At 44.9% G+C, this 72089-nt stretch overlaps 1 protein-coding gene across 1 annotated transcript; it reads left to right on the top strand.

Annotated features, from left to right (window-relative positions):
• Positions 1–16338: 16338 nt before the first annotated feature.
• Positions 16339–71556, top strand: TRPV4 (transient receptor potential cation channel subfamily V member 4; the record flags this gene model as incomplete). The annotated part of the gene is made up of 5 exons (XM_088467913.1): positions 16339–16698; positions 56293–56691; positions 68408–68580; positions 69810–69962; positions 71416–71556. Coding segments are annotated over exons 2-5 (850 nt in total), but the record flags the coding sequence as incomplete, so codon positions are not given.
• Positions 71557–72089: the final 533 nt, after the last annotated feature.

Genomic DNA, 72089 nt, shown 5'->3' with positions numbered 1-72089 from the left:
CGGCCGATGTTACACAGATTATCCGATGCTGCATTGGACAACGCAGCTTGTATAAGTAATGCACAGGAGGTGTGATGCCTCCTGCTGCCTTACCATATCTGCAAGGGTCGCAATTACAAAGCTACGATCCTTGCAGAATAAGAGTGGGGTAATTCTGTTTAAGAAATTATTTCCAGTAGAAATCCTGCATTCCCGATGTATGTGCAGAATTACAAGGTAGAACAGATGTGAGATAGTGGTATAAGGAGGTAGCGGGCGTCTCTTTGCTGGCAGTGTGACGGCATTGCGATAGCACTCATTAACATATTTTCGCAGCAGATCTGCGTGCGTAATCAGGCCCTAAGTGCGGTCATAGGGCACAATAACACTCCTGAAAACTCATGAATAAACACTAAAATATTAAAGCTTCAGCCATAGAGAAGCACATGATTTACATAACAATACAAGAAACCTCTTGGTGGGAATACTACAGGGTAGACCTCCCAATTGTCCAGAACTAAGGGGACAGTCCCAATTCTAGGGGATTGTTGCCTGCTTACTGCAGTGAACGTATACAGTATCTCCTGCACCTGACATTGATATTTTCAGGAGGTTTGGGGGCAGCCTGACCCTATAGGAGATCTAAGCAATGCCCCTATGTGACATTGGCGCCCATTTATTAATGATCGTATTTGCAATGCGATCTGGTCATGACATTACCGCCCATAGCGCCTGGATGTATCATCTAGAACACACAGGGACAGGGTCTCCGTAAAGAACCCGTGCCTGTGATGTGCCCGGGGAGCAGCTGGCTGCACATGCTCGGCTGCCACAGAACCCTCCGCTAGCTAATTATGCGCAGTGTAGCCCATAGGCTTCAGCGTCTAATGCCATCTTCAGATGGCGTTAGTTGCGGGGACCAATGGTAAATCTGGCAGCATCGCATCCCCCATATGCCTGCGGGAATGGAGGGATCGCAGCAGGTATCTGCGATACCTGCTGCAGTCTCTCCTTTATACATCTGGGGTAAACGTAATATTTGTGGTTGACCCCTGAAAATGTGTGTTTAAGCCGCAAATATGCAATGATAATGGGCCTCAGTGTCATAAAACCATGGCACAGGGCACCGAAGGACAGGGGGCGCTGTTTGGGCCTGTCAAATTTCTGTTTATTATCATTCTCCCTATTTGAAAAATGGGGGGGGGGATCGCCAACAGGACCGTAGAGAGCCTGGCCGGGCCTGGGTAAAGGAGGGGATGTGGCCTAATTGTAGGAGGCGTGACTACACCCCCTTGAAAAAAAATAATATATATAACTTTTGCAGTGCCACGTAGGGGGCGCTGTAAGCCCCCCAGCCCGGCGCTAAGCAGTGGGGGGGCGTGATCAGCGTGATCGCTCCCCCCCACAGCCATAGGAGACTGCTCCGGCTGCTGCAGCAGCCGCGAGCAGTCTCACACAGCAGCCTAGCACAAGCTGTGTGCTGAACTGCTGTGAGGGAGGGGGGGGGTGACGCCGGCCCCCTCTAGCAAGACCGGGCCCGGGTAAACTGTACCCGCTCCCCCCCTCTCGGCGCCCATGGGCGCCAGCACTCTTTCTGGCACTGGGCACCAAAAAGTGTAGTTACGGATCTGGTTCTATTTACCCAACCATTGTTGTTGGGAGGTTTGTATCTGTTGATGGCCATCTGGGCTGCACATACACAGTGCAAAAGCAGCTGCAAATAAAATGTCTGTTCCTGGCATCATTTCCTAGCAGGTGCTGAGTTTATATTTTCTATAAATGTGTGGGCTGCGGGTGATTAGTAGTAGTCCTGCATTTTAAGAAATTTTAGGGGGGGGGGGGGGACAGCCAAGCACACTAATCTGCTGGCAATTCAGAGTTGTTCATATTTCAGTCATATCTTGTCTGTGGTATATGCTGCGAATATGAAAGTCTGCTGGGTGATGGATGGCTGCAAGGTTCTGCTCCTTGTTGTAGCTCAACCTTCCTTTGGTAGAAGAGAAATTATAGGAGGAAGCTGTCTTTTAGTGAGTTTGGGCTTGATACAAAGCACATCTCCAATTGTGCGCAGTCTTCCATCTTAGAGTCCGATGGTCGCAAACCTGATCCCAGGTTGCAACCTCGGTCGCAGCACTGGATTCGCAGATGCCTCCTTTGCATTTGAATTTCAGATGGACGGAATTGCACAGCTGCTTGTGTGTGGCTCTGTAATTCCGTCCATCTCTGAATCAGGCCCTCTGTGCCTGCAGCCAGCATTTACATTTTAGCAATTTAAATTGATACAGTCCCGCACCAGTATTAGAGGAACCTATAATATCGATTATCCAATGACTAATGGTTCTATATCCTAATATTTTATCGCATCTCCAGATATTTTATTGTTATAGTGTGAATATGGATATATGGTGCTACCCAGATGCTATAAGTCTTAGACCAAATAATTTCAAAGAAGAAGAAAAAAGAAAGCATCTAGTATGGTGCACTCTGAATCAAAAAATACATTAAAACTTTTACTAATACTTTTATGTTATCTATTAAAATATTGTATACTTTCAAAATGTTGGTGAAGTATTAAAATATATAGATGTGTAGCAGACAGTCAATAAATAGTGTATTAAACTCTTCCGGCTGCTGTCTCAATGTATATGAACCTGTTTACCTCCTTCAATAGAACAGCTATATTGCTTATATTATGTAGTTGAGGCTGTGCTGATATTGATCTATCAGACTTTAAATGAAATTGTACCAATCATTAAATACATTGTTTGTATATATTGTATCCATACAGTGTACTTGTCTTTATTTATATCTAAAGCCAGTTATATTATGGACTTCATATCCACAACATGATTTTGATTGTGTCCCATATACTGTGCGGCAGACCGCTTGTACACACACACAGCGGCAGACGCAAGGAGGGGGGCGGGACACGCCCCTGCCCACTGGGACACACCCCTTGGTCGCCGGGACCTGCGGGCAGGCACAGATGATGGTTGTTCAGTGTGTACGAACAACCATCATCTGCAGATATATCTGTATAGTGTGTACCCACCTTTATAGTGTATGCTAGCACAGGCACATCATAAAGGAAACTCAGGCTCCTGAAAGCTTAAAGCTGGTTACACACACGGCCGACCTGATGACCTATCTGACGATTGGTAAGTGCATACACACTTACCAATTCACCTGCCCGATGTGCCGGGCTTGACAGCTCAAATGGGTGGGCGTTTAAAGTGCTCGCCCCGTTGAGCTGTCAATCACCACCTGGTCCCACAGCATGTGTACGGGTGATCGGCGGGTCGCCTGTACCTCCACCAAGCATGTACTGCTTGGTGGAGGGGCCGGCGAGGGCCCTGGGTCCATTGCTTCACCCTCCCCCCTTCTAGTCCTGGCAGTGCAGGAAGCATACTTGCCTACTCTCCCAGGAACTGCGGGAGGCATTTGCCTAATTTGGCCCCACATTTGCGTCGTTTGGCCTCACATTTGCGTCATTTGGTCCCATCCCCGAGTTGAATATGTGGTATTTGCAGGGGGTGGGGCTTATCAACGTGAACCATCTGGCCATGCCCCCGCCCCCATCAGCGCCCACCTGCTTTTTTTCCCTGGGAGAAAAAACTTAAAGTAGGGAAGTATGGCAGGGAGTACAGGGAGGCTGTTGCTGCAGCTGAGCACAGCAATTGCACCTGATAGGAGGGTGGAGAGCAATCGCAGATACTATTTTTTTTGTATGGAGGCATGGCCATGCCTACTTACATTAGGCCACACCCCCTTGTCATTACCCGGGGCCCGGCCAGGCTCTCTACAGCCCTGTGTTTTACAATTTGTACATTGCAATTACAATTTGCACAGATTTACTATTAGATTTTTTATTAATGTCATTTTTATTTGATTTGCACAAATAGGTAGGGGGAAGGGATGGAGAAAAGTATGAATATTGCAGTTCAGAGGGGTATACAATATATATTAATATTGATAAATGCCTACAATACCTGGAGTAGTCACCTAAGGGCAAGTGTTATTTAGTTGGAGGGAAAATAGTTAAAATTTTCACCCAATAGATTCCTGGTGCTGATGGACATATCCAGACCTGCCCTTGGGTGTGGTTAGTTCTACATATGTACAGTCAGGTCCATAAATATTGGGACATTGACCGAATTTTCAGATTTTGGCCTCTATTCACCACCACAATGGTTTTGAAATTAAACAAACAAGATGTGCTTTAACTGCAGACTTTCAGATTTAATTTGAGGGTAATTACATCCAAATCGGGTGAACGGTGTAGGAATTACAACAGTTTCAATATGTGCCTCCCACTTTTTAAGGGACCAAAAGTAATGGGACTATCAACTCAAAAGCTATTTCATGAACAGGTGTGAGCTATTCCCTCATTATTTCATTATCAATTAAGCAGGTAAAAGGTCTGGAGTTGATTCTAGGTGTGACATTTGCATTTGGAATCAGTTGCTGTCGACACTCAATATGAGATCCAAAGAGCTGTCACTATCAGTGAAGCAAGCCATCATTAGGCTGAAAAATCAAAACAAACCCATCAGAGAGATAGCGAAAACATTAGGTGTGGCCAAATCAACTGTTTGGAACATTCTTAAAAAGAAAGAACGCACCGGAGAGCTCAGCAACACCAAAAGACCCGGAAGACCATGGAAAACAACTCTGGTGGATGACAAAAAAATTATTTCCCTGGTGAAGAAAAACCCCTTCACAACAATTGGCCAAATCAAGAACAGTCTCCAGGAGGTAGATGTATATGTGTCAAAGTCAACAATCAAGAGAAAACTTCACAAGAGTGAATATAGAGGGTTCACCACAAGATGTAAACCATTGGTGAGCCACAAAAACAGGAAGACCAGATTAGAGTTTGCCAAACAACATCTAAAAAAGCCATTACAGTTCTGGAACAACATCCTATGGACAGATGAGACAAAGATCAACTTGTACCAGAGTGATGGGAAGAGAAGAGAAGGAAAGGAACGGCTCATGATCCAAAACATACCACCTCATCAATGAAGCATGGTGGTGGTAGTGTCATGGTGTGGGCATGTATGGCTGCCAATGGAACTGGTTCCCTTGTATTTATTGGTGATGTGACTGCTGACAAAAGCAACAGAATGAATTCTGACGTGTTTCGGGCAATATTTTATGCTCATATTCAGTCAAATGCTTCAGAACTCATTGGACGGCGCTTCACAGTGCAGATGGACAATGACCCGAAGCATACTGCAAAAGCAAACAAAGGGTTTTTTAAGGCTAAAAAGTGGAATGTTATGCAATGGCCAAGTCAACCCCCTGACCTGAATCCGATTGAGCATGCATTTCACTTGATGAAGACAAAACTGAAGGGAAAATGCCCCAAGAACAATCAGGAACTGAAGACATTTGCAGTAGAGGCCTGGCAGAGCATCACCAGGGATGAAACCCAGCGTCTGGTGATGTCTATGCGTTCCAGACTTCAGGCTGTAATTGCCTGCAAAGGATTTGCAACAAAGTATTAAAAAGTGAAAGTTAGATTTAGGATTGTTTAGTTTGTCCCATTACTTTTGGCCCCTTAAAAAGTGGGAGGCACATATAGAAACCGTTGTAATTTCTACACCGTTAACCTGATTTGGATGTAATTACCCTCAAATTAAATCTGAAAGTCTACAGTTAAATCACATCTTGTTTGTTTCATTTCAAAGCCATTGTGGTGGTGAATAGAGGCCAAAATATGAAAATTCTGTCAATGTCCCAATATTTATGGACCTGACTGTATGTATATTGTTTCCAAGGCAGTCAGGGGGTCATTCAGACCCGACGAGCGATGGGCTCTCCATCGCTCCGGGTCTCGCACCAAAGGGGGCGTGCTGTCGATGTTGATTGACAGCATGCCCCCTTTGGTGGGTGTGCCGGGGGCGTGCCTGCCAGACGGAGGCGTTCCCATGGGAACGCCTACCGTCTGAAGCCGGCCCCACTGACATCACTAGTGATGTCAGTGGGAGTGATTTTGGCTCTGATAGAGCCAAAATCACTCCAGGGCTTGCGGCAGTGAGACCCTACGGCAGGGTCTCGTCGCAAGCCCGATGGTCGCGATGGTCAAGATGGTCAGCTATAGCTGTGGTCACCCACAGCTATACGAGCGTCCAGAAGGACGCTCCATTTTCATGGAGGAAGGCCCTGATGCAGAGCGAGCGCCCAGTGACATAGCCAGGTGGCTCTCAGTGAGGACCTGAATGGAACATTTGTACATGTGTGAATACTGGAAGCAGGGGGTGAGAGAGGCCACAAAGTACTAGTCAGAGTAAGTGACAATTAATGACTTCACGAATAGTTCAAAAGAATGGACTGTAAATTAGTTAGCCAGCTGGGTAATTTAATTTTAAATGGATTCTATGTTATTGTTGTGTGCCTACATAATGAAATACCTTAAAATATATTTCCTTAGGATGCTAAAGATGCTTAACTTGTCCCTGCTTCCAGTGGCAAACCACTGCAATGCTCCGGACGCACAGCGGTCTAGTGATGGCCATCAATGTACAGTTGCCCATCGATGGTGAGTGATTTTGCCATCGATGGCAGAGATGCAGATAGTTTTCGCCATTGATGGTAGCTACTGTATGGACAGTGGGTCCCATTGAGACCCGGTCGCAAGCGCTGATGCGTTCGCAACTGGGTCGATGGTTAGCCCTGAGCACGCGTAGCGGCCGCACTGTGCGTGCGCAAGCCCCGGAGCGAGAGAGAAACTCTCTCGCTCCGGAGCTCTCTACAAAAGGGGCGGCTGTCGATGTTGATCAACAGCTTGCCCGTTTTGTAGGCGGGCCGGGGGGGTGGTTTCCAAAACGGAGGCGTTCCTTGAGGAACGCCTACCATTTTGTGGGCGGCCGCACTAACATCATCAGTGATGTCAGTGGGGAGCTTCCTGCTCGATCAAAGCAGGAAGCTCCCTGGGGCTTGCGGTTGCCAGAGACCCAACCTTAGGGTCTCGTCGCAAGCCCCGATGGTCGCGATGGTTTTCACCTTCGCGACCATCAACCTGGTCGGTCGCTAAGCTGTGGGTGGTAACCCCCCTGATTAGCTAGCGACCAGGAGACCGCACTAAAAAAAGGAAGCAGCCTCCCTCATTCAGAGAGAGCGATTGCTTCTTGCGACCGCCTCTGAAATAGGGCCAATATGTTTACCACACACTTGCACTACTGAGCTACTGGGCCAGAGGTTAACAAGCTTTGGGCCTCATTCAGCAGCGATTGCAAATGCAACTAAATACGCAGATCGAGCGATTGTTTGCCATTGCGCATGTGTATAAGTCGCATTGCATGTGCGCTGCGATCGCACTGTGATTACTCACGCACAGAGGAATCCATCGCAGAGTGAGTGACAGGCTGGGAGCGTTTGGGGGTGGTGACGGGCAGGGGTGCCGAGAGGGGGTGGGGGAGCAGATACAAATTACCAGGGCCCTGGGCTTGCTGCAGGGGCCCGGCGGGGGTCGGCAACGCTTCCCCTCCCTCTTAAGTCACAGCAGCCCAGCACACACTGCTGTGTGCTGGGCTGCACTAGGAGACTGCTTGTGGCTGCTAAAGCAGCAGCCGGAGCAGTCTCCTATGCCTATGAGGGGAGCGATCACGCTGATCGCGCCCCGCATTGGCTCTGTGCCGGGCTGAGGCTCCCACGATTAGGCCACGCCCCGACACTTGGGCCCAGGGCGGCTCTCGTTGGCCCTGGTGACGGGGGAGTAGTTGGAAAAATGCAGCCATGTCTGTCCATTTGAATGGCGTTGCTTGAGCATGCACAGATTAGACACTGCGATTGTATACACAGCATGACAGCCCACTGTGTGCTAAGAGACTTACAGTGTCTGCAGCAGGTCAGACCTGGTGTAAATACTGCGTGAGTGGTCGATGTTTGCCGATGGCACCAATGTTGATGCAGGTAAGAGATGTCGTACGCATATGAGAAGGAAGCAGTGGGTGTCTTTATGCCGGATGTGCTTTGGCAGGCATTAGCATATGTTCGCAGCTGTATTCCGTGTGAAACCGCAGCTGCAATCACATTAGCGATCGTTGCTGAATCAGGTCCTCTGTCCTCAAGGCACCCGGATCCCAACGGTCCAGGGTTTTAGCGATAGCCATGTTTGGGCACAGTTGACTTGATTAGTACCTGAGTCTTTTGATTTAACCATCTGTGCTCAACCATGCATATCCTTAAAACCTGGACTGTTAGGGTGCCTTGAGGACCGAATTTGGGAACTGTACTAGGCTGTCAGCCAATAGCCCTGTGCTGTGGCCGACAGGAACCATCAATGGTACGTTGCGTAGTTTCATACTATTATTTGTTCCATTTTTTCCCATCAATGGCAACCATCGATGGAGGGCACACCGATGGCCATCCCTGATTTTGCATGTTCAGGGGGTGGGGCTAGCACAGAGCTCATTTTCGCCCTGCAGTCTATCTATTTATTCCCTCTTAATTAAATAACCCTAGTTTTACAAATTAACTCAGAGGGGGCGATTCAATTGTTTATCCAGCGGCTATTTTTTAAACTCAGATGGAGCAATTCAATTGTTGCTCCGTTCTGGCAGGAATAGCCACCTGCACCAGCTTTTCTACTTGCACCCTCAGGAGGGTGTGAGCAAAAATGTGCAATAAACCTGTAGTTAGGGCACCCAAACAGAAGTTTGGGCATCCTAACCAGGACTTTAGACATGTAAAATGGCTAAACCCCGTCTAATAGGGCATGAAGACCGGGATAATTAATGGGCACCCAGAACAATTGAATTGCAGCACTGGGCACCCATTAATTATCACGTCTAAAAAACAAATGAATCACCCCCAGAGTCTGGTTATTTAATGATGAATTTGGAAATCCTTAAATATAGTAACTCTGTAATACTGCTCATGGTCACAAGATGGCAGGAAATGCCGTATTGCAAAGTTTAGGAGGTTCATAAGCTATTTTTTATTTAACAACAAATAGTAAATGAAAGTTCAAGTATACTTTTTTTTTGTCTGATTGTACTCAACAGTACACAGTACCGACATATAAAACATTTTACCAAATAGAATATCTTATAATGAGTTTTGGAAACAGTAAAGGTGCATACACACACAACGATTTTTTGAACGATTATCGTTAACGATATTGTTTATCGTTCAATCGTGGAAAAAATCGTTCACTTTCTAAGTTAAAATAATGAATGATTATCGTTCATGCGCGTTCACGTTTGTAGTTTGTAGTTAGTCAGACTGACCAACTCAACGATTTTCATTAAGGGAATATGCAAAAATCATTTGCAGTTCAAAAAAATCATTCATTACACTTTAAAAAATCTGACAGATAATCTGACAGATAAATTGTTCATAAAATCGTTGGTAACAAAATCGTTGTGTGTGTATGCAGCTTTATGCAGAGAATGGAAGTTACTACAAATCTTGTAACAGATAGTAACTTTAGGGCCGGGGTGCATTTTCATATGTACCAAATCCCTACCACCCGATTTTCGATGTGGAGGGTAATGCCAGGTTTTTCTGGTGTTACCCTATAGAAGCCTATGGACTTCTTACCGCATCCTGCTCCCAACGCTTTGCCGCCGCCCCGCAGTCGCCCAGCACCAGCCCTCCCTCACCTCAGACCCGCGGGGACTCCCTCAACCAGTGGTAGCAGCTTTGCAAAGGGCAGCTCTTATTGCAAGAGCTGTCCTTTTGCGATAATAATCGCATATATTAGTACATATGCGATTAGTATTGGTGCAATGATTGGCTGGATGTATACCGCATGGTTAGTATATCCCGGCCTAGGTGAGCACTGTGAAAGGGTATAGAAACTGTGTACAATATTAACATTTAACATATAATATAGAAACATTATACTTGATATACCATACATTTGCTTTCTATAACAAATGCATTGCACCAGCGTATCCCAGACTCAGCCCTCGAAGTCCCCTTGCAGTCCGGGATTTAGAATATCCATGCTTGAATACAGATATGTTGTCATCTGAATACAGATATGTCTGCAAAATGACTTTCGAATTAAGGGCCTGATTAAAAGATTTATGTAAATATGATTTTTATGTAAATCTCAGATGTTTAATGATCTGCGCTTGCGCAGGAGCCGCACTGATCATTCTTTACATGCTGCTGACATTTGGGGGCGGCAGCGACGGAGAGTGCTCCAGAAAAAGGAGTTGTGTCTGTCCGGTTTTCTGAGAGTGCCGAAGCCAATGGCTGCGTCCTTGGATGCAGCTTCACTGGCCGGCAGCGTAATTTTGCTGGACATCCTGAGTAACCTGAGGTTAAGAAAGGATATCTTTCTCTGCAGTGACAGGAGCCGGGTGCTGCAGTGTAACATTGTCCTGCAGCACCCGGCTCCAGGAGGAGCTGACAGTGCTGACAGCCCGGTCTCAGCATCTCAGGCGATGCTGATCTGCCTCCGGAGTGAAGTCATCATGATCCCCCGTGAGGCCATGCCCCCTTTATATTAGTTGGGGTCAAAACGGGATTTATTTGCAGGATTATTCCTTCCATAGATGTCAGTAACACTTTAAAGTACACTCATGTGCCAGAAAAACGGACACGTCTGTCTAGAAAAGTGTAGTTCCTCCTTTTGATTGTTTTGCAGCAGAAACACGTCGGGGCACGGACTTCAGGTATTGTGTAGATGGCGTAGCCCATGCCTCCTGAAAAATGTTCCATAATACCCTGCCATTAATGGCACATTAAATTGCATCCAACATATTTCAAAGGCCAACTCATGATGCCAAACTCAGAGGAATGATCCTCCAGCTGTGGTGGCTAAGGATCTGTGAGGTGGTGCATTGTAATGCCGAAAGAGCCTGCTCCCATCTGAGTGAATGAATGACATGAATGGGTGCAAATGATCATCAAGGATGGTTACGTAGCGTCCGCTGGTCAGTCCATTAACTCAGTAAGGGGGGGGGGCTTGGACTGCACACCCTAGTTTTAAACATAATAGGAGCTGCTGTCATGCTGAGACTTGTAGTACAATGCAGGGGACATAGAATGCAGATGCACACTCTAGATACTGAGGGGCGGACTCAGACACGTTCGCTAGGATGTGTTCGCACGCAGCCTGCCGATGTTTGAATCCAGCACGTGCGTACGCATCGCAGTGCGCAAACCAGTCCGTGTGAACTTGAAATGCTCGCTCGCTGCACATAGCCACATTGCTAGAATGAGTGACAGGAGAAGTCAGGGGCATCTTAAGAGAGAAGGGGGCCCATGTGCATTCTCCGTGCAGGGCCCCTTCCGCTCTCCCCAGCAGCCGGCTGCCGGCAGGCTGACTGACGCAGTTGGCCGGCCACCGCAGAAGCAGTAGACTCTGGGCATTAGAGTGTGCCCGGAGTCTACTGCGCATGCGCAGAATCCTGGAAAAATGGCTGCGGTGGCCATTTTCCGGTGTTCTGTGCAGCGCTGACACCCGATGCGGGACCACAGACAGGTGAGTTTTAAATTATATGGGTGCAGGGTGTGCGGTGCGGGGCCCCCCCTGGACCCTGCACCCATTATAGATACGCCCCTGGGAGAAGCCATTTGTGGGTGGTGACAGGGGTTTGTCGAATGAAACGGAGGAGTGGTGGTGCGAACGCAGGCATGCCTGAGCTTCTTAACGCTGTTTCAGAGGCGTGTATAATTAAGATGCAGCGTCATAGTACACGTCACTTGGTTGTATTTCACACTGAAGCACTCGCAGTGATTGCGGCAGGGTATGGAGAACCACAAGTGCTGTGTTCGCTTCCAATGGTACTCGATGTTACCGATGGTTGCATACACTTCCTGGAGATGACATGCATAAGTGGGCATCTTAAGACAGGCAGCTGGGTGTCTGCATACACACCGTGATCGCACGCTAAGACATAGTGGGCGTGCTAGTGTCTTGCCGTGTGATCGCGGATTTGCACACTTTCGCTGTGTGCGAACGCATCTAGCGAACGGGTCTGAATCGAGCCCTGAGAACAATGATAAAAAAATAGTCCTGATAAACTCTACAATTAACATGGAGTATAAGTGAGGTTCTTAGTACATGTTTGGCCAAAAATGTTTGCCCATCCACCTCGTCAAAGTGAACCCCATAAGATGGGTCCCTAACATCCCTAATACTAACACATTGCGTTAAATTTATCCAGGACTTACCTGTAAAAGTGCCCATTCTAATATGTAGACAGAAATGCAAGAACCTGGGCTGGTGATAAAAAACACCTAAGGGCAGATGGGTGGGGTGCAACTTCCAAATAGACGGAGTCTCAGCCTTCAAGTGTACAAAATATACACAAATATAGTAGCAAGGGGGGGGGGGGGCTTGGACTGCACATCAGGATTATTTTGTCTATGATTGTTCTCAGTACCTAGAGTATGCGCCTCCATTCTATGACTCCAGTCCATTAACTCGTGGGGTTTTCCCCACACACGTAATCATCTGCATGATACATTTGGAACCTTGACTTGTCAGACCAGGCTACACATTTCTAGTCATTGTGGGTAAAGTGGCAGTGTTCACAAGCCCAGGAGCAGAATATTGTGCCATGGGGTCAGCAATGGGACCCGAGTGGGTCGTCTATTCCTGTATCCCATAGTAGAAAAGGAACATTGCACTGTTTGAATGCTGGCCCCAGATTTAAATTTGTTTCTGCGTCAATGTTGCACGCCGATCGGATGCTATAATGGTATTGCAGACTGGATGTCTTCTTTGATGTTGTGCACGTTTCGTGTTGATTTCTGCCTCATTCAATGTCGCTTAAATAATGATACGCTGCCATCAGCAGTGAAATTTATACGACAACAGATTGCAGAGATATCTTCCTATAGTGATTAACAGTTGTTTATATAGCACACATATCTTCTGCAGCGCTTTACAGAGAATATTTGGCCAGTCCCATCAGTCCATGCCCCAGTGAAGCTTACAATCTATATGCCCTACCACACGTACACACATAATAGGGTTATTTTTTGTTGAGTATCAAATAACTTATCAGTATATTTTTATATTGTGAGAAATCTAACCCACGCTTAGGGAGAAAATACATACTCCACAGAGGAACGTATTTCATAAGGTACACGTGCCATATTCAGTTTGATAAGAAGGAGGTATTGGCAGGAATTTAGACAAGTGCTGAGCAAAACAGATGTGGTTTATTCCCGGTGGGTTTCAAAACACACTGCCGCTTCGTCCTTAAAGTCCAATGTTTGAAGTTAATGCATACATGCCTACCCTCCTGGAAGTTGCGGGAGGCTCCCGATTTTTCTGGTAACCCCCCGCACCTCCGGAAGGGAAGAAACTTCTACCAGATTCTGCCCACTTCCTAATGAAGTGGGCAGAATAAGGAGAATTTTCTTGTGGACCAGCGGGTCCGCGAGTAGGGGGCGTGACCTAATGATGCTATTCTATGAGAATCGTGACATTTGGCCAACCCCCTTATTTAAATATGTGCCGTTCGCCCGCAAATTGTCATGAAGGGGCGGGGCTTACTGATGTGACCCCTCTGCCCCTGCTCCCAAGACCTCCCACCTGCTTCTCCTCCCCGGGCTTCTCCCGGGCAGGAAAAATCAAGTGTCGGCAAGTATAAGTTAATGTGTGGAGAGTAAAAAATATATATTTTATTTATTTATTTTGCTATATGTTTTTATTGAATTTTGTACATGAACATGTCCAATAATAAAGGTAAGCATACAACAAGCATGTACACCAGGACAGCTCAAACACTGGCATCATAGCAGAGACCATTTGCAAATCTGTATGCAGAGAGCAAAACAATAAACAGGACACAAGGGGAAGAAGGATGGAGGGAGAAGTTATCCAGCAAACAAGATGGCATAAGCAAGTAGCGGAACTATTGGCGTGAAGAAAGGCATCAAGGGCCCCATTTATGAATGAGACATAGGGCTCTATTTATTAACATTATTTTTACTAAAATAAAGTGAAAAAGGGTGTTTTCACATTATTTTAGTTTCACCTGTAGTTATTACAGGGCAATTGGAGTAGAATTAGTAAAATTCTACTCCAACCCCTAGTATCACTTCTTTTTAGTAAAGCAGATCGCATTTCCCATAATTGTAATGGGAAATGTGATCCGACCAGAGTTACTAAAAATAAATTGTAAAAAAATACCGGGGGAAGCCCTGTGATAATAACGCCACCTGGAGGTGGCGTTATCCAGGGTCTCCCCCGGTTACCGGGCTCCCACTCTGCTCTAACGGGGAGAGCAGAGGCAGGAGCCGGTATCAGTAATCAGCTATGTGGTCTAAATGTGACGTGCGGTGAAGTCAATGGCTGGAGATGGGTCTGAGTGCTGGGAGCCTGTCTCACCCCCTACTCACTGTAACTTTCCCCTCACTACACTAAGCTTCAGTGTCCATTGATTCTCCTAACGGCCTCACTGTGTCTTCTCTTGCTGCTGCTGACTGAACTCCAATGTCTGTAAACACTGCAGTGAACTTCCTGGTCACATGACACATCCAAGGTGTCAATCAGTGCTCAAGGCACGTCCCCCCATAATCAGAGGCATGCCTCTATTAGCTCTCTTTCTGTGCAGCTTACTGCCCGTGGTGTGACCCCACCCCCAGCTCTGCAAGCAGTGTCTGACTATACAGAAGTGAGGTTGAGCTGTTGCTGTTTCATCTCTCGTCTACCTGCAGTCCCCGAGAGCTCCACAAAGCTGTATAGTGGTAAGATAACAGTTATAAGTTATAAATAGCTTCTTTGTATTATTCTAATCATTTTATATCAACTCCCAGGAGTATGACAGGGGAGGCTCCTTGCATTAAACATTGTAATCATGGAGTTCAAACTGTAATCTAATATACTTAGAAAGTAATATAGGTATAGTTAAGGTCAGAATGATTGGGAACTGATAAATAGGGGTTTCAAAATGAAGTAGAAATTGTTTTATGCATTGCGAATTTAGGAAATATCACATGGATGTACTATCATCCGCATGCAGGGACAGACTTGCGATAAAGCTCTGTCCTTGAGAATACCCTCCGATGATGACCTCCGGGGTCAGCTAGTCTCCTGGCTCCTGCACTGTGACCCCGGTCAGCTGTTCTATGCAGTAGCTGACTAGGGTCACAGTGCAGGGGCCCGGTGACCAGCTGACCGGAACCCCGGAGAGAGGACCTCACCGAAACACCGATCTCTGGTCCCTGGAATCAGGTGTTTTTTCTTTTTAAACTATTTTGTGTTTTGTAGTGAGCAGCTTGTGGTCTATTTAGACCTCGCAGCTGATCTGAGGGGCCGGCTCCTGGCTCTACTCTGCCTGTCAGAGCGGAGCAGGAGTCGGGGGGCCGGGGGGAAAGCCCTAATAACGCCATCTGAAGGGGGCATTATTATCACAGGGCTTTCCCACTTATTTTTTTACAATTTATTTATAGTAAATCTCAGGCAGATCACATTTCTCGTTACAAGTATGGGAAATTAGATCTGCGCAGTGGCGGCTCCTACCGTATTTCTGCGGGGGGGGGGGGATGGGGGGCTGCAGTCCAAACCCCCTGACGGCTGTGCATGGTAGCACTTATTCAATGAGCTTGCGCATATGAAGACAAAAAACACACAAATTAAACGTGCACGTGCAGGAAACAGTATTGGCTACGGGCTGCGTGCTCTGCTATTGGAAGTGCCTTCTGCTAGTGACAGTCCGGACTAGCAGTCCCAGGGGAGGAGACACCTACCCCTGGACTGCCTGTCTTACGTGTGATTAGCACTAGTGCTTCCAATAGGCAGCGCTTCTGCTTGTTTCATGGTGGGCTGCTATTTCACATGCAGACGGACTGGGGGGATCACAGGGGAGTGGAGGATTTTACTGGGAGTGGCTTAGAGTAGTTTTTCATGAAAACTACTCTAATTGCTCATTAATAAATTTATGTGATACTAAAATAATGTGAAAAGGGTGTGAAAACACCTTTTGTTAAAAAAATTTTTTTTTTAAATAAAAATAATATTGATAAATAGGCCCCATAGTGAGAACACACAATACTAAAATAGAGTATGGTAATCTAAAATGTAAATTTAGAAAGGATTGAGGCCAGCCTGTGACATCTCGTGGCACTGTTGTGGAACTATAAGCCTCAGCATGCCCTTGGTAAGTCTTTGTAATCTTACAGCTGTTGGAACACCAAAGTCGAGTTTTCTTTACTTTCATTAAACTTTCAGTGACTGCATTCAGCATTTACTGCATGAACTGCCAGGGGCTCAGGCTGCTGGAAGTAGTGATAGCACTGTGAGAGTACATATAGGCGTTATTTTGGGGTTTGGGAGGGAATGTTTTTGTTAAGGGGGAGGAGGAGGGGGACAGGGTGGAGAATACAGCTTATCCCTGTGTGGAAGAAGGAGGGTTTTTCTCAATTCCATTTCTCCATCTACACAAGGACATACAGACAGTCACAACCGAGGTTGAATGAGGGGGGTGCTGCAAAGTTGCTCAGCTCTTTCCTGTTACTGCACCTCGCTCTCACAGCTGACTCGGGGACTGGATAAAATAAATAGGTGACAGTATTCTACTACAGGACTTCTCAGCTAGCATCAAACTCCTGGGTTCATTCTCTTCAGTGCACACCTCTTACTACTGCTGCACACAGGAGCCGGACATACCTGCAGCTGCTATTACTCCGTCTCCTGTGCTGTTCCTGCTGCATCCACTGTCCAGGATTCTCCACCTCATCCACTGTCCAGGATTTGTTAGTCGTCAGCCTGGTGATTCTCCCGCAGCCTCACCCTTCCAGGTATGTACTACCGGTATAAGTGGCTGCAGGATCATCCCGGTACTAGAACCCTGTGGAACAGAGCACATCGTGTATATCACAGTCATACAGCGTTTCCCAGGGTGTATAATATTATTGAGGATTAGTGATGATACAGTGTGACTTCTGTTTTTAATACTTGGATTTGATCCATGCACACATTAAGGTAAAAGTTAAGAACATGAGGTACACTTACCCAGCATACATAAACTCGTATAAATACAAAGTCACGTTTGTGACCTAATTTCATGCTATGCTTAGAGATCCTGGGCCATGGGTATTGCCACCCACATCTTGTTGGCCAGACTTGGGAGCTTCGGTGTCGGTGACTGGAATATAGATTAACATGTGAATGGCTGCGTTCACAATGCAACACACATGGAGCCTGACAGAGGTGCACGATAAAAAGAAACCACCACTGCGTATATTGCTGTTACTGCGTCTTTATGTAATGCCACAGCTGATGAGATTTGTGCTAATTCGCTGCGGTGCTTATTACGATGCACCATTGGTGGCAAATGGTCACACTATTGAACATAGGGCCTGATTCAGACCCGTTCGCTAGGTTGCGTTTGTCAGCAGCCACAGTATGCAAATCCCGCGATCGCTAGCAAGACATTAGCACGCCCACTATGTCTTGCCGTGCGATCGCAGTTTGTTTTTAGACGCCCACCAGCCTGACGCAAGACACCCACTTTTCCCTTAGTAACATACTTCAACGTCAGTAAGTGTCTTAAACAATCGGTAACATCGGACCCATATGCAGCACTTGTGGCTGACAATACCCTACCGCAAGCACTGCGAGTGCTGCTGTTTGTAATTCAGTCATGTGACGTGTATGCTGACGATGCATCTTAATTATGCACGCCCATGAAACGGCGTTCAGACACGCCTGCGTTCACACCACCACACTCTCGTTACCATTGACCACCCTCTGTCGCCACTCACAAATGGCACGACCTGTCACTCATGCTCGTGGAGCGTCTGTGTGCAGCATGCGATTGCGAAGCATGGACTGGTTCGCGCACTGCGTCTTGTATGCATGCGCAGATTGCAAACATCGGCAGGCTATGTGCGAACGCAGCCTAGCGAAAGGGGCTGAATCAGGCCCTTAGTACAAGCCCTATGGCGGCGCAGAATCTCTGACTGAACATCGCCACCAAATTCAGTGCAACTGTGGCAAAAGATGCCGTTACTAACTGTGACGCCCACATCTGGCTAGCCAACCCCCCTGTTACCACCCAGAGACACCCAATGAAATTGCCTCTCTGTACGTCTAAATTTGTTCAGTGGCTACTGTTGGTAATCATTGTGCTGCATGCCCAGTGCGACTCGGACGCGTATGCGGACTGAAAACATCGGCACATGTGTTCTGATTCAGACCCATGACCTTATATACCATCTTTGGCACTACATTTTCATCTAGTGCCAAATGATAAATTACTGGAGCAAGACAAAACTAACCATTACAGGTTGACATTGTGACATAAGCAATGCACTCTGCTAGTTACTGTATTTAATTATTTATTGAGGTTGGTATAAAAAAATCTTAGTCCTATTATTAAGCAATAAGTGAATGATTTTCAATTTAAATGAATTGTTTAAAATTCTTAGTTCTATGCAGGGACATACAATGCACAATCTAAATAAATGTACGCACATAAACATTTAAAAATAATAATTTGAATTATATATGTCAATTGCAATAAACGTGGCTACGATGTCCCTTTATAGCCAGAAGTTACATGGGGAAAAAAAAATTTCAAACTAGCAGTAGATGTACAGGTTGGGCCAAAGTTGAGGCTTAGCTAATAGTCCCCTATTCAAATTGCAATGGTTACACATATGGGCTGTGTAGATAATCATGGGCTCCACCACTGTGGGCATGCAAAAGTGCATTTGTAGACTTGGGAAAGTATCAGCAATTGTATCTATATAGATGTGTTGCACCAATTAAATCCTTGTGATCACAAATAATCACCAATATGTCCATTAGTAGAATGAAGTAGCAGATTTGTTATAGGAATATAGCATTGCATGCAATTGAGAGGTTTACGTTGAAAGATGTAAGCTTTTGGTTCACTGTTTTAAGTGATGGGTGTGGTATAAGAGATGGACAGGTATTAGGTTGACAATGTATAGGTCGACGGACAAATAGTCGAGACAAAATTAACCGTAACAATGTTGGAAAAAGTAACAAAAAAAGCATGTGTCGGCTATTGGCGTGTCGACCTTGTGTCCCCGCCGACATATTGAATGTCGACAGTTTGGTGTCAACATTTTTATTGTCGACCCGTCATCCGGATTCCATAAGTGACGTGTAAATGATTTTAAACGCATGAAAAGCACTTCTGCTGCACTCATATATTGAATTGGATGTCCAGCAAAGGCCAATCTCTATCTCCGCACAGGTATGAGCAGGGTTGGGTACGGGATGCCGCTGTCCAGAATATCGACAGCGGTATTCCGACAGCCAGAATCCTGACACCCATAGCAAGTGACGGTGTGTACTTTTGTAATCCCTACCCTAACCCACCCTTCTCGGTGCCTAACCTTAACCCCCCCCCCCCCAGTGCCCAAGCCTAAACCTAACACCCCCTCCCCATTACCTAAACCTAACCCCACCCCTAGTGCCTATACCTAACCTCCCCCTCCCCGGACCCTAATCCTAACCCTCGCTACCTGGTGCCTAACCCTCCTGCTAATGCCTCACTCTAAGTCCACTAGATAACCCCTAACACCCTGATACTTACCTTCGGGATGCCAGCGGTCTGGATACTGGTGCCGGGATCCCGACCTGTCGGGATTTCGCCACCGGTATTCAGACCGTCGGCATCCCGCTCGCCGAGATGCCAACTACATCCCGACCTGGTGCAACCATTGTCATCCATCTTTTGTTTTATCTGACAAAACAACTTGCCTCAGTACTGAGGGTGGCAATAAATGGGTTTGCATGCTCCGATGAGGACAGCCGCAGATAGGTGAGGTTACATTGACAATGGGGAAGATTTCTGTTTAACATGCCGTTTATACAGTATATCATTTGCACAGGGTGTGCCTTATGCATAAATATTGTGGGTCTGATCCTAAATTATACATAAAGACATGCAGTAATTAGAATCTCCGTGGTCAGCGAGGGGACCAAGCAAAATATTTGAGGACTAGCCTGGACCGGTTTGTTAGATGTTTTTCTGTTTGCCAGAGTATTCGCTTTCATTTTTCCCACATTCTTCACAGCATATGTGCTTCTTCAGTGTATTGGAACATATAGTGTTGCATAATTGTATTTTATTCTCTCAACATTGGATGATGTTTATAATTTATACTGTAGTTTTCCTGGTAGTATTATCCTGTTCAGATATTTTGCAAGTCCAAACAGGTGCCAGATACCAGTGTCGTCATAATCCACTTCTATCAAACACAATATAAACAGTATTGTTTAACTCAGTCACTGCTAGTGGGGACAGAGAATATTGTGTGCTTACAATATGAATAAAACCTTGATCTCAGTGCACTTTTTTTTTTTTAGCTTTGTCATTATTCATTTTCATACAACCATTCACTAGATTGCTTAAGAAAGATGTATGACATTTTGCATTTTGACTCATTAAGGTTGGTTTTAAGAATATGCAGTGTTACCAGTGTTTATACCTGTACTTGGGCTAAGGTGTCATTGGAAGACTATCCATAGACCCTCTTGTTTTCACTTCAGCAAATGTAAGTAAATGGCACATGTGGCTGCTGTGCAACGTCTGCTCCTAACTGCAGGTATGAGAAGACATGGGTATGGCTTACCTCCTCGAACCTGAACTGGACCCGGTGCTTCTACTCATTTTTCCTTATACTGTAAGGAAGCATGATGATTGGTATGACCGTGGCTATACTTTAGAGGCCATAAGAGTGGCTATTGCTTACAACTGGAAGTACCTTGCTCTCCCCTCTCTTACCAAAGGTTCATTACCATTTTGACATAAAGACAACAGGCCTCCCATACTCTTAATTCACACGATCTAAGGCGCTGGTTTTCATGGCATGAGGCAGAGCGCTAATATGCTGAAGTCTTCCGAGTGTGCCTTCGGACGTGATTGAGCCCCCAGATGCTTGTTTTCTTTCTTTGTGATGGAAGGCTATGGTAATATAAATAATATTCTGTTTTCCCTATGTCTCTTTGTTGCCTTTTGTACACTGATTTCATTTATTGCTGATTTTTGTAACTCTGATATGTCATCCCTATCTTCTTATTTTATTTTTTTTCTCCCTGTACCTCCTCAGGGCCGCAACTAGGGGGGGTCTAGAGGTGCACGTGCACCGGGTGCCAGAATGCAGGGGGTGAAAAAAGCCTGACTTGCGGTGGCTTGGGGGCTGCAGATTCAGAAAACGGCCATCCAAAAATGGCCGCTGCCAAAGAGGAGACAAATGCTAGAGGTCCTTACTGGACCTCTAGTGTCTGTCTCCTCCTTGGCAGCGGCCATTTTTGGATGGCCGTTTTCAGCAGATTCCATGCGGACTAGCCTGACTTGCGGTGGCTTGGGGGCTGCAAATTCTGAAAATGGCCATCCAAAAATGGCTGCCGCCAAGGAGGAGACAGATGCTAGAGGTCCTACTGGACCTCTAGTGTCAGGCCAGCGCAATGCACACAGCATTCCTGGAAGTGCCGGGAACGCGGAGCTGCCGGGAGAAGATGCTGAAAGCTGCATCTTCTCCCGTGAAACCCCCCTGGCAACTAGCATAAACCCCCCTGGCAACTAGCATAAACCCCCCTGGCAACAAGCATAAACCCCCCTGGCAACGAGCATGAAACCCCATGGCAAGGAGTATGAAACACAGAGACGAGCGAGCATGTAACCCCTGGCCACAAACATAAACCCCCCTGGCAATGAGCATGAAACCCCTGGCAATGAGCATGGAACCCCTGGTAATGAGCATAAATCCCCTGACAACGAGCATAAATTCTCCTGGCAATGAGCATGAAACCCCCCTGGCAACGAGAATAAACCCCACAGCAATGATTATGTAACCCCTGGCAATGAGCATGAAACCCCATGGCAACGAGCATAAACCCCCTGGCAACGAGCATGGAAATAGTAATGAGCATAAAACCCCTGACAATGAGCAGGTAATTTTAAAGTAATTAGAAGCCTTACTGTGGGGCATAATATGGTGTCGGGCAAATATGTAAGTGACACTTTGGTAATGGGCATTACAGTGTGTGGCATAATGTGTAATGGGCATTATGGTGTGTGGAATAATGTAAGTCACTATACCAGGGACGTCTGAGTAGTGCACTGCCTTATGGAGGAGCAAGGGCAAAATTCAGGTACAGGTAGGGAGGGGGCACAAAATTGCTGCCTTTCATCGGGTGACAGATATCCTAGTTTTGGCCCTGACCTCCTATCGTAAGCTATTTAGTTTTATGTAACTCAAACATTTTATTCTGATAAAAAAATGTGGGTATGGGGTAATCTGGAACTAATGGAGCATACACACGGTCAGATTTGTCAGATGAACGATTTTACCAAAGCTTTTGAACGATTTTTGACTGCATTAAAATGAATGCAATCGTCCAAGTCTGACTGCGAACACATCACATATCGTTATCTGACAAACGGGAACGCGCATCGTTCATCGTCCATCGTTCTGGCATGTCAGATTTTCCTTCAGATATGAACGACTGAACGATTTTTAAATCGTTATCGTTCAGATCTGAAGGAAAAATCTCACCGTGTGTATGCACCATAAGCTGTAAAAAGGCAAATTATATCCTTTTATATATGGAATGTTAGGTTCTGCACATGAAGATGTAGTGACTGCTGGACTTCATGAGTGTGTGGTGGGGGGGGGGAGGTTTGGTTGGATTGTGGCAATCCTAGGTAATGTAGGCTGTTACTCCCACATGCAGAAGTAATATATTGACAAAAAAGTGGTGCAAATAGACACTAGCACAGATAAGACAGCTGTCTGGGGTATTGTGAACCTACGTCACCATAGAGACCATGAAAAGTATATGGTAATAATGTGATCAGTGCACAGAACCTCGGCCGCTAGTTTACAAGATGACAAACAGAGAAAAATATAAAATATACTTCCCTTTTACTTCAGTTTTTTTCTCAAGTTGCAAACAATATAAAAGGAGAAAATGAAATGAAAAATATAGCGTAATCCTGTTTATCACTAAAAATACAGTTTATTCATAAAAAATAAATAAATATCCAGATAGATAAATACAAGCAGCAGAACAATTGGCTCTGGTATAGAGCTATGTAAAACAACATAAGCAGCACAAAAAATAGTGGTTCCAGATTCCAGTGTGGAATAATGGAATTAAATATGCAAACCGATTAGCTCAACATAGGAGCAGATATCCTCATTCAATATAATACAAAATGGTCACAAATGGCAGGTATATAATGTATTGTAAAAGATATCATGCCAGCAGGCTATAGATAGGCAAATATAGGCTCTGAACCAGATGATCGGCATGGGGTGCACTCGGGGTGAGTCCGGATATCACCTTTGTGTCTAACAATAAGATGTCCTCCAAGTTGAAGTGAGCATGCAGCAGCGCCGATCTCACCCGAGTGCACCCCATGCCGATCACTTCCTGACATCTGATACGGAGGCTATATTGCGCTGACGTGCGTACGTAATATTGCGTACCGTACTGAATCAGGCCCTATGTGTCATTGTAGAATTGCATGTTTAAGTGTGTAGAATATGCACTTTTAACTAATATATAATAATAAATTGCCATCTTCTGTGACATAGGAAGTTATATGGTAATTGTCCTGGCTAGCAGGGGGTGTGGTGTTGACTCACCAAGCCTTTGTTTAAAGCACAGTGGTTGCCCCCAGCACTAGTCTACCCACCCTGGTGCCGCTTAGAGTGAGGCACAGCAGCAGTGGCTAGGGTTCAGATGGGTCAAGTATAGGTTGGAGAGGTGTGAGTGGCGACCACTTCCTGGCCCCCCAGTTAGGAGTCAGCGATATGCCGGAGCAGACAATCAGTCCCGGCTAGCGGTCATGCCTCTGAACATTAATCACATCATGCATCTGAAGAAAACTGTCTGTCATCACTCACTGTGACTAGATATACAGACAGTTGAGACCAACAGGGGAAGTGCACAGGCAGGCAGTGGCTGTGCAATGAGGGGGGGATGATGCTAATTCCCCCCCCCCCCTGCAATCTTATCACAGTGCAGCACCCACATCTTTCACCGCCTCCACCAAGTGTGGTGCGGGAGAAATAGGTAGGGAAGGATGGGTCAGCAGGGCACCAAACTAGCCACAGGCTGAGCTGACTGAGACTGACTAGGGCAGGGGTAGCCAACCTCGGTCCTCGTGAGCTACCAACAGTTCATGTTTTCCAGACCACCTAGCAGGTGCTCAGGTGTAGTGATTACTAACTAACACATATGAAAAGATCCACAGGTTGAGCTAATTATATAACTTGGGATTCTGTGTGGAGACCTGCAAAACATGCACTGTTGGTAGCTCTTGAGGACCAGGGTTGGCTACCACTGGACTAGGGCAAGATGCTGACTCTTCTGGGGACTGTGGCACAGCAGCAGGCACCTGGATGTCAGCCTATCACTGGGGTATGAGAACTGTAGGCCATTTTATCAACAAATCTAAATACCGGCGGAATATTTAGTTTAGTATCCTAGTGATATGCCACTAGTATTCATCATTACTTCTCCCTCCAGCGAGGTCCAGCGACAATCTCCCTCCTCAACAGCGTCTTTTCTTCTCTTGCTGGCTGCGTCAGTCACTTGGCGGGGATCCGGCAATGCCTGGAAAAGACCGTAACTAGAGTAGTGCGAACAGGGGGCGCTGTTTGGCTCTGTCAATTTTCCTGTTTATCGTCATTCTCACTTGTAGCTTCCTATTCTTTTATCCCCAGCACCTCCTGGCCACCCCTATCTCTTCCCTGGCCCTTCCCCATGAGGCCATGGCCCTTTTTCAGGTGCACTATCTTATGTCCCTATTTAAAAAATGGGGGGGGCGCGCCAATGCTCTCACTGGCACAGGGCACCAAAAAGTCTAATTACGGCTCTGCTGGAAAGCTTCGCTGCATCTCTCTGAGAGCGATGCAGTGACAAACAGCGGTGATCTTCTGCAAACTGTGTGTGTATGCGTCGATATCGTACTTGGCAGGCCTGGAAGGGGTGTCTGTACCGGAAAGTGTATACAAACTTGCTGATGCCGACCAGTGAAGAACGACGGCGGGGGGGATAGCAGGGCCATGCTACATTCAGAGAGAGAACCCCTTTAACGAGTGCTAAAGGGGATATGTATTGTTGATAAATGGGGCCCTGTATTTGAAATGTGTGATGTCAGGCAGTCGCCTTCCTTCAGCTAAGGGCTTATGACCATCTCTTAAGAAAAATAAAAAAGGTGAGGACAGGTGATGTGAACAGTACAGATCTGTCTCTTCTCACTAGCCTCAATACGCCATGCAGCGCAATATGCCTGGTGTGAGTGAGCCGCCAGGTTCAGTGCAACTCTGCTAGCGTCGGGCGTCTTTATTTGCCTAAAATGCTTCTAAGTTGCAACTAGGACCCATCAGGAGATTGTGCTGATTAATTTGGTAAGCGACACTTCTATAGCGTTGTACGACTGAGTCGGACACGGATATACAAGTGTCACATATTAAAATAATCAGCGTAGTCTTCTGGTGCGTCCTCGTTGCACCGCATTGCGACTTAGATGCATTTTCGACAAAAAAGACGCCAAACGCTAGCAGAGACTAACTGGACCAGACTCGCCAGGGGGGCTGTTTGGTGCAACTGCAGCTCTGGATTTAAACCTCTGTGTGCATGTGCAAAGAATAGAAGTTTGAGAAAAAAAAAAATTTCGACAGCACACTCTGCATAGGAAAAATAGTGCTGACAGGGGCAATCTTCATTATCGCTCGCACCTAGGATATGTTTTAGTAAATACACATTAAAAACTGGAAAATAACATTGTGAACGTTAAAGATAAGTATCACTGCAAGTAAAACTTGTTGGCAAATGGAGCCCATTGTGGTCTGATGCAGTAAAAAGTAAAGTTGAGGAGAATGACTAGATGGAGAATTGTGAGATCTAGAGGAGGAAACTACAGTAAGGGAGGGAAGTGAAAATTGTGGTTGAATGCAAAAGCGTGCATATGGAGAGAACTTTATTTCATCCAACATAAAGTACAGTATACCTGGTACCTTCACATGGAGGAGCAAACCATAATGTGTATTAGGAGTTACTGACATCACTGAGGTTTGGGGCGCAAAGTACATTAAAGCCAGCATTCTCATGGATTTTGTTCAGTCTACAAAATGGCTGCCAGCACACCACAAAAAGGAAGTGACTAGAAAGTACCCGGCATTCAGACAGCAAGCACCACAAATAGTGAAACAAAACAAGAAATTGACAGCAACAAATGACTCATTCTGCTGCAATATATTGTCTTTCAATGACTGACTTGGTGTTCATGCTCTTTAAAGCCTAATGGAGGGAGCAAGAATTATTTTAAGAAGTCTGTAAATAAAACTTCTAAGTGCAGGTGCCATGACAAATGATTGTTGCTAACAGCTAGGGCTAGCTTGCTACCTTTTATTCTTTCTCTTAATATTCATATTTATACTCCTATGCAAATGACAATGTTTTAGAGTCAGCAGCGGAGCTATTCTCGTCACTAGTGCGAATTGTGGAGTGGTGCAAGTCTTTTGCTCACCTCAGCAATTGGTTAATAGGTCGGTATCATTTGACTCTTCTGGCCGGGAGCAAAGCCTTTTGTTTTCTTCCTGTGTCTCCTTAAGATGGAGGCATTGTCTAAACAGGTATAGCTTTATAAATGGCGCATATGCTACTAGTGGAATGCTGGATGCATCTTGTGATGCCTCCTGACATTTGAATGTAATCCCCCTTTTTTTTTTTTTTTCTGTGAAGCTTTTTATATTTTTTGTTTAAACTTTTATTTGAGGCATTACAGTAAACAGGAAAATAAAGTACTGAACAATAAGATATGGTAAATACAATAATGGAAAAGAGAAAGCAGTAATTCAATAAGATTGCTGACTATTCCAGCTATACGAAGACACAATAATGATAATGGATGAGTATAGGGGAATTAAATGTATAACAATTTATCTTTAAAACAATGGAGTCTAAAACACGCATTTCTCCTAAAAATTAACATATATAGTAGTGCAATTACAGAAGTCCAGGTGGGAGGCGTTGGTCAAACAGTCCGCTTCTAGAAATGAATAGGGGGATCTTGCGCTACAACTCGAGTGAGGTACCAGGTAGTCTGGTGCAAACTCTCATTTATTTGCTTTTACGTTGCAAATGGTAAGGTATCAATACAAGATTCCCATAACCTGTTCCTCCTTATTACATAATGTTTCTACCCAGTCCATTAGGCAATAAAACGTGCAATTTATCAAAAAACAAAGGCAATTGGGGCGGTGTATTAAGACAACAAAGTCATTGCTAGCATAATTAGAGATTATTCTTTTTTCTGTGCATGTAATTATACCTTGCGCAACACAGTTGGCGGAGAACCCTCTAATCACAGCATGTAGAATATGAAAAACGGTAAAAAAGGTAAAGCAATACCACTCCAAGCAAAGCACAGTTTTAGTTCTGGTCAACCATATGTGGCTGTCTGAAAGGCCATGACATGTCTGAGTCACTGAAAACCATTAACTGTTAATGGAATAAGTTCCGCTCCATTCTGTGCTATCAGTGAAATGTCTTTGCTTTCTGTTTCATGTGCTTATCCCCTCTTATGAATTACACTTGCTGCTTATTAATGGAGGTACCGTGACCAGGTCTGATTGGGGTATATATCCTGTACTAGTACAGTATGGCAGGAAGTTACTGAATTATTATTGTGTAAGCAATTGTTTTCTTCCCATCAAGATCTAGCAAGTGCAGTGCATCCAGCTTATTGCAGCAAAAAAACGTTAAGTACAGAGACTAATATATATGTATGGTATTATGAAATACACTATTTGACATATGTGGTATAGACAAATGAATATACTGACTGAGCTGTAAACCTGAAAATTACCTGCTATGTTATAAAAAACGCTATGCATAGCACACTGTAAAAGTATGGCAAAAATATAAGTCCTGTGCACATCAGACCCACACGTATAACATATTAACGGGCCTATTTATAATGCACTGATAAGCCTGTTTTCTCCCGAAAATGGCTATCGCTGCATTTTATTAAATTTATAAAAGGGTTATTGCTGTAGGTCTTTTCTCTATTTTTCGCACTTTAACACCACCCCTATTAACCTCTTTGGGGCTATGGGCCCTATTCACACCCGCTCGCTTGATGCGTTCACACGCTAGATGCGTATGCAAATTTTGGCAAGGCAAGCGATCGCACGCCAAGGCGTTAGCATGCCCACTATGTCTTGGCGTCTGATCGCTCTGTGTATGCAGACGCTCACCAGTCTTAAGACGCCCACTTGCGCACATCATCTCCAGGAAGTGTATACAACCATCGGGTACCATCGGAAGGGAACACTGTGTTTGTGGCCGACCATACCCTACCGCAAGCACTGTAAATGCTTCAGTGTTAAATACAACCAAGTGATGTGTACTATGATGCTGCCTCTTAATTATGCACTCCTCTGAAACGGCGTTGAGACTGTCAGGCACGCCTGAGTTCGCACCTCCACTCCCCCGTTTTTAATGGTCAATCCCTGTCACCACCCACAAACGGCTTTTCCTGTCAATCAGCCGGGCTGTCTATGCGCGGTGAGCGAACGCTTCCCGATCACTTGGACTGGTTCGCACACACGCACTCCGATGCATGCGCAGAATGCAAAAATCGTCTGGCTGCGTGTGAACACTTCTTAGCGAGCGGGTCTGAATCTGGCCCTATGTCCTCAGTCATTTTTAAAAGGTAACGAAAAAGCTTATGCCAATAACTGACGCCATCTCAGGAGGTCGTTAGCTATACCCAGCAATAGGGGCCTCTCCAACCTCACTGGATCCTCTACTGGCCAAATCACTGTCCACATGCGCAGATATTAGCCAGACATGATCATTTCACTTTGACCCTTGGTTGGTAGAATTTATTTTCTGGTGAGTGTGATGAAACCTTAGTTTAGGGGAATGTTTCTTGCTGAGGCTCCCAGAGGAGCGCCAGCATAGTCAATTGGAGCGATATATAATGATAGTTACTGCGGCCGCTGAACCACCAATATTAATAGACTCCACAGTATGTCACCATATCCACCATATGCCATAATATACCCAGTTTAGTGGAAATCTTTATTATGAAACTTTGAGAAAGCCACCAAAGAAATAGTATGTGCTAGAGCAGTGGTGGCACAGAATAATTTAGTGCCTTGTGTAAGCAATCTCTACCCCACTACTCTTCCTGCACAATGTGTCACATGCATTACATATGAAACCTAAGAGCAAGCAGCTGGGCAGATAAAGTGCCTGTTCAGGCAGTCGAGCACTCCACAACCATGCTCATCCCTTGTGGACAGTGGTACCAGCAGGGCCAGCGCTACCATTGGGCAACTGTCCAGAGTACCGGCACCTGATGGGATGACATTCAGGCTGCAGTGGCCACGGTTTGCATAAGCCACAGCTGCCATCCCCGCATTTATCAGCTGTTGTCTGGTCGAGACTGCAGACATGTCACATTCTGACATGTCTAGTGCAGTGCAGTCGGCTGCCTCAGTCAGTTTGATTATACCATCTATCAGAGCCGTAACTAGATTTTTTGGTGCCCTGTGCCAGAGAGAGCATTGCCCCCCCCCCCATTTTTTAAATAGGGATATAAGATTGTGCACCTGAAAAAGGTCCATGGCCTCATGGGGAAGGGCCACATTATTTGAGAGGGGAGGCCAGGAGATGCCGGGGATAAAAGAGGAAGCTACTAGTAAGAATGATAATAAACAGGAAAATTGACAGGTCCAAACAGCGCCCCCTGCCCTGGTCGCACTACCCTAGTTACGGCCCTGCCATCTATGCACAAGCATAGATATCGTTAAAATCTGCACTGTGTGCCTTGAGGACCGAATTTAAGAACCCCTGCATTAAAATGATCTGTGTGTGTATTAATGCTATCCTGAGGGGGGTGGGTTGTATCAAGGCCGTAACTAAGGGTGTGCGAACAGAGCCCCTTCTTCTGGCTCTCAGGAATGGCACCCTGCAGCCAGGATCACTGCTGCAGTGATGCCCAGAGCTTCCTTTGAACATTCAAGACATGCACACTGCAGCCCTTACAATCCTCCAGTGCATCTTAAGGATGCTCCAGACATTGCTGTAGATTCCGGCACTGGCGGCACCTCCCCCTCCGCATGACATCATGTGCATAGGGGTTTTGTTTGCAAAGGGCGTAGAAAAACCCTGTTATGGTGCTGGGTTATATAATAATGTGTAGGGTGGCGGGTGTATTACCATTATGGTGTTGTGTACTAGAGTTTTTGCATATATTGAAGTTATTTGGTGTAATGCGATATATATATTATATGTGGGGGGGAGGAGTAATGCTTTGTGGAAGCTGAGGAAGAGGATGTAGTAATGTTTAATATGTACATACATAGTACATGGGATGAGGAATGGGCCATACTTGCCTACTTTCTGATCGCCTGGAGAGGAGATGCAGGTGGATGGTGATGGGTTTGGATGCGTCATTAAGCTCCGCCCCTTATGATAAAATGCCCCGAATCGCACATATTTAAATGTGGGGCGGAGGTAAATTACCAAATTGTTATAGAATTGTGTCATCTAGCTTTGCCCCGAATCGCGGACCTTCGATCCCTGGAAAAATTCTCCCCATTTCACTAGACCATCGTCGGGATGCGGGAGAAGTGCTTACTCTTCCGAGTCTACGGGGGGTTACCCGAACAATCTGGAGCCTCTCGCAGGTTCCAGGAGAGTAGGCGAGTATTGGAATGGGCCCATGTGTAGTCTCTGTCCGGGCCCCCTCCCCTCTAGTCAGCGGCGCAAGTGAGTAGTCTCGCCACTGTGCCAGAGTCCACTGCGCATGTGCAGGTCTCCGGGTAAATGTTGTGACGGACTTTTTCCGATCGTTTTTTCTTCATGGGCTCATTGGTTATGCGGTGTATTAGCATTATGTTAGACGTACACAATGAATGTGTAACAAGTCAGCAAGGGTATATATGATTTGTATGTGATGTCAGTAAGTGTATAAGGACTCATTTGAATATTAGCAAATGTAAATACAGTATGCTTAGTGAGTATGAGATTGCAGCATCTGTAGAGGGGTTCAGTATAGGCTGCCACTAAATGGGCTATTTATTATGAATTGGCCCCAATCACTGGTCAACAATTGAATTTTTTTTTTTTCTTCCGACAAACTGTATGAAATAGGGTGATTTTTTTACTAAATCATACATGCTGAACCGAAATTTGGCAGTAAAAAGGTCACATTTCTATGTTATAGTTTTGTGTTCTTTGTTTTAAAAAATATAATTATTTTAACAATGTAAATTAACTGAATGGTTTAAAGCAGGGATCATACTGGAAAAGCAGTCACATTTGATAACAAAAAGCATGTTTAAGACAGGCATCTATAAATAATACAAAATCACAATAAAGATGGGTGGATAAACTAGTAAAATATGCGACGCAATGCGGGGGATATTGTTTGACCCAACAAATCATACTTCCTATGGTGAAGGAATGTATAGAATTCTATGTAACATTTTTAAAGACATAATTCTGCACTGTATGAATTTAATATTCTTTGAAGGTTTTTGCCCTTCAGTAAGAGAGAGAAGACAGAGGAAAATAAAAATCCTTACACCCTATGTCATATTAGCCGAGGTACATAGGTGCCTATTCATCATCGGACATAGGGGCCTATTCATCATCGTATGGCCTCTGTTGATGAATAATTGAACTCACTGCGAGGGATACTTAAATATCCAACTCGCAGCGGGGGATAGATTACACCGGAGCAATTCATCATTGTTCCAGTGTGGGGACAGCTGCTCCGAAAAGCTGCTGCCCCCTCGGTTAGTACCGCAGCTACATATGTAGCTGCGTTACTTACCTCCTCTCCGTCGTCCTGGCTACGCATGCGTGACCTGAGGTCACCCATGCGCACAGCCGCCAGGGAGGTAGTGTGGAGGCGGCGGAGGGATCCATGGGAAGGAGCAGGGATCCGAGAACAAGCGCCGTCTGAAGATGCCGCTTTGTTCTCGGAAGCAAACTCCGAAAACTTTCAGTTTTTGGAGTTTGCTGAATATCAGGGGTCCTTTTCGGACCCCTGATGATGAATTGCCCAGTACCTAAAATATGCGGAAACTAGCATTTTGCATGGTTACCGGGCCATTTAGTGTTGATGATGAATAGGCCCCATAATGTTTTTAAGTTGGTAAAATGTTTAAAACATGGAGTGGAAAATTTCTTAATGGTACTTAAACATTTGTTCTGTGTTTGGTCCAAATATAGACAAACTTTATTGATTAACACCCTGCCCTTAACACAGATGGGGGTGGTCCGAAATATTAGGTATTTTCGCATATTGTTTGCCATCGCTATCCTTCCACGTGTAAACCTTGAAAGATAGTGTCCAATTTATAAATACGTAAATACAACATAGAAAGGGATGTAGTTCGAGTCCAGGTGACATCTAAAATTTTCAACTTTTTTTTTTTTTTTTGTGTCCTATTCTGAATCTGCACATAAGTTAACAGAAAACGACATGTTGCTGAAACTTTGTTGATTACTGTAATGAAGTATGCAACTCACTGAGTTGCGGCAGTGGTTACTATGGGATCTATTTACTAAGCCATGGATAAAGATAAAGTACCAGCCAATCTGCTCCTAACTGCCATGTACCAGGCTGTGTTTGAAACATGACAGTTAGAAGCTGGTTAGCTGGTACTTTGTCTCCTAACACTGCTTAGTAATTAGACCCCAGAGTGAAAAGTGATAAGGTGCCAGCCAATCAGCTCCCAACTGACATTTTTCAAACACTGCCTGTGAGATGGCAGTTAGGAGTTGATTGGCTGGCACCTTATCACTTTTCACTCTGTCTCCTAACACGGCTTACTAAATAGACCCCTTTATCTCTGTCCACTTTATCTCCATCCAAGACTTAGTAAATAGACCCCTAAAGTACTGGAGCAATACAGTTTTCCTCCAGTTGCTGGACAGCTGCTCCAAAAAGCAGCTGTCCCGCGAGCCCTATCACATACACTTTCCGCTTATTGCTATGGCTGAAAGTTTCACACTCTGGCACAGAGATGGAGGAATCCAAATGGATCCCCCTTCGCCCTCTGGAATTCCTTCCAATAGGAAGGAGTAGGCCTCTGGGAACGAACATCATCTGAAGATGGAGCCAGTTCCTGCAAGCAAACTTTTAACTTTCAGAGTTTGTTGAATAAGTGGCAGCCACGTCGGACCACTAATGATGAATGGGCCTGTTACACTACTTTCTGAATGTATTCCCGAGTGAAGTGGGTGGTACATGTGGCCAATGATGCAATTTTGTCATTGTGGTTCTACCTCCTGCTATGCAATGCCAGTAATTGCGGCATTGTATAGGGTGGGGCGGGGCCTCGATGACACAATTGCATCGTTGCACCCCCCCAGACCTGCATCCACCTCCGTCGCCCCCCCCCCGTGCTTATATGGCGTATTTGCTGTCAGTGTCACCAATTGTATAGACTATATTAGTCTTTGCAAATATGTAGTGTCAGCAGATTTATAAACCACTTAGTATGTGGTCTTGGTAAGTGTGCAAGGGCTCGGATAATGTGGTATTAGTGCAAGTACATAATCACTGAGCTTTTGAACACTTTAGTAATGCTAACATTTTATACATTTAATATCAGGTAGTTTACAAGTATTTGTGAATATGTAGTGTCAGTAGATGCTTGTAACCTAAATGCGGTTTTAGACCCACCCCTTGCCTGGGAATCTGACCGAGCATATCCATGTACAGATGTGTTCCCACTCATCTTTGCTGCAGTCGCGCCAAACAACCCCCCTCGTCGCTTCTGGTCCCGTGAGGACTGCTAGCACCAGGTGTCTTTTTTTGCTGAAAATGCTTCTAAGTCACATTGCGATGCAACTAGAATGCACCAGGAGACCGTGTTGATCAATTTGATATGTGACATCATTTTTTCCACGGCATGTTCTGTTTACAGTCTGTCGCACACAGATATACAACTGTCACATATCAAATGAATCCAGCATTGTGTCCTAGTCACATCGCATTGTGACTTAGACACATTTTGCTGGCAGAGTTGTATGGGCAGGGCCGGATTTCCCGTAATCCATTCTAGGCGCTCGCCTAGGGCCCGGCAGGACACACTTTGCCTGAAGAAATCCCCGATAACAGCGCTCCCAGAGGAGCACTGCGCGACCGCGTGACGTCATGACGTCACGCCTCCACTCCCTGAGAGTCCCGCGAGGCTAGCGCCTGTGTGTTCGTGGCCGCCAGCCTGCGGGCGGGCGGCATGAGGGAAGGGTGTGCTTGTGTGCACACAGCACAGGGTAACGCACCGGGGACCCGCCGTCTTTCCCTTCCAGCTGATCCATCCTCATCCAGCTACTGTAGCCCCGCCGTGACCCGCCCCAGCAGCCACTTTGCCGGCCTTCCAGGCCCTCCACCGCCCACCAGGTAGGGACCTGTATTAATTACCCGATGAGCTGCCATATACCCATATACACACACTATATATGTATGTGTGTGTGTATATATGTGTAAAAATATTTTTATATATAAAAATGTGTATTTGTCATATTTATATATATATATATATATATATATATATATATATAATCAAATCCCCGTTTTTCGCCGATCGCGGGGATCAATTAGCGCCCGAACAGTATTCGAGGCTAATTTGATATGGCCCATAGTGCTATGGATTGTTTGAGGGAAGGGGCCCCAAACTAGTATCTTGCCTAGGGCCCCATTAGGTCTAAATCTGGCTCTGTGTACGGGACCTGACTTCAGGCACATTGCGCTGCATGGCGTATTTAGGTTAGAAGAGCAAGGACACATCTGTAACTGCACTTTTTCAGGAAGTTCAGTGTGCGAATATGTCCAACTCTACATGAGCTCTAATGTGTTTTTTATATGGCAATGTTACTAACTATTAACAAGCAATTGTATAACTCTATGCTGGCAGTGGTATGGTTAAAGGAGCAGGCAGTAAGCAAATATTCAAAACTGTAATTTGTGCTCATTGCTATGTAATATGCTGTACAATAATATACTTTTGTATAGAATGCATATCACTTAGACTACAGTTAAAACATTTTAAAAGACATATGACTATGTTCCTACAAATGACATGTTTGTGAGTATTTATAGTGAATATAAAAGAGGGGTTGTTTTGAGCTGTATTTAGGCTCAGAGTCCTAACCACATCTGAGAAAGACTTGGCTAGTGGCTTATTGTGTAGTCTCTAATGAGACGTTCTGTGAAAGGCAGCATGACACTGAATCTTTGCCTGTGGCCCAAACCATAAAATTTTTGGTGTTTATACCTATGGGATTGATCTCAGCACAGTTGAGGCTTATTCACACAAGAGCTTTTCATATCTTACACCTTGATGAATGCAGCTAAACTAGTGCTGCAAATAGAGTTAAATGAACCCAATGAACAATGCTTCCACAATACACATAAGCATTTAGAGTGAACGCTGAATGGATCCTGAATGCAGTAAGTTATAATGCTTTACATCCATGATGCCTCCAGTGTTCACTCCATCGTGTATTGTTGGCATGTCAGTGAACCCCATTTGCATTGTTAACGGAGGTGCTATCACCAAGCTGTAAATGTAGTGGAGACTGGTTGTACCTGCCTGAAAATGCCCACTATGATTGTGTACATGGGTGATTAGCTTGTATTTCTCCGCTGCTGGAAATGCCATAGAATGAAGGGGTATCAGTCAATAGATTAGACATTTAAAAAGGTTGACAGCGACAAAAGTTTGACAGAAAAGGTCAACATAGATGAAGGTTGACAGGGTGAAAAGGTCAACATAGAATGGTCGACATTTTTTTAGGCACTTACCGGAGGGTTAGGCACCAAGGGGAGGGTTAGAGTTAGGGTGAAGATTAGGGTTGGAAATCAAAACAAAAAAAGTGTTGACAATTTGTGTGTCGACAATTTGACCCTGTCAACCTTTTGTACCCATCGACCTTCATCCACGTTGCCCTTTAATGTGTCAACCTTTTATCCCTGTTGACCTATCGCCTGTCTAACATCTGTTGTCTATCTAGATGGGAAATGGGACGTGTCTTAAAGGACATGCCGGGCAGCCCCCAAGCGCTGATATATCATCTATTCACTGTTGGCAATCACTATACCACAATTTTCCCCACCTGCGGGTGGGGACGAGCTGTTTTAGCAATGCGCCGCCAAGGGGGACAGGGCGCGGCGCCCCGCTAAAACAGCCTAGTGGGAAAGCTAAGAACATGAATGAAAATCTAGAAAGAATGCTGTCAATATCACAGCAATAACTTCAATAGGAGTTCCAGTGGAAAAGGAGGAGGTTGCAATGGCAATTCTACAGAACATGACAGAGTATAACTTTCTGGTAATTGCATTGGAGTCTTGTACTATCAAGCTCATAACAGCAATCGTCCGAAACAAGCTGCTGCAATTCCAGGAGTGCATATCTGTGGAGACAAATGCTGAAAATTCTGCCTTAGGGCCTGATTCAGAGATGTATGCCAACCGATGGTTAGCGCAAATTTCCAATTGTTAGAGCACTGTGCATGTGCAGATGTGTACTGCGCATGTACAGCTTTCCCTGTGTACGCATACTCCATCGCACTAGCCAGTTCGCACGCACTGCGATGCATGCGCAGAGCAAAACCATCGACTGATTGCGTGCGTCTGCATCTGTGTGTTCCTTCCTGAAGCAGGCCCTTAATTACCAGCTACCTGCGTATAAGTTCATCCCGTATCTATTCAGGTAGAATTTATCTCAAGCATCTACCATCTGGGCTGTTCTACACTTAGCACCCATTCCAGCAGGTGTCCTACTACACACTGGTGCATTCATCTACTCTTAGTACTGTGCAGCACTCCAGTGTCGTCCTATCTGGCAAACTGACACTGGTACTACAGGCACTTCGCTGTGGTCACATCTACTTCCTGTCTCTGCTTACTACAGTGCTGAGTACAGTATCATCAAGAGACTGTACCTGTTGTGCTTCCGGCACTCTATCCAGTAGTCTCCTAAAACACAGTATTATATCTGTTTGTTCTCAAGCACCAATATATTTCCTTCTATTAGTAGGAGTTAAATCAAGGCCTCAAGCTTCCAATACTCTCCCACATACAAGGCTAGCTCTCATGAGCAGGGACCTCTTCCCTCATGTGCTTCTCTTTACATTTTCTTCTACTCTCTACTCCCCATTAGGGCACCTAACACGGGACTGCCAACTATTGTGAGTGCTTTAATCACTTTTTCAGCAATGTATATAAGTCGTGTCTTTGTCCTGCACTGTAATGTACTGTAAGTTACTTGTTTCTTGTTCACCTATTAGTTCTATGTACTATGTAAGGCGCTGCGGAACACTTGTGGTGCCATATAAATAAAGGATAATAATAATAAGGCTAACTCCTAAGTCCAATATGCATAAAGGGCAATGTGTTGCGCAAAATGCAGGAGAGACTGTGATAGCTATTGCAACCTCATTTCAACAATTTTATTTCCTGGACCCCAAAACCTGTTGTACAATGGTGGCTTCTGACCAAAATCCACCTATGGAGCTATGACACAGAAGATTAGATCACCTGGGATATTATCATGTACAAAAGTTAGAATAATTGTATAATGGGAAAGCTAACATGCTGGCTTTTCCCCAAGTCACCAACCAGAGCTGAACAACCACTAGCATTATTACATACATGGGCGGGCCAGTGGAAGTGGAATCAATCAGTATATTCTAGTATTTCACTTATTGATGATGTGACCCAAGTGACGCATGCACTTTTTAAGAAAAAAGTAAAGTAACAGCCAAGATAGCTGAATACAAGAGCTTAGTGGAAGCTAGTTGAAAGTCCTCAGATCCAAACATGATGGAGACTTTCTGCTTTCTCAAGAAGTATGGTGTTTAACATAATTTATTGCCTATACTTGTGAGCAAAATGGCATGTGTGAGAGAGCCAACGGAAAAATTGTTAAGAGCAATGCTGAATGACGCAGGATTAGACAAAAGATTCTGGGCAGAGGCAATCTCAACCAGGGCCGTAGCTAGGGTAGTGTGGCCGGTGCCATTGCACAGGGCACCACTGGTCAGGGGGTGCTGTTTGTGCCTGTCAATTTTCTGTTTATTATCATTCTTGCTTGTAGCTTCCTCTTCTTTCATCCCAGCATCTCCTGGCCTCTCCTATCTCTTCCCTGGGCCTTCCCCATGAAGCCATGGCCCTTTTTTGGGTGCATTATGTCTCTTTGAAAAATGAGTGGGCACCAAAAAGTCTAGTTACGGCTCTAGTCTCAACCACTGTCTATCTTAAAAATCTTGCACCAACAGTCGTCTGTAAAATTCAAAATCCCCAGAAGAGACATTGTCAGAAGTTACATCCAATGTAAACCATCTACGGATATTTGGATGTAAGGCTTGCGCACACATAGCAAAAGAAAGGAACCAAAGTCCGTTCCATGCATAATGTTGGGATACAGTAGTGAGCATAAAGGCTGTAGGTTGTGAGATACTAAAAACCAGAAGCTCAGTAAAGCTAGAGATGTAGTGTTTCATGAAACCAAGTTAAACACCACACTACTGCAAACATTTGTTATATTAGATATGTCTGTGAGTGGAAGCATGAAGACAAGTTAACCAAGAGAACAGAAATTATATGTTCTAAGGACACTCAATTCAATATTAGAAGTCCTCTGAACGAAACAGAAGGTAGGCCACTAAAGAGTTATTACAAAGAATTAGAAAGGAATAGCGATTTAGGGATGGCCCCAGTGGGTACCCTGAACTGCAGCCTGAAGAGAATGGGGGTTTCCCAACAAAACTCCACACTAGAAATTTGGAAATACAGAATATCTCTGGAGCAGTGAAGAATAGTAATGAGTGGGTTATGTCACACTCAACTTATAAGCAGTGTTTCTCTTTCATCCACTAGGGGACACTGGAGGTGCTTACGCTGGGCTATAGAGGCGTGGATAGCTGGAGCCGGCACTTTAAATAATTTAGAATTGTGAAGCTCCTCCCCCTCTATGCCCCATCAGCCCTCAGTTTAGAAAATGTGCCTCATGGAGCTGGTCACAATCTGCTGTGATCCAGCAGCACATATATGTTTATTTATTTTGTACATCTTTTACACTATATTAGGTACCCTTCGCCACCTCTCTAAAGGTGGGGTCTGGGTACCTGGCACCCTGTTCTTAGTAGAACAGGAAGGAGTGCACAGCGCTTATTACAAAAGCACTGACAGCTCCTTATCGCCACAGCACAGCTCTAATAGGAAGAAGAGTGTGCTGCATGCTGTGAGAGCCGCCGGGGAGCGCAGTGAGTATTGCTGCGCTTTCCCCGCTCCGACCTGCACCCTTCAGGCGCACGTTGCCTGCCGCCCGCCGCCCAGTGTGTACATAGCGCTGCTGCGCTGCTTCAGGCGGGGGCATTCAGACAGCCGGATAGGCTGTAATCAGTCCCTGCTCGCCGCTAAGGGCTGCAGAGGGATGGAGGGGGCCTGCATTGTGGGGCTGAACTCCGACCTGCACCCCCCCCCCCCCGGCGCACGACGCCTGCCGCCCGCCCGCTTGCCACCCAGTGTGTACATAGCGCTGCTGCGCTGCTTCAGGCGGGAGCATACAAGAGACAGCCGGATAAGCTGAAATCAGTCCCTGCTCGCCGCTAAGGGCTGCAGAGGGACGGAGGGGGCGTGCATTGCGGGGCTGAACACTCCAGACTCCGCTGAGTCTGTCCTGCACAATGAGCTCCTCCATTAGACGGGGACAGCCATTTTAGACTGCAGACAGACTTGATAAGGACGGGGGGCGGAGCTACCCAGCGCGGTCTCTCACACTGCTCAGGCACAGAGCTGTTACAAACAGCGTGCCTGCCATATTTTGCAAAACTTAATGCCTGCATTCTCTCCCTCCTGAAGGCAGAGTGCAGCTGCATGGCTACATCCCTGGTACAGAAGGCTGTGAGAAAGTGCAGGGAGTCTAATCTGTGGGAGGGGAGTGGGGTGTATCTCCTCCTCTGTGTCCCAGACCAGCCTTATGTTTTCAGTGTGTCCTTCTGAGTGACTGTGTGTATAAATGTCAAGCAGAACAAAGGCTTCTCAAAAGTTGTTTGTCTGTTCTAAGTGTAACGCGTATGCCGCTGGGTCCACGTTATGTGACTGTTCTATAACAATGGAGCCTTCTATGGCTGTTACTAACTCGCCTCCATGGGCCGCTGACATAGTAGGAGTTATGACGGACTTAACGTCAGTTAGCTGAGGCACGCAGGTCTCAATATTTGTATCAGTACACGCATATCTGCGTCTACTATTTCCTCCCTGGGTGGCTGGGTTAAACAGATCTCTAGACACCGTGGTACAGGTTATGGGTACAGCGGTGTCTGTACCCTCCAATTCACACCATTAACGGGAGTTAGAGTCCGCCTCTCCCGGGGTGGAATCTCTAATTTTGGCAGTCAGTTATATTCTCAATTTACCTAAGGATATAATTCCTGCGTCCCAGAGTATGAATTAGTTCATGTACCCGGCTGTTTTTCCGTTGTCACAGCAGCTTTCTGTGACCTAGAAACAGCCGAATAAGCGGTTCAAAATTCCACGTCTGTTTCCGGCTAGCTATCATTTTCCATCGTCCATGTTGGAAAAGTGGGAAACGTCTCTTCATGTAGATGCGTCAATCTCCCGTCTCTAAGAAAACAGCACTTCTAGTACAAGAGCTACTGTACTAAAAGACTATACTGCAGTGGAAGCTCAACATAGACTTACCCTTGTTACCGCCTGGGTTAACAGGGCTGTGGTTTGCCGGGCTGACCAGTTGATACAGGTTTGGACCCAAGTCCTTCCAGAGCAGAATTACGTCTACTAGCACACATACGTGAGTCTGCAGTTTACCTGGGAGAAGCCTCTAGGGACAGCCCGCAGAGCCCTCTGGTTGCGCGCTTGGCAAGCAGATGCAGAATCCAAGCATGCGGTGGAGTGTTTACCATTCATTGGTGACTTGCTTTTTGGCCCGGAAATTGGACATGGGGGAGGTAAGTTTTCTTTCCTCCCGTCTACTGCTCCAGCTCCCAGAAGATCTTACACTGGACCTTCATTTCATTCGTGCGCCACATTCCTCTTGTGGTAGAGCCAGAGGTGCTCCCACGCAAGCAAGAAGCGGCAGAGGTAGAGGTCAACCACACACTGTTGCTTGTCGACAGGAGCCTAAACCAGCTGAGAAACGGGTGGCATGACTGTCTTCCGTCCCACCTGGGGTCACCTGCGGTGGGAGCCCGCTTGCAGAAATTTCAACAAGTTCGGAACCAGACCTCTTTAGAACCGTGGAGACTAATTTCCCTGGAGTACCAAATAGACTTCGAGGTCCCCCCTCCACTTCAGCTCTTCACTATGAGACTGCCAGTACCTGCAGACAAGAGTGTTCTACAGGAGGCAATCCAGTCTCTAATAGTATCATATGTGTTAGGTCTGGAGCATCAATGAGGTATGGGATTTTACTCAAACCAGTTTGTAGTGCCCAACCGGATGGTTCGGTCAGGCACATCTTAAACCTCAAGTCCTTGATTCTGTATCTGGAGATGTATTGTTTCAAAAATGGAGACTCTGCAGTTAAGTCATAGTGAGCTTGGAACCAGGGGAGCTCCTACTATCCTGGATATCAAGGATGCCTATCTCCATGTTCCCATTTGGGAACCACACCAGGCCTTTCTGCACTTCGCCATATTGAAAGATCATTATCCGTTTCGGGCATTGCTGTTCGGGTTATCCTCTGCTCCCTGCATCTTCACCAGACTCATGTCAGTCATGATCGCCCTCCTTTGGTCATCAGGAGTGAACATAACCCCTTATTTGGACGACCTGTTACTCAAGGCTCCATCGGTATCTCTTCTCTTACATCATGCCTTACTGACATATCACACTCTAATCCAAAACTGTTGGATAATCATCTTCAAGAAGCCGAATCTCAATACGTTCCAGAAACTTCTGTTTCTGGGCATGATATTGGATACAAAATCACAGAGGAGTTTTCTTCTAACAGACAAGGCCAGGGATATCCGGTTGTTACCTTCTTTGGTCTGAGGACCAGCTGAACTATCAATGCTTCTTTGTCTGCGTCTCTTGGGGATGATGGTAGCTGCTTTCGAGGCACTACAGTTTGGCCGGTTCCACTCCAGGGTGTTTCAGCTGGACCTGCTAGCACAGGGGTCAGGGTCCCATATGCTTCTACATCGACAGATCCGTCTGAGCCCGGTTGCCAGAGTGGCCCTTCTTTGGTGGACACAATCTGTTAGCGGGCAGAAGATTCGGAGTGTGGGCTGGATCATCGTAACAACGGATGCCAGCTTTCGAGGATGGGGAGCAGTAGTCCTCGATTATCATTTTCAGGGTCGATGGTCCCTTCTAAAACAGAAGTGGCCCATAAAGGTGTTGGACCTCAGAGCAATTTACAATGCTCTGATAAAGGCAACAGAGGTTTCTAAAGGCTCGTCCGGTAAGAATTCAGTCCGACAACACAACGGCCTTTGCTTACATCAATCGCCAAGGAGGGACTCTGAGTCGCATGGCTATGCGAGAAGTAACTCTGATCCTCCGGTGGGCCGAGAACCAATAATCCTGTCGGCGTTATTCATCCCTGGTGTGGACAACTGGGAAGCAGATTACCTAAATCGACAGGATATCCATCCCGGGGAATGGAAGCTTCATCCAGACGTGTTCAACACGCTGATACGTTGATGGGGATGTCCTCAGGTGGACCTCATGGCGTCACGATTGAATCGTCAGCTCCCAGTACCATAGTTGGTGGAGGACTCTGACACAATCTTCTAGGTTCTTCTACCTTGCATGTGGTTAGGGCTCTCCGCATCTATATTGCCAGGACAGCGTCCATCCGTAAGCCTGGGTTGCCTTTTGTCCTCAATGCTGTTCGGAGGGGATGGCCAGCGTCTAAGCAGACTTGGGCAGGTTCGATCCGGCTGACTATTCATCAGGCTTATGTTAGTGGCGACCGTCGGCCTCTTTCGTCCATTTCGGCTCATTCCACACGTTCTGTGGGTGCGTCATGGGCGGCCGTTAGAGGAGCCTCCACGTCACAATTGTGCCGTGTGGCCACTTGGTCTTCAGTTCACACGTTTGTCAGATTTTACAAATTTGATACGTTTGCTACTTCGGCATCCCGTTTTGGCCGCCTTGTTCTGCAGGCGCCGCAGAGCGCTCCCACCCATGGGGAAAATTTTGGAACGTCCCCAGCGTAAGCACCTCCAGTGTCCCCTAGTGGATGAAAGAGAAAATGTGATTTTGGTACCTACCGGTAAATCCTTTTCTGATTCCACAGGGGACACTGGACGCCCCCCTCAGCGCTCTTAGTCTGCCTGTTTGGCTTGTTCCGTATGTTGTATGATTCAGTTATTGTGTGTTCTTCTCTCCTTTTTACTCCGCTTGTTCTCCATCTCCTCTCGGTCTTCATTTTCTAAACTGAGGGCTGATGGGGCATAGAGGGGGAGGAGCTTCACACTTCTAAATTATTTAAAGTGCCGGCTCCAGCTACCCACGCCTCTATACCCCAGAGTAAGCACCTCCAGTGTCCCCTGTGGAATCAGAGAAGGATTTACCGGTAGGTACCAAAATCCCATTTTTCTATGGGATGTGGATTGAAAGATCTACAGTAAAAAGGTAGACAATGTCTAGATAGACACCAGATGTTAGACAGTCAGTAGGTCGACAGGGACAAAAGGTCAGCTCACTAAAGGTCGACATGTAAGCAGGTTGACCGGTAGAAATGATCTGCAGGGTCAGAGGTCTACACAAAAAATGGTTGACACTTTTTTTTTTTCTTGTTTTCTAACCCTAACTTTCAACCTAACCCTCCTTCGGGGTGCCTAACCCTAACCATCGGGGTAGGTGCCTGGACCTAACCGTCTCTTCTAGTGCCTAAGCCTCCGGTAAGTGCCTAACCCTAACTGTTGGGGAAAGTGCCTAACCCTAATCGACATTTAGTGTGTCGTCCTTTTAGCTCTGTCGACCATTTGTTCCTGTCGACTTATTGACTGTCCAACCTCTGGTGTCTATGTAGACGTTATCTACCACCTTTACTGTAGATCTTTAGACTGGATCACCTGTCTATGCCGGGTACAACTCTGGTTTCTGAACACAGGGCCTGATTCAGAGATGGACGCTAATCCAATTTTTATGCAGATCAGGCGATTGTTTGCCATTGCACATGCGTATAAGCCGCACTGCACGTGCGCAGTGATCTCATTGTGATTATGGATGCACAGAGGTCCCATCACAGTGTGACTAACAGGTTGTCAGCGTTTGGGGATGATAGTAGAGAGTGGTCAGGAAAACGCAGGCGTGCCTATCCGTCTAAATGCTGTTACATGGGCGTGCATAAATTAGCCACTGCGAGTGCATGCGCAGGTCTGCGTGTCAGAAGAGCTCCTAAGGCTGCGGCAGGTCAGACCCGCCGCAAGGCTAAGATGGCCGCTGATGTGCGTCGATGTTACCGATATTTAAGCAAGTATGCGTCGTTGCACGCAGGTAAGAAGGCAGCAGTGGGCGTCTTTATGGTCAGGTGATCATTGCTAACATTAGCATATTTTCACTGCTACTTTGCATTTGAAACGCAGCTGCGATCGCTTTAGCGTCTGTCTCTGAATCAGGCCCACAGTTCCAACCTGTGTCACAGCCAGGTTAGACCCCTTTCACCCTACAACTTGGACCTGGGTAATTCCTGTGTCTGCCCTGCAAAACTTGTGTATGTTTTTCAGGCTCACAAAGATAAGGTCATAAAAGTGGGTGGTGACTGCTCGCTGACTTGCATTAATCATGGCCGACGAGTTACCACTATGTACCCTGGAGTTCCTGACTTTTTTGTGGATTGCTGCTTCTTGACACCGCAAGCGAGAGCTAGATGCAGTTGCATACACTGTGCTACCTAGCACCCAGTTATTTCAGGAGTAGAAGATGATGACATTTCTGTCAGAGTGTGTGCATGTGTGGCAGCTTCGTGACACGCGGAAGGTTCTTGTGACTAAGATTATGCTGTATATGTTTGATTATTATGTACATATTCTCTCTGCTGCATCTTGAATTAACCTGTGATCCTGGTTAAGCAACATCTACCTGCACATCTGATATTATTATCATTCACTAATATGACCAACATTTCTGAAAGATGAAAACCATAGCAACTAACCAGACTTTTGTTTTTTTTTAAAAAAGGTCGACACTTTCTAATGATTAAAAGTGTGTGTATGTGTATATACAGTCAGGTCCATAAATATTGGGACATTGACAGAATTTTCTGATTTTGGCCTCTATTCACCACCACAATGGTTTTGAAATTAAACAAAAAAGATGTTCTTTAACTGCAGACTTTCAGATTTAATTTGAGGGTAATTACATCGAAATCGGGTGTACGGTGTAGGAATTACAACAGTTTAAATATGTGCCTCCCATTTTTTAAGGGCCAAAAGTAATGGGACTATCAACTCAAAAGCTATTTCATGGACAGGTGTGGGCTATTCCCTCATTATTTCATTATCAATTAAGCAGGTAAAAGGTCTGGAGTTGATTCTAGGTGTGACATTTGCATTTGGAATCGGTTGCTGTCAACTCTCAATATGAGATCCAAAGAGCTGTCACTATCAGTGAAGCAAGCCATCATTAGGCTGAAAAATCAAAATAAATCCATCAGAGAGATAGCAAAAACATTAGGTGTGGTCAAATCAACTGTTTGGAACATTCTTAAAAAGAAAGAACGCACCGGAGAGCTCAGCAACACCAAAAGACCCGGAAGACCACGGAAAACAACTGTGGTGGATAACAAAATTAATTATTTCCCTGGTGAAGAAAAACCCCTTCACAACAGTTGGCCACATCAAGAACACTCTCCAGGAGGTAGATGTATATGTGTCAAAGTCAACAATCAAGAGAAGACTTCACAAGAGTGAATATAGAGGGTTCAGCACAAGATGCAAACCATTGGTGAGCCACAAAAACAGGAAGATCAGATTAGAGTTTGCCAAACAACATCTAAAAAAGCCATTACAGTTCTGGAACAACATCCTATTGACAGATGAGACAAAGATCAACTTGTACCAGAGTGATGGGAAGAGAAGAGAAGGAAAGGAACTGCTCATGATCCAAAACATACCACCTCATCAGTGAAGCATGGTGGTGGTAGTGTCATGGCGTGGGCATGTATGGCTGCCAATGGAACTGGTTCCCTTGTATTTATTGATGATATGACTGCTGACAAAAGCAGCAGTATGAATTCTGAAGTGTTTCAGGCAATATTATATGCTCATATTCAGTCAAATGCTTCAGAACTCATTGGACAGCGCTTCACAGTACAGATGGACAATGACCCGAAGCATACTGCAAAAGCAACCAAAGAGTTTTTTAAGGCTAAAAAGTGGAATGTTATGCAATGGCCAAGTCAATCCCCTGACCTGAATCCGATTGAGCATGCATTTCACTTGATGAAGACAAAACTGAAGGGAAAATGCCCCAAGAACAAGCAGGAACTGAAGACATTTGCAGTAGAGGCCTGGCAGAGCATCACCAGGGATGAAACCCAGCGTCTGGTGATGTCTATGCGTTCCAGACTTCAGGCTGTAATTGCCTGCAAAGGATTTGCAACAAAGTATTAAAAAGTGAAAGTTAGATTTAGGATTGTTTAGTTTGTCCCATTACTTTTGGCCCTTAAAAAGTGGGAGGCACATATAGAAACCGTTGTAATTCCTACACCGTTCACCTGATTTGGATGTGATTACCCTCAAATTAAATCTGAAAGTCTGCAGTTAAATCGCATCTTGTTTGTTTCATTTCAAAGCCATTGTGGTGGTGAATAGAGGACAAAATATGAAATTTCTGTCAATGTCCCAATATTTATGGACCTGACTGGATATATATATATATATATCCAATTAGGGGTGTGCACCGGCCACTTTTCGTGTTTTGGATCTGGATCTTTCTTCGTCTTTTGGATCTGGATTGGTTTTGCCAAAACCACCCTTCCGTGTTTTGGGTTCTGGGTTTTGTGTTTTGGATCTGTATTTTTTTGAAAAAAGCATAAAAACAGCTAAAATCACAGAATTTGTAGGTTTTTCTGCTCCTATGCTATTATTAGCCTCAATAACCTTAATTTCCACTCATTTCCAGTCTATTCTGAACACCTCACAATAGTGTTTTTATGTCCAAAAGGTTGCACCGAGGTAGCTGGATGACTATGCTAAGCGACACGAGTGGGCGGCACAAACACGTGACCCATCTAGGCGTGAAACTGCAGTGGCAGACAGGATGGCAGTTTGAAAACTAGGCCCCAAACTGTACATAATGCAAAGAAAAAAAAGAGGTGCAAGATGGAATTGTCCTTGGGCCCTCCCACCCACCCTTATGTTGTATAAACAGGACATGCACACTTTAACAAACCAATCATTTCAGCGCCAGGGTCTGCCACACAACTGTGGCTGAAATGATTGGTTCGTTTGGGCCCCCACAAAACAAGCTGGCAATTAATCTGTCCCTGCACAAACTGGCTCTACGGAGGCAAGATGTCATCCTCATCCTCCTCATCCACCGATTCCTCACCCTCTTCAGTGTGTACATCCTTATCCTCACAGAGTATTAATTCGTCCCCGCTGGAACCACAGGTCCCTCTGTACGTTCTGGAGGCTGGTCTCCCTGGAAGAGTTGATAATTCATTTTATGAACATCATCTTCTCCACATTTTGTGGAAGCAACCTCCTACGCCTTTCGCTGACAAGGTTCCCGGCTGCACTAAACACTTTCGGAGTACACACTGGAGGGGGGGCAACTCAGGTAAAATAGAGCCAGTTTGTACAGGGACCTCCAAATTGCTTCTTTTTCCTGCCAGTACAGGTACGGACTGTCTGACATGCCTACTTGCATACTGTCACCGATGTAATCCTTTAACAGACAGATGCACGCTTGTCGCTGCTGCTTTGAGGATGCGGCTACAGCCCACACAATTCACAAAGACAGAAAAAAAAGAACAATATTTTTATTGTTTGTGTAGCACACTTTGAGGGTGTCACCACCCTTTAACAGACAGACGCACGCTTGTCGCTGCTGCTTTAAGGATGCAGGTGCGGCTACAGCCCACACATTTCACAAAGACCAAAAAAAAAAGAACAATATTTTTATTGTTTGTGTAGCACACTTTGAGGGTGTCACCACCCTTTAACAGACAGACGCACGCTTGTCGCTGCTGCTTTGAGGATGCAGGTGGAATCTAGACGGGATTTGGAACCGGGGACACACTACCTCCATCAATTGTCTAAATCCCACTGCACTAATGGCGGATACCGGACGCACGTCTAACACCAACATAGCAGTCAAGGCCTCAGTTATACGTTTTGCTTCAGGATGACTGCTGTCGTACTTCATCCTCATCGCTAGGGACTGTTGGAGGGTCAATTGTTTAGTAAAAGTAGTGATGTTCCTACTTCCTCTCTGGGATGATGAACAACTCCCAGCACCAGCAATAGCACTAGGAGGAAGTGGTTCTTGATCTTTCCCTATTTTATTTTTATCGGAGAAAGTTTGGTCCTCCATTTATGTTATATTGATATATACGTGCGGCTAAAGCGCACACAAACACAGAAAATATTTTTTTATTTTTGCTGGAGAGTAGTGCACTTTGTGGGTTACACCACCCTTTAAGAAATGAGCCAGCCGGCTCTTAACTTATGGGACACAGGCGCACGCTTGGCGCTGCTCCTTTGTTGATGCACGTGCAGCCACAGTGCACACAAGTCACAAACACAGAAAATATATTATTTTTTTGGTTTGGAGTGTACTTTGGGGGTTACAGCACTCTTTAACGGTCAAGCCAGCCGGCCCTTTACTTATGACACAGGCGCACGCTTGGCACTACTTTGTTGATGCACGTGCTGCTACTGCGCACACAATTCACAAACACAGAAAATATATTATTTTTTTAGCACTTGGGGGGAGCACCCCTGATGGACAGAGCACCCCCTGGACAACACTACAGCACCCCTTTAGGACTGGGACACTGCACAGGACTTTGGAGTGGACACAGCCCCTATGGAGAACTGACTGCACAACACAGTCCAGCCAGCCCCTATGGACTTTGAAGTAGTGGACACAGCCCCTATTAACAACAGCAGCACAGCACAACACAGCCAACCCCTATGGACTTTGAAGTAGTGGACAACAGCAGCGCAGCACAGCACAACACTACACTACACTACACAGCCCAGCCAGCCCTAACTCCCACCCTCCCTCTTCACTGTCCACAGCCGAGTGAGAAAATGGCGCCGACGCGGGTACCTTATATAGGATCCAAAACCCGCGAGACTCGGAAGGCGGGATGATGACGTTTTGCCTCGATTTCAGATCCGAGTCAGGCGGGAAAAGTCGAGCTTGACTCAGATCGGCCTCGGATCGGGGGGGCTCGGGGGGGTTCGGATTTCAGAAATCCGAACCCGCTCACCCCTCATATATATATATCTCAAGAAAAAAGAGAGAGGGCGCTAATACTGTACAGAATAAAAATATATTAAAATACCCAAAGTGTATACAACACAAACTGAATGTACAAAAAATCATCAGTTAATGCAGCAATAAAGCTACTTCAATGATCAGTCCCAGATGTACACACAAAGAGTAAATCTCCCTTTCTTTTTCCGGAGAATGAAATTATTGGTCTTTCAATGATTTGTAGATGTCATAGATCCCGTTTTCAGGGTTAGCAATGATACCTTGTAATGTTGCTGAAAAATACCCTTTCACCAAGAATACACCCAAACAAGGCCCAACGGCCGCTATCAGTAGTTGAATTAAACACTTCAGTCGGAATAAAATAGAACAATGTTTATTCAATAAAATCAGTGTATATGATGAGTATACATCAAACACTAGTCAAAATATGGAGACCCAACGTGTTTCGTTCCCACATGGGACTTCATCAGGGGTACATCATCAAATGACTGTAATATCAGCCGATGCCGATATATATTGCAGATATATCGGCACGTCTGGTTGTGTGTATGGGCGACTGCCCGTACACTTGCTGCAGGGACATGCCAGTGACTGACATCTCAGATCACCAGGTTTGCATGCAACTCTGAATCAGGCCTGCAGTCATGTACTGTACTGTACCTTGCAAAGCACCAGACAGGAAAATAGAACCGCAATGTATAAGAAAATACGATAAAGGGGTTTATTCAGCAATGATTTTTTTTGCATAAAAAATAAGGAAATCGGCATTTCCGCACTTTTTATGTAAATACCCTATTCAGCAATGGGTTAATGGAGAAGACAACGTAATTATCCTCTCCACTGATTCCCATTTCACAGAGTACCGCACTGTAGGGATCAGCCATTGATCTCTACGGTTCTTTAACGCTTTTTGCTATTCAGCAAAGCAAAAAGTGTTAAGTCACTCAATAAATCATTACTTTATATAACGCCATCTCAGAATGGTGTTATATGAAGAAATTACATTAATTTGCCCGAAAACTGCAGGGACAGAGGGAAATTTTCCCATAAGTCCCTGCAGCATCCTGTAACACCGCCCAGTTTCTGTCCCTGCTTCCTGGTGACCGCAGGTAAGACCAATTAGAGCATGTTAAACCTGTCCAAAGTGATTGACATGTGTATACAGGCTTTATACTAGCCTGTATATATTTATATGCTTTTATATTTAACATTTATATATGACTCTTAAATATAGAAGCACATAAATATACATGTATACAGACTAATATAAAGCCTGTATACACATGTCAATCACTTTGGACAGGCTGTATTTGCACTTACCCGTCTGAGGTCACCTCAAAGCCGGGACGGAGACTGTTCGGAAGCGCATGACTGAGCATGCGCAGAAACAGAAGGTATTTTTTTCGGAAACCGATAACAGTGCCTTCTGTAACATTGCAGGGCCAGCGTGTTACCGCAACCACTGGCTCTGCATAAAATAATGCTGAACAGCATCCATAAATTTTAATAACTCATAAAAAATTGTGACGATGTTGTCCGATAATATTCTGGCCTCCCCGGCTATGGCACATGTGCAGTTCTGATTAACCTGTTCTTGGTAAGGATTATTAACAAGGAAATTGCAGGATTCCAGAAAGTGTTACTTCCACTGTCTTGATACAAATGTGTCTATAAACTGTGAACTACAGACTCAAATGGTATGCAGTCGGGAAGGCGGCGGACCTAATCCCGACAGCCGGCTTCCTGACTGTCATATTCCAGCAAGGGACTAATGACATGCCGACGCCTGTCATTAGACATATGCCGCGAGACCGACGCCCGCCATCCCGATCGAAGGGACACCGAGCGAGGATAGCGGCGGTTAGGTTTAGGGTTCCCCGAGGGGGGACTTAGGGTTAGGCACCCCCCCGGGAGGTTAGGTTTAGGCTATGGAAGGGGGGGTTAGGGTTAGGCTCCCCCCCAGGCAGCGGGGAAGGGGGGGGGGTTAGGTTTAGGCACTTAGAGGGGGGATTAGGGTTAGGTACTGGGGGGAGGTTAGGGTTAGGCACCCCTAAGGGAGGGTTAGGGGGTAGAATTAGGTTAGCTAATACTTACCTGAGGACGATCGGGATTTCCACTGCTGCCAGGATGCTGGTGTCCCTTCTGCTCCACGGGAGGTTTCTGTCCTCCCTGAGCTCATACCGATCCCACTCAAATATTATATTTGGAGAGACATCTATAGCAAGGAAGTAATTCTAATGGACCCAGAGGATAATTGATTATATACTCAAGGATATATATATGTATTGTGTTAACTAGCCATAAGGAAATAGAACTATTTACATGAATTAGTGGTTAAAGATATGCATTATAATATTATATAAAATTAATTCGTAAGTAAATTAGATACTCGTGAATATTCTGTGACGTTATAGGGAGTGTGATGGTAGATTACATATAATACTATATCTCCAACATTTCAATGTTTTAGTGTATATAACTTGAGTAATGTTATCGATTGTATATGTAGTATGATTAGCTTGATGAGAATTTGATTCTTAATGCCATAATGTTGTGCATATAATAAACCTGAACTGATAGATCTGATATCTATCCTCTATATCCTATACAACCTTCATTGCATAAATAATAAATACTTAACGTTACGAGGACGGTGGAGGTAGTTCCAGTTCTCATTAGGAACCTGTAGGAGAAAACAACATGGATTCCGTTTTTGGATTATTAATTAGTACCAACCTATAATCGTATAAACCCTAATCCCTACACTAGGGGGTAAATTTACTAAAGTGAGAGTTTTTAGAAGTGAGTTTTAGAAGAGATGTTGCCCATAGCAACCAATCATATTCTAGCTATTATTTTCTAGAAGGTGCTAGTTAAATGTTAAGTAGAATCTGATTGGTTGCGATGAGCAACTTCTCTTCTAAAACTCACTTCTAAAAACTCTCACTTTAGTAACTGTACCCCTAGTAGTTGGGTCTCCCTAGCATTCCCATTGCTAACTAAAGTAGTAGCTGCAAGCTTGGGGTGGAGGCACTGAATAACATAGACAGGGTTACATAAATTTGCACCTTTGAGCAATATTGGTAAATAAATTAACTTCTCTATACACTTGAGTTTATCATTACACAACTATGCAATACTTTCATTTTCTTAGGTTGCACATAGCTGCTTACTACATCAGCTAATCTGGAATATTGACTTCCCTATTGCATTGATGTGGTAGAAATCTCCCTCAAGGCCACTCGCTGGCCTGCAATTTAGACGGTAATCTATTATAAGGTAAATCGCTTCATCCAGCTCAGCACCTAAATTATCACAAGCATGACATCATACACTTTATTCTGTCCACTTGATGATGCAAAATGACATCATAATACCCCACCCATGACCACTTCTCATACCTTCTCCTGGAAGAAATAATATATGAAAAATAGGTAAGTGTGAGATTACATTCAATTTAGGGCTTTATGTGCCCTCTTAGAATGTTACATGCACAGTAAGCCCAGCTTCAATGTGCACTAAAACCGCAATTGTAGATTTCTGATCCTTGTAGAGAGCTCTTCAACAGTGCACTCATTTGCAAAGCATTCATGGGATACACGAGTAACTTTTTTTCATGCAGATGTTTAAGAGCTGTGTCACACACCATATTTAGAGGTCTATTTACTAAGCAGTGTTAGGAGACAGAGTGAATAGTGATAAGAAAGTGATAAGGTGCCAGCCAATCAGCTCCCAACTGTGATCTCACAGGCTGTTTTTGAAAAATGACAGTTGGGAGCTGGTTGGCTGGCACCTTATCACTTTCTTATCACTTTTCACTCTGTCTCCTAACACTGCTTAGTAAATAGACCCCTTATTTTTTATGTTTTGTTTAAGTATTTTTATTTTTAAAGCTAGAAATAGCTGTAAAATCGCTAGTGCGTAAAACTGAAAGTTCTCATCACTTAAAAGGTCTTCAAAGACACAGGGCCTGATTCAGAGGTGCACACAGTCTGTGCATGCCTCACGGTGCTTACCGCTGAGAACAGCAGAACGAATTTGGACGCAGAGAGAGGCAATTTCAGTGAGCCTTTCTGGATGGTAACGGAGGGTGGCTAGCCAGATACAGGTGTGTCACGGTCAGTGACTGCATCTTAGAGCCTGATTCAGATTTAGAAATAGAGTAAGATAGAGCAAGTAACTGTGTACCTGGACAAACCATGGGCCTGATTCAGAGCCACTCGTAAGCGGCAGCTCGTTCGCTCCGAGCGATGTTTGGCCAACTGCGCATGCGTACGGATCGTTATACGCATGCGCGAACCAGTCAGTGCGGTCGAAATTCATGTGCTCGCAAAATAGCGAATGCCTGCTAACTTGAGTGACCGTATGAGGCGTATGTGTGGTAACAGGGGAAGGTGCTTGAAAACGGGGAGTGGAAATCAGAACGCAGGCGTGCTTAAAGGTCAAAACGGGCGTTTTATGGGTGTGCATAATTAAAACAGCAGCGTCATTAACCACGTCACTGGGTTATTTTATAGCCAGAACTGCTCGCAAAATTGTGGTAGCAAAAACCAACCACAAGAATAGCGAGCAGTTCATACCCTGTTCGATGTACTCGATTTAATCTAATAAATAGCGGACATGACGTAGGATGCGAGCGGCCAGGGGGCGTAGTTTCCCAAAAAACGGCCGCAAGTTTTGTTCGCTCGTTCAGACCTAGAGGCGTGAACAGACCGCAAACAGCGAACGGTTCATTTGAATAGCCACCCCTATTTTCAGGACGAGCGAGCGCTAATTGCGTCCGGCTCTGAATGAGGGCCCAAGTTGCAATGCAAGGGGTGCAAATACGTTTATTTTTGCATGTTGGGTAAATACTGGCTGCTTTTGCATGTAGCCCACAAATGCTGGAAAGCTTTATTTTATACTGCAATTTAGATGTCCGTTTGAACACACCCCTCCCAAATCTAATCTCTCTGCACAATTTACATCTGCCCCACCTGCAGTGCAGCATGGTTTTACCAAGATGAACAGTTACTTGCTATATCCTACTCTATTCCCAACTCTGAATCGGGCCCTGACCCCGGCAGCCATGTTCAGATGGAGAAATTGCACCTGCCATAGGGCTGGTGCAATATCCGATGGTGTGTCCGATGGTGCATTTTAATACACACATCAGTAGATCAGTGCTGCAGCCGATGGGCATCTCTGTACATATCCCAACGGCTGCAGCATTCGAATAAAGATGCAGTCTCGCTGCGGCAAAAGATGCAGTCGTGGCTGCAATAGTGTGCACCTCTGAATCAGACCCACTGGCTTAAAGCTAAGGGCTGTACTGCGGCATAGTGGATAGCATTGCTGCTTATAGTACAGGAGTTCAATTCCTGTCCAGGGCACAATTTTTGTGAAGTTAGTATGTTCTCCTGGTGTTTGCATTTGTCTTCTCAAGGTACTCGGGGCCTGATTCAGCAGCGTACAAAAGTGCACTGCTGAATGCAGATTCACGATTATCGGGAATGTGTGCATGCGCAGGACCCGTTCTGCATGATTGCACACAGGTCCCCATCCACCCTGATTGACAGGCTGGGACGGGAATGGCCTGCGTTACTGGAAACGGGGGTGTGTCGCCCCCTTTTTCCGGAAATGGCAAGGCCAGGACCTGCACCCATGCAGGCAGAACCCGGGCCTCGCCAGCCAGCCTTTGTAAGCTGAGGCTTACTCAGCTGCCCGGTACCGTCCAACATCGTGACCGATAGTCGCAATGGTGATCCCAAGATGCAATCTGTCACACACCATCCGCTGCATTTTCATTTTAGCAAGGATGGAATTGCAAAGCTTCTTGTGTGCGGCTTTGAAATGCCACACTGCTGAATCACCCCTCACACACAGTGTTAGGGAATTATTAAGCTCTAAAGGGGCAGAAACTGAGGTGAATGACAAATATTCTCTTTACAACACTGCATATTTAGTGGCACTATATAAAAAAATGTAAATATCAGACATGCAGCCAAGAGCAACAGACCACACACTCTTTTTACATAGTCTTGACCTAACCTAATCATGGTACATGATCATATTATTATTCTATTCTAAATCTAAGACAGAAGATACTAAGAATTATTTTCAGCAAACAGGATATTTAATATATAACCTAATTGAAAATGGTCAATTTCTATCGATATGGGGTAAAAAACCTTCTGCAATCTAGCAGCATAGAAACTATTAGGGCTTTTGTAAATGTAGCTGAAGAGACAGATGAGTGCCATTACTTCTAGTCTAATGCTGGGTGCACACTATGCGATATGTCGTTCAATTAACCGACGAACGACATATTGCATAGTGCATCGGTGGGTGTGTACAGATGAAATGTCTGTGAACGACGTCGTTCAGACATATTGCATTGGCCCTACAACACAGCCTTTGCCAATATATGTTATAGAAATATCGGTACATCTGGCTGTGTGTACAGGTAACTTGCCGACCGCCCATACACTTGCTGCAGGAACCGCTAGTGACTGACATCTCAACTGGGCGGGCACATTTAAATGCCTGCCCAGTTGTGATGTCAACGCAGATTGGTAAGTGTGTATTGGCTTACCAATCGGCCACTCGGTCTGCGGATCCCTAGGTTGGCGAGCAAGTCGCCCAGCTGTGTACCCACCTTAACTCACACGGGTGACAATTAGGTTGATGTGGAATTTTTTTGAGCTCTGTTTCTGGTCATGACTGAAGGGGATGTCATTCTAAGTTGTGTAAATGTAGTGTTTATTGCTTCTTGTTGCGTGTGAAAGGGTGCATTGAAAGGGTGTAACAAAACCACAAGAATTTTTTAATGAATAGAGTTAATCTTATGTGTGTGTGTGTGTGTGTGTGTGTGTGTGTGTATATGTGTGTGCATATATATATATATATAGATTTCTTAGTTATTTGACTCTTAATCCTATTTTGTTCCCTCCAGGAAATCTGGGTAAACCATGGCAGATCCCTCGCACCTTCCAAAGCAAAGCGCGTCTCTAGATATCGATGACAGCCAAGGAGATGATGGCTCAACACATAATGACACTTTCCCTCTATCTTCCTTGGCCAACCTGTTTGAGAATGAGGAGGGGTCAGTACCCACTGAGGTGAATCGAACTCCACAAGTCCTTTCAGACGGCAAGCAGAACCTCAGGATAAGGTTTCAAGGTGCTTTCAAAAAGGGCATTTCTAATCCAATGGATTTACTGGAGTCCACAATCTATGAGTCATCAGTGGTACCAGCGCCAAAGAAAGCACCCATGGACTCTCTGTTCGATTATGGAACTTATCATCATCATCCTACAGAAAACAGGCGCAGACGAAAGAAGATACTTGTAGAGTAAGTAACTAAAATGAATTGAATGTACAGTTTGTAACTTGAGTCAATTTATCAAGGATATGATTGTCTGTGATTAAATGATTAGTCACTCGGACTGTAGCTCACCCCTTCCAGTTGATACAAAGCAAATAATTACAGTAAAAACAGTATTATTGGCTACCAGACTTGTGCAAGTAATCACTCAGATAATCCACCCAGATCAGACCGGATTCTTGCCGGGTAAATCAACTTCAGTTAATCTTCAATTAATCTTCACGCAGCTACATGTCTCTCATGGTGATCCCTCCACTTCCATTATTGTTTCGCTAGACAACGCTAAGGCATTTAATTCAGTGGAGTGGTCGTTTTATATGGGAGACCTGTTTTGGAATAGGCTCTGGCTTTATTAGATAGGTTAAATTACTGTATTCCTCACCTGTTGCCAGGGTATCAGTGAATGGTTATGTCTCTTCCTCATTCCCCCTGTCGAGAGGTACATGGCAGGGATGCCCTCTTTCGCCTATCCTATTTTCCATGATAATAGAACCTCTAGCTTGTTTGATTAGAGCATTTCCAGACATTCAGCGATTTAGGCTGGGATCCAGAACGGATAAGGCAGCACTCTATGCTGATGATATGCTGCCGTTTACATCTGACTGTTACTTCTATGCTCAGAGTACTTGACATTATTCATTATTTTGACAAGTTTTCCGGTTTGTTAATAAACTGGGATAAATCATGTAGATTCCCTGCACTCCTCTTATCCATCTTCCACTGCAATGGGTAAACTCATTTAAGTACTTAGACATATGGGTGTCTAATAACCCGCACAATTATGTTTTGCTAAACGTTAAGCCCCAGGTAGATTTTTTGAAGTCCCGGGTTAAAGCTTGGAGAGAACTTCCCTTAATTGTAACCGGCAGGGTTAATCTAGTCAAAATGATTTTACAACTCAAGCTTCTACGTATTTCAGCATTCTCCAATTTACAACCCACAAAAACTCTTTCGGCAAATAGATGGTTTAATCTGCTCTTTGATTTGGGCGGACCGGCGGGCCTATATTCAACTTGGGGCTCTTTACCAGATCCCGTAATTCAGGGGGCCTTGCACTTCCTCATTTCAAACTCTATTATTATGCTTCACTATTAGCACACCTATGGGATTGGTTAAATGACTTGGAAACTAATGCCCTACATGTCCTTATAATTTCACAGATGGTCACAATCCCCTGCAATTGCTAAGTGGTAATGTGGGTGGGATAAAAGCACCTTTGGTACAGCAGGCTGTCCGTATTTGGAGTCTGACTGCAACCATTTTTCAAACACAGGGTTGGTCTGGATACCTCCTTATATCGTACTCATGGGCTCCCTGAGTTGTCCTCATTACAGGTCAGGGAGGTGTGGGGAAGGTGGAGAGTGGAGTCTCTTGGACAGCTCTGTGTCAGGGGTACTTAAATAGTTTCAACAACTGCAGCTGGAATTTGGGATACCCCCAACCTATTTTTGTAGATACCTCCAATTTTGTCACACGCTGCAAACCAATTTGTAGCCCCTGTGATTTAGGACTCCCCTCATTAAACAATTCCTGACCTTAGTGGGCTCCCGACTCTTGATTTCTGCAATTCACTGTATTGTGAGCACATCACTGCATAGACATACCGCTTCTTAAACAAAATGTGAAGTGGATGCAATGTCAGATAGCACATGGCAAGATGACTTGGGCAATCTTCCTATATCTACTGCCTAGATTTGGTATAAACAAATACAATGTTTCCTAATCCACAGTGTTCATTTAACTCCTGAGCGACTGCATAAATTTGGAGGTAGAGTCGACTCGAAGTGTCCAAAGTGTGGCTCAGACACAGGGAGTTTCTGGCATTTATTGTGAGTGCCCTCTTATCAGCTCCTTTTGGGACAGAATATTTTAAGCAATTGTTCGTCATGATATGTTTACTCCCAATTGGGGCGGTTCAATTGTTGCGCAGGAGGTGATAATTAATGACCGTCCTGTTCTGCAATTCCATTGTTCTGGGTGCTCATTAATTATCGCCCTCTTCACTCCCTATTAGACGAGCTTAGCTGTGTAAAATGGCTAAACCCATCCAAAGACCTGGTTAGAGTTCCCTCACTGCGGTTAGGGCGCCTTAATCACAGGTTTCTCACACATTTTTGCTCGCGCCCTCCTGAAGGTGTGAGCAGAAATTCCGGCACCAGCGGCTATCGTGCTCAGACAGAACGACAACAAAAAAAGCCGCCAGCTAAACAATTGAATCGCCCCCACTGTGTGTACATTGGACTTGATTTGAGGAGGATATATTAGACAAAACATACCAAGTAGTATGGTATAAATTTATGTGTTCCATCAGTTCCATTTGGAGGCGGAACCAGTTCACTTTACCCGGCCAGTCGCCCCACGCCGCAGGGAGGCTCCATTTGCTGGGCTCCCGCTGAGATTTTGTTACCAGTGGGCATCCGGCTCCTTCCTCACAGTGGCAGCCGGAGGCTGGAGTTCACTCCTGAGCTCCGGCTTCCAGCTCCCGCAGTGAGCTCTATGGGAGAGACGTCATGACTTCTCTCCCATAGTTCCGTGGAGCGGTCGGACCGGACGACAGTAGACGCAGGAGCAGTGCTTAAGGTAAGTATTGTGTTTTTGTATTTTTAATTATTGTTTTTGGTGTAAGGGGCACTACTACAGATAGCACTACTACTGGGGACATTGCATAGAGGGCACTGCATTAAGGGCATCATTACTACCTCCACAAACTTTAGCAAGCAACACAGTAATGCTGGGTACACACTAGACAATATGTGGTCCAATCCTGTTTGTCTAATGTGTGGTCCGATCCTGATTGTCTGTGTGCCCAGCCTAAAGCTGAGTATACATTAGACAAAATATTGGGCAATTTGTAGTTTTGGGATGAATCTGAATGACAAATAGTGCATACACACTGGACTATTGTGTCCTCCAGCGTATCGTTCGTCGCATCTTCAGATCTGCCTGCAGTGCAGGTCAATCTGAAGATCTGGTGGCTGACACCATGGTACTGGATGCGGCGGGGGAACAGTATATATTGGGTTGTTGTACACCAGATCGTGCAGTGGGCCTGATTTCAGACCCGGTCGCAAGCGTTGAGTGCTCGCAACCAGGTCGATGGTGGCCCACAGCGCATGCGCACGACGGAGCCGGCTCCGTTGTGCGCATGCGCGAGACCCGGCTAGCAACGGGCAATCCGTCGCTCCGGGTCTCGCACCAAAGGTGGCGAGCTGTCGATGTTCAGTGACAGCTCGCCCCCTTTGGTGGGAGGGCCGCGGGGAGTGGCTGCCCAAACGGAGGTGTTCCCATGTGAACGCCTCCGTTTGGGGGCAGCCCCACTGACATCACGAGTGATGTCAGTGGAGAGATTCCGGCTCTGTTAGAGCCGAAATCTCTCTGGGGCTTGCGGCTACGAGACCCTACCACAAGGGTCTCATCGCAAGCCCGATGGTCGCGATGGTCTTGACCATCGCGACCATCAACCTGGCCGCTCGCTATAGCTGTGGGTGGTCACCCACAGCTATGCGAGTGGCCAGGAGGCCGCACAAAAAAACCCCAAAACACCATGATTCAGAGCGAGTGCTCATTCAGAGCGTCCGGCTCTGAATCAGGGCCAGTGTGTGTACGGACTGATATATATATATATTATGTTGTATCTCCTTTGTAGTGCTAGGAATAGTCTGATATAGTTACATGCAATTTTTAATGTTTCTTACATAAATGAAACATCAGATCTCTACATCCCAGCTAAGACCACTTCTTAAATATTCCATTTATAAACCGAGAGAGATTTAGTAATGTCAAAAGTGAAATAGACTGGATGGAACATTTTAGTTAAGCACGGAGGTCGCTCTATTTATGACTGTTCTAAATCCGTGTCTGCATAGCATAACTATTTACTTTATATGTAGAAGTCATTACAAAGAGTACTTTGTAGGTTTGCTCTGGACACGGATATGCCGTAATTGCCAGCATTTGAAAAAAAATTCCAGGTCTGTTGAGCAGGTGAATGGAAATAGGTCATAAATATAAGATGATGGATTTTGATTCTGCATTACAGCCCCCATCATGTTCACTGTAATTTGCTTTCTATTTTTTTTTTTATTCAAAAGGCTAAGTACGCTACTGATACACTGCTGATTATATGTAACCAAACTGAGTTAGATGATACCACCAATCTCCTCTTCCTCTTTTCTCCAGGGTTTCATACATTCAGCAACAATGTGTTGAACTGGACATCTAACATGCCAGCACTATCAGTGTAATGCCAGTGAGGTGTACAGCCCCTGGTATATAGGAAGGCCTCATTTCAGGATTTCTTTCCTGCATAAGTTTGATTACAAGGTATCCGTATCCAAGGCGATAAAAAGACACTATGCAGAGTTTTCCCTTTTATACTCTGGCTTCAGTTGCACCAAATAGCCCTTCTCGGCTCCAGGTCCTGTATGTCTCGCCCAGTCTTTTTCACTCAATGTTTGCATAAATAAAGCAACTGGATGCGACAGAACTGCATTACTAGCATACATTGACCACTGGAGGTTGTGGCATTTGTACATCTGTGTGCAACAGAGTTCAAAATCTGTGCAAAAAGGGCTCCAGGGCAAGCAGCCGCTTTTCCTCACGCCTAGAACCATTGTGCCTCATCTGCGACTTTCTACTTGTGTAGAACTAATTCCTGTGTGGTTAGAGTTGCAGCCCAACGTCTCTGGTCCACCATGAGCGGCTTTTTGCTGCAGCTGCGATGCGATCAAGATTCACAATTTAAAGAAAAATATGTTTCATTATGAGGCATCTTAGGGCCTGATTCAGAGCTGAACGCTCTGACCAGAGCGCTCGCTCTGAATCAGGGCCCTCCTACCTTTTTTTGGAGCGTCCTCATGGACGCTCGCATAGCTGTGGGTTACCACCCACCGCTATAGCGAGCATCCATGATGATGGTCACGATGGTCTTGACCATCGCGACCATCGGGCTTGCGACGGAGACCCTGCGGTAGGGTCTCGCTGCCACAAGCCCAGGAGTGATTTTGGCTCTATCAGAGCCAAAATCACTCCCACTGACATCACTAGTGATGTCAGTGGGGCCGGCTTGAGACGGGAACGCCTCCGTCTGGCAGGCACGCCCCCAGCACGCCCCCCAAAGGGGGCGTGCTGTCAATCAACATCGACAGCACGCCCCCTTTGGTGCGAGATCCGGACCGATGGAGAGCCCGTCTCGCGCATGCACACGACGGAGCTCCCTCGTCGTGCGTATGCGCAGTGGGGGAACATCGACCCGCTTGCGGGCGTACTGCCGCTCACGAGCGGGTCTGAATGACCCCCTTAGTCGCACAGGGAGACTGCACTGTGTGGTGTATAGATGTTCCGTGTATGAGGACACATATGTACACTGTAAAATAAAGTATTCTAAATGTTGCCATTATTGTTGAACATTGCAAATTCCCCTGACACCTAACTGTAATTTAGGATGAGGATAACACTAGCATACTGTATTTAGCTTCCCAAGAACGTGGTACTGTCTGTTATTATTAATGATACAGTATGAATCTTCATTAATGGTTTCATCATATCCCGGGTTACAGTAAACAGGCCGCCGAACTTTAGGCAGATTTAGGAAGAGTAGTGTATAAGAAAAATGTCAGGTATTTTCCTTTCTCTTCCTATACATACCTGCTGGAGCGTCCCTGCGGCTGCCTCTCTGGAAATGCCTTTATCTGGGCGCTTTTCTACAGTCATTTGTTTCTATGTATATTGTATGAGCTCTAGGCTTCTGTGTGAACATTTCTACTAGCTGAAGAAACATGTTCTCTATATCCATGTGTTCTTCCTTACCAGGTTACCCCACTGACTAGTGTAAGCCACAGTGTTATTTTCCAGACCTATATGTACCGTACCATGCCAGTGTTTTGTTCTCACTGATCTTGTAGGGCCGTAGACTGTGTACACCCTTTTCATTGTGTTGTATGAGGTAAGAAGTACATAGAATATGATATATGGGTGTGGATACACTACTAGAGGTGGCTTTGGAGTAAACCAGTAATTTCCTAGATCTTTTGTTAGTTTCTAACCAATGGTATAGGAGCAAAATTGGTCTTTATTTTACACCTTGGAGCCCCTGGAATCAGTAATAGTTATATACTGCCTGTATAATAATAATTTTATGGTGTTAAATAATGCACTTGTAATACAGTTACACAGCATGCTTAAAGGGAAATGTAATAGTCACAAGCACTACATTAGTGGAAAGTTCAGCCATCCAGCATTTTTCTCTGATCACAGATCTCTTATCACTGTTCTCAGAGCTTCCTTCCTCACCTAGAGCTTCTGGAATACCTACTGTAAAAGGAAAGATTACATAAGTCACTCATCTTATTATAACTTTATTATTATTATCATTTATTTATATGGCACCACAAGTGTTCCGCAGCGCCCTACAAAATATATAAACAAATATGTGACTAAAGACTTACAGTACAATACAATAGAATGCAAGACAAGGACATGGATAATATACATTAGTGACCACAACACCCACATAAGCAGCAGAGCTTAAGTAACCAAGTGTTAGGTGCCCTAGTGGGGAGTAAGAAGTAGATGAAAGTAGAGAAGGAGAAGCACAAGAGGGTAGAGGGCCCTGCTCATAAGAGCTTACATTCTAAAGGGGAGGGGCAGACAAACAGGTGAGACACAGATGGGGTAGAAGTGGAGGAAGATGCATATAATTTATTATATAGCGCTTTTCTCCCTTAGGACTCAAGGTCGCTTTTTGGTGTTGCAAAAAAAAAAATAGAAAACCACACAGAGATAATTAAAATCAACCGACTTACTATAGAACTGAGTAATCTGTGATCAGATCTCTGCTGATTACAGGCCAGTCTGATTTTTTATTTATTTTGTTCTTAATTTATTACTGCTTATAGATAAAGGAACTGTAATCTCAGTCCGGATTTACAATCAAATAATGTTAAATCATGACTCAAAGTGTTTTCTGCCATGATACACTGTCCTCTATAGAATGCATCAAAGTGCTTGTTATGGAGAGCTTATTAAATTCAATGTTCTGTCTTACTTGCTGCATTTAAAAGGATTACTGCCTAAGATTAGACATAGTTTGAATATTATGGATTACATAAATAATACAGGTATATATATAGTGCATGTCTAAGCAATCCTATTGAAAGACCCTTCTAGAGTATGCTGCTCGGTGCCAGATAAGCTGATAAACTGCTTTGAGGACTTTACATTTTTACATGAAGATAATATACTGTATGTAGCATTTGCATGTCACATAACACACGTCACCCATATACTCTTTTTATTTTTTAAATAAATTGCTGTATGGGGACTTTTACGTCCATCTTATTTGGACTACCATCTCACAATGTCCCCATAAAAGCCAACTCTACATTTGTGCCGCTGTAGGCATCATAAAGGAGGATATGATGTACAAAGCTGGCCCGTCCTCCACAATGCATACTTGCCTACTTTTGAAAAAGAAATTCAGGGAGATTGTGAGCTCGGCGGTCAAGTGGGCATGATGAAAACACACTGATACATTGTAGAAAATGCCCGTAGCCATAGGGATAATTGTGCCTTATAACCAATGCAGGGAAATGATACTAATGATCCCATTTGAATGTATATACAGGTTGAGTCTCCCATATCCAAATATTCTGAAGTACGGAATTATTTTGGCATGACTGAGATAATGAAATCTTTTGATTTTTGATGGTTCAATGTACACAAACTTTATGTAAGGCACAAATTATTACAAATATTGTATAAAAAGACCTTCAGGCTGTGTGTATAAGGTGTATATGAAACATAACTGAATTTTATGTATGTACACAAACTTTTTTGAGCCACAAAATTATTGAAAATATTGTATAAAATGACCTGCAGGCTGTGTGTATAAGGTGTATATATCACATAAATGCATTCTGTGTGTATATTGGGATCCCATTCCCAAGATATTTCATTATGATATGCAAATATTCCAAAATACGGAATATTCCGTTATCTAAAATACCCCAGGTCCCAAGCATTTTGGATATCGGAGACTCAACCTGTATCTTTGTGTTTTTTTTTTTTTTTTTCTAAATATATACCAGCTTCACAATGGGTGCAATGGGGCATACACACTAGACTATAAAAGTGAACGATATTAACGATATTGTTCAACTATATATTGTTCATGTATGCACCAAACGACCGACGATGCGCGCTCCCGCTTGGTCGTTAATGATGTTTGCTGTCATGCAAACATGCAGGCCAATCTGATGATATCATCAGAAAGTGCCTGGTCAGGGATGTGGCAGTATGACATCACTGAACAATATCATTTAGTGTGTACACCCAATATTGTTTGTCCTGCACTTTGGCAAGTTCAAGGGAAATCTTTCATCAATATTGCTTACAACACACATCATATAGTGTGTTTATGCCTTAAGATGCAATCGGGGATATTGATAGACTCTTCAGGTAGTTGCTACTATTTCAGGGAATCTCACTGACAATCCGGGAGAGTTGGAAAGTATGCCACAATGTCATTCTACTGCTTCAACTGCAACTTTCAGTGCAGTAGCTATTGGTATATTAAACTGTTATCTGAGATAAATGATGTGGTAGCAGCTCCAGCTCCAGGCCCTCCATTGAAATAGGCCCACAGGATCTACAGGGTTGCTGAAGACCAGAAAAAAAAAATCTGAACCCTTTCCTAGGATGATAGCAATATAGCTAACGATGCCCTATGATAAGAATAATAGGGTTAAGATTGTAAAGTGCCTACTCATGTCTAAATAAACAGAGTAATTGTTACAAATAACAGCGAGTCTGAATGGATACTTGGATACTGAATGATTAAATAACTGATACTTTGATTCAATATCCAAGGGGAAGCTCCATATTTAGTAAGTACACTAATGGAGCTTTAAGTTGATGCACTCCCATGTACGTACACATATAGAGATACTCTATGAATTATAAATCATTCTCAGACTTAGAATTAGAAACAATTCCTTTACTGGAATAGGTTTGCTGGTGGTTAATAACATATGTCTCAATACTAATAGACGATACTGTATCTTTTTCACCAATATTGATACAATGTGAGCAGTGTGGAAGCAATACAGCTTAAGCAGGCACATTTGAGCAGTTATAATAATCACACGAGACATGAAAATACAGTACAAAGTTTATTAACTTATTGACAGGACAAATTATTGTCCTCGGCATCACAATATTTTGAACAGTCATATGAATTACATGAGGCATAAATACTCAGAATAGAGTGAAATATTTATAGATCGGATTTACAGTTGCCCCGAGTATCAGCTTATTTATTTTATTCACATTTTTCTAACTTTTGTCACTTATTCTGTATTTATTTCTTTATTTTATTGATATTTCACTATAACAAGGTCTTAATTAAATTGAATAAAGGTTATATTTTATTCATACCATATTTTCTTGTGCGCCAATATAAGACATTATTTTCTCCCTCTTGTGGACTCTGGGCTTGATTCAGAGCCGAACGCTCTGACCAGAGCGCTCGCTCTGAATCAGTGCCCTCCTCCATGAAAATGGAGCGGCCTCCTGGCCGCTCGCATAGCTGTGGGTGACCACCCACAGCATATGTGAGCGTCCATGATGATGGTCGCGATGGTCTTGACCATCGTGACCATCGGGCTTGCGATGGAGAGCCTGCGGTAGGGTCTCGCTGCCGCAAGCCCTGGAGTGATTTTGGCTCTATCAGAGCCAAAATCACTCCCACTGACATCACTAGTGATGTCAGTGGGGCCGGCTTCAGACGGTAGGCGTTCCCATGGGAACGCCTCCGTCTGGCAGGCACACCCCCGGCACGCCCACCAAAGGGGGAGTGCTGTCAATCAACATCGACAGCACGCCCCCTTTGGTGCGAGACCCGGAGCGATGGAGAGCCCGTCGCTCGCCGGGTCTCGTGCATGTGCATGGCGGAGCTCCCTCCGTCGTGCGTATGCGCAGTGGGGGAACATCGACACGCTTGTGAGCGTCCTGCGCTAGCGAGCGGGTCTGAATGACACCCTCTGTTTGTTGGCCTACAGCATCTGCTGTCATACATGCCCAGATCATACCACTTGTAGGACTCTTTGTTGTCGCTTGAATAAAATCTGGATGTACCTCTTCCCCCGATGCGACGTCTCACACATTTTCTCCCATCACTACCAAATATCAATATCTTAGTTTCGTCACTCCGTATCACTTGTTTCCACTGACCTTCTGTCCATGCAATGTGTTCTTTTGCCCACTGTATTCGTTTCTGCCGCTGCTTTTTATTCAGCAATGGCTTTTTTCGGGGAATCCTACCTTTTAGGCCAACCTCCGTTAGTCTTCTCCGTTCCATTCTTGCACTGACAAAAACACCAGTTGCGCTCAGTTCACTGCTAATGGCCGCAGATGACATCCATCTGTCCCTGACGCAAATTCGTTTTATTCTCCGATCATCAACAGCTGTTGTGCACTTTTTCCAGCCCTTTCCGTCTTTGTTTTGTATAGATTGTGTTTCCTGATAGCGTAAACAAAACTTTCGTACTCCTGATGTTGTCACATTCCCACCAATTTCCCCTGTATTTTCCAGAACCAGCACCTGACTTTTTCTAGCAGTGAGCTGATGCCACAGCCAGCGGAGCCCTTTCACCGGGCCCCGCAGCCGAAGCATCAACCCTGAACGCTAGTCATCCCAGTTCGGGGATCGCTGGGGAGATGGGGACCCCCCCCCCAATAAAAGGGTCCTCCCCTCCAGGGCACCCCAGGCCTAGGCTGATAGCTCGGGGCTATCCCCGGTACCCCTGGGGCAGTGGGTGCCGGGTTGATTGTGTAAATGTGTTGTGTAAAAATTTTATTTGATAATATTGTCTTTAGCTGTGGTACTACACGTCCCAGCAAGCCTCCCCCGCATGCTGGTGTTTGAAGTACCAGCAAGCGTGGCATTAATGGCCCGCTGGTACCTATAGTACCCCTGTAAAAGATATATTACTGGTGGAATGCCAGGTTAGCATGGCAGTTCACCTTCATGGTTTGCATCAACACTAGATGCTGTATAGATTTTTTTTTTTCTATTTAGCTACTACATTCGGACGCACAGATGTACACAAAGGAACGACTTTGTAGTGGCATAAACATAAAGTCACAGATGGGTGACCGCCAATAGACGTGGCGCTTCTGTGTACACCTCTGAATCAGCCACCGTGTGTGGTTGTTGGTCACCATTGGAAATGCGCCTTCCTGAAGCAGTGCTGCTGAAAAGGTTCAAAATACCTACATTACAGTATTTAAGTGTGTAGGGACGAGACCTGATATAAACATGTTGGCAAAATTTTAAATCTTTGCCAGGAGAAAATGTCTGTGATCGTCCCACAAAGCAAGGATGCCCCCTGTGATAATTCTCTCTCCATTTCGATTAAATGATCTTTCCAAGAAAAACAAAATGTCAATTTTGAATGCTGATGTAAAATTAGGCGCCCTCATAGTCCAAATCTATAGTTGTTAAGGATTGTCTCCTGCCTGACCCCAGCAATAGCCTCCATTAGCTGCAGATTCTTAAATATCTATGTATTGGATGCAAGCGAGGACGCTATGGTAGGAGAAAAGCCAACTTGCTATACGCTGTCATGTATGTGTTACTCTGACTGCTCTGTATGAACTTTTCATGTTTACTGCTCCCTTACAGGAAGGATAACCATACTTCCCAGACCCCGAGCCCTAACCCTCCTCCAGTCATCAAGATGTTTAATAGACACATTCTCTTTGACATTGTGTCCCGGGGCTCTACAGCAGAGCTGGAGGGATTCCTGCCTTTCTTGCTGGCGCAGAAGAAGAGGCTGACAGATGAGGAATTTCGAGGTTAGGTGCAGACACTAAACATTGTCCTGTTTATCTTGTAACTTTTCTAAGGATCCCATGGAGTTTAATCTGAAGGAATCTTAATCTTAATACAGGCAAATTCCAGAGTATGCTCAGGAAGCAATTACAGTATAAACCACAGCAGTTCAGTGATGATAATCCTTCTGTTATATGTGGATTAATGCACAGTATAGTGTAAATATAGAAGGATCTGAAGCTGACAGAAAAGTGGTGGAGTGATGGATACTGTATAATGGTATGCAGTCGGGAAGCCGGCGGACCTAATCCCGACAGCCGGCTTCCCGACTGTCATATGCCGGCAAGGATCTAAAGACAGGCGTTGATATGCCGCCGCCTGTCATTAGACATACGCCGGGAGACCGACGCCCGGCATCCTGATCGAAGGGACGCCGAGCGTGGATAACCGCGGGGGGGAGGGTTAGGTTTAGTGTTCCCGGGGGGCATTTAGGGTTAGGCACCCCCCTGGGAGGTTAGGTTTAGGCTAGGAGAAGGGGGGGTTAGCGTTAGGCACCCCCGGGGGGCGGGGACTTAAGGTTAGGCAACCGCCCGGGGGACTTAGGTTTAGGTGGCGGGGAAGGGGGGGTTAGGTTTTGGCACTTAGAGGAGGGATTAGGGTTAGGCACTGGGGGGGAAGGTTAGGGTTAGGCACCCCTAAATTAGAGTTAGGGGGTAGAAATAGATTAGTATATACTTACCTTAGGACGATCAGGATTTCCTCCTCTGCCGGGATGCCAACCGCTGGGCATGGGTCCGGCGGTAAATCATACCTATTCCATATGAGTGTGTGTGTATGTGATGAAAGTCTGATGGAAAAAGTCATTGGGACAAATTACTGTGACATTTTCTGCAATAAACGTATATTTTCTGGTGGGTTTTAAGTGAAGGGAGGTATATTGATTGAGGGGACAGTGCTGATTTTGGGCATGCCCACAATTGAGAAATCCTGTGGTTTATCTGATAATCGGACAATAGGATCGGTACAATTTGTGCAATTGGAAAATAATTCTTTTGCTCAGTGCTGGGCCTGAGTGTCAGGATCTGCTACAGTGTGTGTGGCTATATCTCTCTGGTGTAGTTTTCAGTCGCCAAACCTCTGAACACCATTAATACAGAACTTATGACTTTGTAATATCTATTCTTATTATTCTGGTTTTAGTATTTTGCCGCTTTTATTATTTAATCAAGATACATTTTATTTTTTTATTCAGAGCCATCAACAGGGAAGACTTGTTTACCTAAAGCTCTGCTGAATTTAAATGGTGGGAAAAATGACACTATACCGATGCTGGTGGATATTGCAGAGAAAACAGGAAATCTCCGTGAATTTCTCAACTCTCCTTTCCGCGATGTTTACTATAGAGGTGAGTGGTCACATAGGGCTTGATTCAGAGATGGACGCAATGCTGAAGTTTCCGAATTTGAGCGGAGCTGGTCTGTGCATGCGTCTGATTCGCACAGTACATGCATCAATTTTCATTACCATCGTTCCTTGCAGTGAGGATTTATTTGCAAAAGTAATTGACAGGCAGGGACCATTTGTGGGCAGCAACTGAGAGATGGTAACTCTAACGCAGGCGCATCGCAACCATTTTCGGGGCATTTCTCTGCCTGTGACTGTTGTCCCATGCGCAGTATAAATGGCTCCTGTATCTGTTCCTGCGGCCATTTGGGTTACTCAGAAGTCCGATAATTAACTGATCTGCGACTGAGCTGCATCAAAGCCGTCGTTGGGCGTCTCAATACAAATGTATACAGCTGCAACATTTTCGCACAGCCGCTATGTACGTATTCTCAGCGGCATTAGCGTACCTCTCTGAATCGGGCCCATAGTACATGCTATTTTGTGGTTTGCTTCAGAGAGTACGTAGATGTGCAGTAATAAATGAAAAGGATCATAATCCAAGGCTTTGAGGATATTTTTTTTTTATAAGATGGAAAATAGCTGTGTGATTCTCTAATTGTAGAGAATCCCACTAATTGCATAGATACAATCATAAAACAAATCCTGTCACCCGTCCTTTATGATTGATTGTCTGTCTTCTATGATCCAGTGCGGATTGAGCAGTGTGCAAGTTCTACAAGGCTCTCCGCTCCCCTGCAGTCTGCATGTGTAACAGGCTTAATGGTTCACAGGTTTACATGCAGCTCTCCTGCCTATCTAACTCACTGTAATGTGCTTAGGCCAGTGGAAGGGCTCCGATCTACTTCTTCTCCTGTCTCCGACTGGAGGTGCAGCGCTTTGCTGTGACATCATAGTCCAGCGCCGCACTCCTCCTAGTCCATCAATGACATGAAGAAGCAGCAACTGGCAGCTTCACCGGTAAGAAACCTCCTATCTAAGTCAGCACACAGCGCTCAGAGTGGCAATCTGCTTGTAATATATAAACTGAATGGCGACAATTCACACACGCAGCGTTTTACATGTCCCCCCAAAATTGCTGCACCTTGCAATAACCTAGGTTCAAATTAAATAATGGTAGAGCTGCCCTTGAATGTGCAATTTATGATACCACATTACAGTGATAGCTAGCCCTAGCACATCTGTTAGAATATATATTAGTCATATTTCCTATGATAACCACTCTAGTGTATCCATTTTGCTCCTTTTTGCTAACCATAGAAAACAGCAGCATGTTCTCAGCTGTACGACAATGTAAAAGCCAGGTCACACATCTCACATTCCAGTATGTGAAGTCAGACTTTTTAGTTTATTTGTGAAATGTTGTTGGGCTTCTATGTATTTCTGAGAAAGTGGAGAGAAAAGTTTAAATGTAAGGGCTTGTAAAACTGAAGCAATATGTTTTGTTCCATCAGGACAGACGGCTCTTCACATTGCCATAGAGAGACGCTGTAAGCACTACGTGGAGCTGCTGGTGGAGAAGGGAGCGGATGTCCATGCACAGGCCAGAGGGCGCTTCTTTCAACCCAAAGATGAGGGTGGATACTTCTACTTTGGTAAGGCTGAACTTGCTATTACCCACATTAATTACCTTAACATACCAACTGTTACATAGGATAAAAACACTGGTTTCCTTTGTCATCTATCATTGTAGAAGTGTTTCGTCATGTAAATGAAATGGGAAAATGGATAAAGGGCTTTTAGTCATGCGTTTGTTTGCTTTTCATGCATTGCAGTTTTGCTAATACTTGGAGATATAGGGCGTGTTGCATCCTAAACTTTAAAAGCAATGTTAGCCTTTTATAATCTAATAATGGCTCCATTGAGTCTTATTTATGCTATTTCTAATGATCATTGTATCCATTTATCAAAGTGTAATAAAAGGGGATAGGTATGAATGTGCCAAATGTTCCTGGGCTTACAAAACATTTATATTAAACCATGTGGTTGAGCTCTCTACTAACTCTCAGCCACATGGTGTAATATAAATGGTAAGCATAATGTGCCAGAAGTCCTGGTTTTGGGAGAAAAACTACTCTTTGGACGCCCTAACCAGAACCATTTTACATGGCTAAACCTGGTCTAAATT

Source organism: Taudactylus pleione, unplaced genomic scaffold (assembly GCF_031769625.1).
Source record: "Taudactylus pleione unplaced genomic scaffold, aTauple2 ptg000078l, whole genome shotgun sequence".
In the NCBI taxonomy this organism is placed as follows: domain Eukaryota; kingdom Metazoa; phylum Chordata; class Amphibia; order Anura; family Myobatrachidae; genus Taudactylus; species Taudactylus pleione.
This window is presented reverse-complemented; position numbering and strand designations above follow the sequence as displayed.